The following is a 72,089-nucleotide window of genomic DNA, read 5'->3' as shown; positions in this document are numbered from 1 at the left end:
CTGCCCCAGAGCATTCGTGGAACTTGTGCAGGTGACCGTGCTTTGTATTCCTGAATGTCAGGATGGCACCATGGGGTTGGGGAGGGAAATGGAGCAAAGACAACTTTTTGATGGAGCGGGGATGACAACCATTGAAGAACGGCAAGTGCATGTAAATGAGAGACCACATTAGCAAGCCTCACTTCACGCCGTTGTGACCGCAGCTAAAAATACAATAAAATAAGACCAGTAGGCAAATTAAGTCAACTCTAGCTCAAACATGAAAACTATAAAAAGAAAAGTAAAAGGAACGAGAGGCTGTTTCCAAAGGGAGATACAAAATGGTACTCTTCCAAATAAGGACTGGCGCCTAAGACCAACAAGTTGGAGTGCCAGAGTGGAAGGCAGGAAAGGATGAATTAGAAGGAAGCACAGAGCAAGGGGACTGGAAGGAGGTGGATGCATGAGCTCCCTCCCATGGTAGCCACACAATTCTCCACCTCAGGCAAAGTGAGCAAGGACAGGATGAGATGGAGAAGAGGGGAGGTGTGAAGAAGGATGTACAGTGCTACCTCGGTTTTCGAGCGCCTTGGAAGCTGAACATTTCTGTTTTCGAACGCCGAAAACCGGGAAGTACAGTGGTACCTGGGGTTAAGAACTTAATTCGTTCTGGAGGTCCGTTCTTAACCTGAAACTGTTCTTAACCTGAGGTACCACTTTAGCTAATGGGGCCTCCCGCTGCCACTTCACAATTTCTGTTCTCATCCTGAGGTAAAGTTCTTAACCTGAGGTACTATTTCTGGGTTAGTGGAGTCTGTAACCTGAAGCATCTGTAACCCGAGGTACCACTGTAATTGCTTTCGTTCTTGAATGCGCCTCAGAAGTCGAACGGCTTCCGCTGCATGTTTTTCAGTTTTCTCCATAGACTTTGCCGACTGCTCTTCAGAAGTCAAACAGTCTTCCGGAACGGATTACGTCCGACAACCGAGGTATCACTGTATATATTTGCTTCGATAAGCTGAAAGAATGCCTCCTGCTGCATTTCATACCAAGTTTCCTCTGTACTGTAATCACCTTCTGAGGCCCATCTCTGGAAACCTCCACTGCCCGAGGTGAGGTGGAAGGTGAGGAGGGACAGGGCCTTTTCAGTGGTTGCACCCCACCTCCAGAGTTTCCTCACTGGGGTGGCTCACCTCCTTTGAGAAAAACCACTTTGAGTGCTGTTGTTTGTTTGTTTTGTTTCAATTACACCAAAAATAAATGTTATGAAATAAAAATAAACAAGTAAACATCTCACACTTTTTAATTTTCTCAGGTTGTTTAATTTTTCTTGGGCCTTCATTTCAACATGCAGGTTGGTGGTTTGTTTGTTTTTTTTAAAAAAAAAATACAATTTTACTGTTTTTACTCCTTGCGGTCTGTTGTTGACTTCAGTTGTATTGAAGCAGAAGAAGTATGTTCTGCTGATGTAATACCATATCAGAATCTGTATATGAACATATATAGTCCAGTATCCAGTTCTCACAGGGGCCGACAAGACCCCTGTGGGAAGCCCAAAAGCACACACAAACACGACAAAATTGCCTTAGCACCAGTGATAGTGGCTGCTAAACAGCAGCCCCGTCACATACTAGTATCCTTAAAAGATCCATCTTCACCCCCAGCCAGTGCTACATGTAATAATATGTCTGCTTTCTGATTCCTTTTCCTTCTTTCCCCTTTCATATCTTTTTTCACACACACACACTTTCTGGCTCTTTCCCCTTCTCTCCCTATTTTCTGCCAACCTTTGTACTTTCTCCTTCTTAATAGCCGTAGTTGTTTCCCAGTTTCTGTTTCGGTCATTTGCCCTCGGGTTACCCTGGCAAGGAGAACGAAGGATCTCCTTGGGCGAATAGAAAATGGAATTCAGAAGAGGGAAGAGAGAAAGCCTTATGAGAATCCAGCAACCACTCCTTTGTGTCCAGATAACCGGTTTATAGAGTGTTCATCCTGACTGTTTTGCACAAACTCTGTCGGAAGTTATATGAGGCGTACTGTTAATTTGTTCTCTTATTTCCCTGTGGAGCTTATATAACACCTTCTGTTTATAGATCACTCATCTGGGTTTGTTTGCACAGAGGTGATATGACTTCCCATCAATGGATTGTTATCCCACAACTTTTGAGCATTTCCTCATTGCCTTCCTGCACTTTCCCCATCACTTTCCTTACTGCAAAAGTCTGCTGGGGGGGGGGGAGAGACACAGTGTCTCCTCCACTCTCCTGGACATATGCTTAATTAGGGATGTTTTTTAAAAAAATCATTAATTCTACCTCTCTGAACTAATTTGAGACTGGATCCAGAGCGGGGTGAGTGGTACGCAGGTTGGACCACAGTGGGTCACCTTAATTGGGGCCCCTTGGATTGGTGCCATAAGGAGGATTTAGAGAGGGCTGTGAACAACCTTATCTTTAACATCACTTTTATCTGCTGCGTTTATTATTATTTTTACTTTTACATTTATTCTTCTGCTTATTTAGGGCTACCATACACCTGGATTTTCCCAGACATATCCACGGTTTGAGCGTGGTGAACTGCATCTGGGAGGGAATCGCTTTAATGTCTGAGAAAATCCAGACGTATGGCAACTCATATTGGAAGTGGCAATTTTGGTGATTCCGGGGTGGAGGTGGGGAGCTCTAAAACCACAATTCTTTTTGCGATTTTTGACTTTAAAAGCTCAAGAACTTTTCTGTCTGCATTTTCACTTTCTGAAATATGGCAGCCATTGTTGTTGTTGTTGTTTAGTCGTGTCCGACTCTTCGTAACCCCCTGGACCAGAGCACACCAGGCACTCCTGTCTTCCACTGCCTCCCACAGTTTGGTCAGACTTATGTTTGTAGCTTCGAAAACACTGTCCAACCATCTCGTCCTCTGTCGTCCCCTTCTCCTTGTGCCCTCCATCTTTCCCTACATCAGTGTCTTTTCCAGGGAGTCTTCTCTTCTCATGAGGTGGCCAAAGTCTTGGAGCCTCAGCTTCAGGATCTGTCCTTCCAGTGAGCACTCAGGGCTGATTTCCTTCAGAATGGAGAGGTTTGATCTTCTTGCAGTCCATGGGACTCTCAAGAGTCTCCTCCAGCACCATAATTCAAAAGCACCAATTTTTCAGCGATCAGCCTTCTTTATGGTCCAGCTCTCACTTCCATACATCACTACTGGGAAAACCACAGCTTTGACTATACGGACCTTTGTTGGCAAGGTGATGTGTCTGCTTGCATTGTTTCATTCCATATTATTTTTGACTGGCCCTGTGCCGAAGAGGTAGTAATTAAATTGAATTAAGTTTTGAATTGGATTAATATGCAGCAGATCAAGACAATGACCAGTGCACATCTCTCTCTCTCCCCCCCCCCCATTTTAAAGTTAACTCTTGTGCTTGGCCTGCAAAGAAGGAACTCTGGAACTGACACGCTGAATGCTCAAAAGCAAGAAACCACAGTTTTGCTCTTTCTGGCAAACACCTCGTAGCAGGACAGCCAGCCTGCTCCCAAAACTTTCCCTTCAGGTGGCAACCAGACCGAAACTGCCAGACGTGACGCCAGACCGAAACTGCCTTCTTCAAATGTGCAGATATGGCTTCAAAAATTAAAGAGTGCAAAGATGAATTCATGGCCGTTGAGGGAAGTGATAACTCTGTGGTGAAGCACCCGCTTCACATGCAGAGCTCCCAGATTCAGCCTCTTCCAAGTGGGGCAGGGAGATCTAAGTAAGGGTCTTTGAAATCCACGGCCAGAGCTACTCCTGATCAGCACAGACATTCCTGAGCTCGATGGAGCAATGGTTTGACTCAGTATAAGGAAGTTTCCTGTAACAGACCTATCAGTGGCTATAAACACTAAGTCATGTTGGCTAAATGGACCGTCCATGTGCAGATGCCAAAATCAGATGCTGGGGTCAGATAACAGGAAATCCCTGGGAAGAGGGATTGGCCGATAAACCACTCTGGGAATGGTAGCCCTTTGAGGAAAATAGAGGTATCCAAAGGAGTCTTAGCACCCTTCACAAACTGCGGCTCCCAAGATTCTTTGGGGGAAGCCATGACTGTTTAAAGCGGTATGTTGTTGTTTAGTCGTTTAGTCGTGTCCGACTCTTTGTGACCCCATGGACCAGAGCACGCCAGGCACTCCTGTCTTCCACTGCCTCCCACAGTTTGGTCAAACTCACGCTGGTAGCTTCGAGAACACTGTCCAACCATCTCGTCCTCTGTCGTCCCCTTCTCCTTGTGCCCTCCATCTTTCCCAACATCAGGGTCTTTTCCAGGGAGTTTTCTCTTCTCATGAGGTGGCCAAAGTATTGGAGCCTCAGCGTCAGGATCTGTCCTTCCAGTGAGCACTCAGGGCTGATTTCCTTCAGAATGGAGAGGTTTGATCTTCTTGCAGTCCATGGGACTCTCAAGAGTCTCCTCCAGCACCATAATTCAAAAGCATCAATTTTTCGGCGATCAGCCTTCTTTATGGTCCAGCTCTCACTTCCATACATCACTACTGGGAAAACCATAGCTTTAACTATACGGACCTTTGTTGGCAAATCACCTTGCTTCTTTTTTTTTAAGCTGTATAATACCGCTTTAAATGTGTGGTGCGGATGGGACCAGACCCTAGCCTTTTTAAGAACAATACCATTTAGACAGTATGGATATAGAGAGATCAGCGGTCTGGCTCTGTATACGCCGACTTCCTAAGCTCCGTTTGTATACAGGAAAATGTCTGAACCAGGGGTAGGCAACCTAAGGCCCATGGGCCACAAGCGGCCTACGGGAGTGATTTAACCGGCCCATGAGCTACCCCCGAACCAAGCCGCCTGCTCGGCGAGTCCTCACGCGCTGTGCTAAACCAACACAGCGCAGTGCAGGGACTCGCTTCCGCGGTGCCGGAAACCACGTCTGCACATACGCAGATACCTAAAATCGTGTCTACTCAGATGCCGGAAATTCGCGATTCAGCCCACAGAGGGATCTCCGCTGGAGTGAACCGGCCCAGGCGAGGTAAACCTTGCTGACCCCTGGCATTCTGAACGGTCCTTGCTTGAGAACTCGAACTGCAGAATTGCAGTTGCCACTGATACTGGCAGAGGGTGATGTTTTGCCATGTCAGCTACCTTCCTACACCTCCGTAGATTAACGATAGAGGCGATATCAGTGCTTAATTTATGAAGAGAGGTGCCTGGGGCTCAGATCCTCATACTCTGTGACTCAGAAACTCTTGTCTCCCGCTCACAAACAGATGGCGCCTGGTTGGGATTGCTCAGTGGTGACGGGGAAAGTGGCTCCAGGCCCCTTATCGCTGCCCATGTTCCTGAACGAAGCATCAGCCTACAAGATAGGTGCAGATCAGGGGTAGCCAACGTGGTGCTCTCAATGCGTTGTAGAGTTGCTTGGGCAGAGGCAGGAGGGAGAATGACCGAGGTCACGTACGCACCATGCATTTCAAGCACATTCAAAGTATACAATTACCCTAAAAAAATCCTGGGAACTGCAGTTTGTGAAGAGGGCTCTTTGAGGGGGAAACTACAGTTCCCACAATTCTTTGGGAGACACCGTGTGCTTTTCACATGTGGTATGTACACAGCCAAGAGTGCCTTGTCAGTGATGACTCCCTGCCTCTGAGATTGACAGGCCTGGCACCCAGTTTGTCATCATTTCAAGGTCAGGCCAAGACTGTTTCCTTCTTCCACGTCTTCTGATTCTTAGTCTCTTGGTATGGTTTGCACTGATGTTGCTGTTTAAACTGTATTGATTTCTTTCCCAATCTATCAATTAGAACTATCATCTATCGGGGGTAGTTGCCCTGGGAGTACTTTGCATTGAAGGTGGGATAGATGAACCTTGGAAATAATGGTGAAATTTCCCTCTCGCCGCGTAAGGAGATGATATAAATGATTGCGATATCATGGAATGCGGAATTTCGCCCTTGGGTAGTTGGGCTTTCTGCTTGGGCTCAGTCAATTCCTTTTGTGTGTGTAAAGATCTCTCTCTCTCTCTCTCTCTCTCTCTGTGTGTGTGTGTGTGTGTGTGTGTGTAAGCTCAGATGCACTCACGTTCACCACTAGGTCTAGTCCTCCCCTTTGGATAGACACCATGCGAAGCTAGCACTTGGGGGATCATAACCCATATTTACTGTTTCTATAGAAAGGTGATATCCACACTATACAGGCCCAGCCCTGCCAAGAATTCTGGGAAGTGCAGTTTTCCCATCCCAGAGCTGCAATTCCCAGCACCCTTAACAAACCACAGTCTCCAGGATTCTTTGGAGGGAGCAAATGGTATGGCATGGAACTGACCAAAAGACTTGAATAATGCCGAGGGGATATCAAATAATGGAGCAGAAAGTGGTTTTCTGAAGAGAATTTTAGGGCTGGTCCTACCATTAGGAAGAGCTAATCAGTCGCCTCAGGAGGAGTCCATTTTGGTCACAAAAAGATGAACATTGAAAATAATGGTGAAATTCCCCTCTCGTCACGTAAGGAGATGATATAAATGATTGCAATATCATGGAATGCGGAATTTCGCCCTCGGGTAGTTTGGCTTTCTGCATGGGCTCAGTCAATTCCTTTTGTGTGTAAAGGTCTCTCTCTCTCTCTCTCTCTCTCTCTCTCTCTCTCTCTCTCTCTCTCTCTCTCTCTCCCTCCCTCTCTCTCTCTCTCTCTCTCTCTCTCTCTGTGTGTGTGTGTGTGTGTAAGCTCAGACGCACCCATGTCCACCACTAGGTCCTGTTGTTGTTGTTTAGTCATTTAGTTGTGTCCGACTCTTCATGACCCCGTGGACCAGAGCATGTCAGGCCCTCCTGTCTTCCACTGCCTCCCGCAGTTTGGTCAAACTCATGTTTGTAGCTTTGAGAACACTGTCCAACCATCTCGTCCTCTGTCGTCCCCTTCTCCTTGTGCCCTCCATCTTTCCCAGCATCAGGGTCTTTTCCAGGGAGTCTTATCTTCTCATGAGGTGGCCAAAGTATTGGAGCCTCAGCTTCAGAATCTGTCCTTCCAGTGAGCACTCAGGGCTGATTTCCTTCAGAATGGATAGGTTTGATCTTCTTGCAGTCCATGGGACTCTCAAGAGTCTCCTCCAGCACCAGAATTCAAAAGCATCAGTTCTTCGGTGATCAGCCTTCTTTATGGTCCAGCTCTCACTTCCATACATCACTACTGGGAAAACCATAGCTTTAACTATATGGACCTTTGGATAGACACCATGCAAACATTGAACATTGAAAATAATGGTGAAATTCCCCTCTCGTCATGTAAGATGAACATTCTAAATAATGGTGAAATTCCCAGCACCCTTAACAAACCACAGTCTCCAGGATTCTTTGGAGGGAGCAAATGGTATGGCATGGAACTGACCAAAAGACTTGAATAATGCCGAATAATATCAAATAATGGAGCAGAAAGTGGTTTTCTGAAGAGAATTTTAGGGCTGGTCCTACCATTAGGAAGAGCTAATCAGCCGCCTCAGGAGGAGCCCATTTTGGGTGTCACAAAAGGGAAGCCGGTTGTTGATTATTTACTTTACCACTGTTGTGTTTTTATTGGGAGGGAGAGGCGCCTGAGGGACATTCTGCCTCAGGTGGCAAAATAACTCTGGCCAGACATATCTACCTTGGCTTGGAGCGGTGTGTGTGTGTGTGTGTGTGTGTGTGTGTGTGTGTGTGTGCATGTGCTGTTTTGCCTCAGGCGGTGAAACTTCTTCTCCGTTTCGGTTTCCAAACCTTTAGAAAAAACGGAGGGCAGTTTGGAATCGCCAGGGTGAAATTGAAAGTACTAGCTAGAGAACCGGTCCCACTTCCTGCTGCCCTGACAAGGCAAATGTAAAAACCAAGAAAGGGCTAAAATTCCTGCAGTGAGGTAATTGTAGCAGAACGGCTGGGATTTTTTGGGGCTTGGCAAACCCAAGATGGCAAAATGAGTGATTTATTTCTACACCCAGGCTGACTTCTGCAGCCTCTGCTATTCTCATTGCGCACTTCCACAGTGGCAGTCGTAATGCCCGTCCCCTCAATCCCATTGTGTTCAGTGGAGCATACTGGCTTCCGAGAAAGCGTGGCAAGAATTTGCAGTGCCCAGGAGAGCTCGCCTAGGTCACAATTGTTCAAATGCAGTCATGGGTTGGTAGCCAATGTAGTCACCAGCCCTATCCCATCTCATGCCCTCTACAAGGCTGTGGATAAGGAGTTGCAATCTGAATTAACAACTGGGGGAGAAATTCTTTGGGGGGGTATTTGTGTCCTCGCACGTGGGGGAGGGGAACAACAACCCTGTGAGGTAATTTAGGCTGAGAGACTGTGTCTGGCCGAAGGTCAAATTTCAAAATGTAACTATCACCCATTTTTTGTGATGATGTGCCCAATGCTCACATCGTAAGGGATGCCCCCCTTAGCTACGATTTGTTTGTTTGTTAAAAAAAAAAGCTGTGAGGGGTTTATAATGTGACTAATATTACAGGAGGTGAGGGGTGGGCCTTGGGGATTTCATTACACTCTTTGTGAAACATGGACAACTTATAAATGCCAACTCCCTGAAAGATTCCATCGACGGCATTTCCAAAAAATTTTACACATCACTTGAGAAAACAGGTGAACTAATGCCAGTGTACTGGAAGAAGCAAAGATCACCAGTGTTGAAGCAATGATTCTTCAACATCAACTTCATTGGACTAGTCATGTTGTGCGGATGCCTGACTATTGTCTTCCAAAGCAACTACTCTATTCCGAACTTAAAAATGGAAAGCGTAATGCTGGTGGTCAACAAAAGAGGTTTAAAGAGGCTTTTAAAGGCAAATATTAAAAAATGTAGTATAAACACTGACAATTGGGGAACACTTGCCTGCAAGCACTCCAGTTGGAGAACAGCCTTTAACAAAGGTGTCATGGGCTTTGAAGACACTCGAACTCAGGATGAAAGGGAGAAATGCGCTAAGAGGAAGGCACGCTTGGCAAATCCACACCGTGATCAACTCCTGCCCGGAAACCATTGTGGAAGGACATGTGGATCCAGAATTGGCCTCCACAGTCACTTACGGACTCACTGTTAAGACTGTGTTCACGGAAGACAATCTTACTCGGCTACGAGTGATCGCCAAAGAAGAAGAAGACACTCTCCTAATTTTAGCATGGTCTTAGACAAATTATTTATATCCCACACATCCCCCATGGGCCTCAAACCCTGGGTGAGCTAGGGCCCCCCACTGCATGCAAAGACGGGCTCCAAAGGATTGAGCGGCGAGACCAAAAATGGGCCCAGTGGTCAAAAGACAGCTTCTGCACGTGCCGTAAAGGGAAGCAAGGGGTAGTTGGGGCTCGACAACCTGGGGAAACTCTCAGAATGAGGAAAACTCTGGTCCTACACCTCTGCTGCCTTGTGGGATATCTTAGGGAGAAGAGAAGGCTAAGGAGCAAACCGTACAAAAATCTGGAGAGGAGTCCCTAAGACGGCTGGATGGCGCCTTGTACGCCTCCTTCTGGCAAGTCCTGCAGCCAAGCTGGTCCAAACGTCTTGCTCTGCTTTGTTTTGGACCCCATCAGTGAGGCTGAGAGTCTTGTCTTCTGGCCAGCCCAGGACCTCCATACTTGTGCCCAGGGAGGTCCCTTTGGTCCTGGGAATGCAGTGGTTTGACTTGACCACCAGAGGCACACTCCATTGTCTCTTGAGACAGAAGGATGCCAACAATACCCCAACAATTGCCAAGGTGGCTTCTAAGTGGTTTAAAAACAACCACAAAACAACAACAACAGCAGCAGCAGCAATAAGCGAACAAATTTTGTCAAAACACCAAACACCTGCAATTAATATCGACAATAAAACAAGCCCATTAAAACAGCGCAACAGTTGGAAGAGCTAAAACAACAATTGAAAAAGCAAGTTCAAGTCAGGAGAAGCAAGCATCTCAAAACGTCGGGTGTGAAAAAATGGCGACAGGGGGAAAACAGTAGGTTTCCCCAAAAAGCTCAACAGGCATCAGGAATTTAACTTTTTGAAATATGGCAACCCTCCTGATTTGATCCTGGAATTTCCCACTTTTCCTTAGGACTTCCCTATTTTCATCAGAGAAATGTTGGAGGGTGTGGAGTTATGTGACCCTTGAGCCAAGGAGATAAAAAAAAAGTATACAACCTTTAGAAGATATCTGAAGGCAGACCTTTATAGGGAAGTTTTTTTAAAAAATGTTTAATGTATTATTATTATTATATATATATATATATATATATATATATATATATATATATATATGCAGGTTTTGGTGTTTTCGGGTATCTTCCCGTGTAAGATACCCGAAAACACCAAAACCTGCATTCCTGTACCCGTGAAAATCTACGAAAGCAAATATATATATATATATATATATATATATGCTTTCGTAGATTTTCACGGGTACAGGAATGCAGGTTTTGGTGTCTTCGGGTGTCTTCCCGTGTCTTCTCTTACACGGGAAGACACCCGAAGACACCAAAACCTGCATATATATATATATATATATATATATATAGGACGCCACTCAGAGTGGCTGAGGCAACCCAGTCAGATGAGTGGGGTATTAATAATAATAATAATAATAATAATAATAATAATAATAATAATAAGAAGAAGAAGAAGAAGAAGAAGAAGAAGAAGAAGCATCTCACTATTTTCACTGGAGAAATGTTGGAGGGTATGTAAGGATATGTAATAAAAAAAGCATAATATCCCTATATCGTAACACTAAATAAACAGTGAAGAGTTTGTTTAACATGTATGAACATTGAAGTGAGCGTGAAACTCACCACGCCTGAAGCCCACTGGCTGATACTTAGACCTAGTACTCATCCCAGACATGAGTGGTCATTTAGTTCTGGGCTGAATCACTTTAGACTTCAGGTGGAAGACATAAGGCTCCTTCATGCCAAAAAAAAAAAAACATTCCTCATAGAGAGCTAGCATGTCTAGCCTTTTCCTGATTTGCTAGTTTTCTGTGTGATAGAGTTTTTTGTTTTGGTTTGGTTTTTTATGGAAAAAAAAGTCTGTATGTAGAAGCACAGAGCTCCCACCTGCAGTCTGGAAGAAGATGGCCCAGTTCTAAATGAGGCCAGAGAGATGGGAACATCCAAGTTCCTGGTAGATTCCTTAGCTGGGCAGGTAATCCCAGCATGTGTTTCCTGTGTCAAAAAACCCAGCACAAATTCCACCTTGGTTTCTGTGGCCTGTACAGTCCCCGGCCATTTCCACTTCTCGTTATCTTCTACTTTCCTGTGCTGGAAAGACAACCTCCTTCTCTATTGACACTCTCAGGTGTTAATGCCCGTTTTGGTAGTTTTATCTCCCAGGAATTCCCTCCTCCATTGTATGGCTTTTGTGATAAGCCAATGATGCGCTTTTGTATCCTCGCCTTGGGACCCACCCCGTCCTTCTGGTTGGAAGTTGTTTCCACCAATTTTAATCTTGTAAAGGTAAAGGGACCCCTGACTGTTAGGTCCAGTTGCGGACGACTCTGGGGTTGCAGAGCTCATCTCGCTTTACTGGCCGAGGGAGCCAGCGTTTGTCCGCAGACAGCTTCCGGGTCATGTGGCCAGCATGACTAAGCCGCTTCTGGCGAACCAGAGCAGCACACGGAAACGCCGTTTAATCTTGTATACTTATGCTATTGTAAGTCACCCTGATGATGACAGTCCCAATGCTAATAATAAATAGGATGGGAGGTTTAATAACATTCAGACCCACCCAAAACTTTGTGAATCTGATGAGGACGTCTCCCACTCCTTTCTAACTTGGCCTTTATGCGAGAAACCTAGATGTAAACTTCTCCCTTGTTATGCTTCAGCCCCTGTCAAACAGAGCCCTCCAGGACCAGATATGTATATTACTAACCAAGGAGCAAATTCGGCTCTGGGATCTAAGAAAATACAAGCCAGGCTTCAAAAAAATTTTGGGGTTGGGTAGGATGAGCTTTCGTTCTATTGCATTCTTATTACTTATACAGTGGTACCTCAGGTTACAGACGCTTCAGACTACAGATGCTTCAGGTTACAGACTCCGCTAACCCAGAAATAGTACCTCGGGTTAAGAACTTTGCTTCAGGATGAGAACAGAAATTGCACAGTGGCAGTGGGAGGCCCCATTAGCTAAAGTGGTACCTCAGGTTAAGGACAGTTTCAGGTTAAGAACGGACCTCCAGAACAAATTAAGTTCTTAACCCGAGCTACCACTGTACAGTCATACCTCATGTTACGTTCTTTCAGGTTACATCGTGCGGCGACCTGGATGTACCGGAAAGGGTTTCTTCTGGGTTTCACAGCTCACGCATGCGCAGAAGCACAAAATGACGTCATGTGCATGCGCAGAAGTGGTGAATTGCAACCCAAGTGTGCGCAGACACGCCGCTGCGGGTTGTGCTCTTTTCATGTTGCGAACAGGCCTCTGGAATGGATCCCGTTCACAACCAGACGTACCACTGTGCGTCACTGCTTAGGAGACAACAACACATGATTTATATTGGGGGGGGGAGTATTATTTTTCTCATTCCTTTTGTATTTGTTTGCTGAATATGTAAAAAGCAATGGTTTACTTGCTGTACGTATTTATATTGTCGTGAGCTGGTCCTGTTCTGATTAGTCTGGGATTTTGCTTTGAGAGGGGTCTGAAGAGAAACCGAAATGATGCATATAATAGGTAAAGAAAAGGTAAAGGACCCTTGGACAGTTAAGTCCAGTGAAAGGTGACTGGGGTTGCGGCGCTCATCTCGCTTTCAGGCCGAGGGAGCTGGCGTTTGTCCACAGACAGCTTTCCGGGTCATGTGGCCAGCAGGACTAAACCGCTTCTGGAGAAAGCAGAGCAGTGCACGGAAACACCGTTTACCTTCCCGCTGCAGCGGTACCTATTTATCTACTTGCACTGGTGTGCTTTCGAACTGCTAGGTGGGTTAAGCTAGACAGAATAACAGGAATTCACCCTGTCATGGGGATTCGAACCGCTGACCTTCCGATCAGCAAGCCCAAGAGGCTCAGTGGTTTAGACCACAGCACCACCTGCTCCCCTTAAATGCAGACAGCCTTCAGACATAGCCATTTATTCCAAAAAAAGGCTTTTTGAATTTGTGTGGTTAAGGGCAGGTTCTGAACACTCTTCTGCTTCCACGTGGAAGAAAAAGGAAAAAGGTACAGGATTCCTAGATGGTGAAGTCCAGTAAAAGGCAGCTATGGGGTGCAGTTCAGAGAGAACTCATTGTTCCTCATGCATGCAGATTTTGTGTAACGGATGTTGGAGAATTCTGATGAAAACAGAAAAAGGAACAGAAATTGCAGTTGCTTATTCGCAACAGAACTGGAATGGAAATCAATCCAGCAAATACGATCAATACTCCTTGTTGTTGTTGCTTTCAGTCAGCAAATGATACTTAATTGATTCTCTCCCCCCCCTCCATTTTTCCAATGCATTTGCACTGAAATTAATCGGGTTGGAATCACATCATGGCCACATACTTTATGCAAATGATATAAATTATGCAAATTTCCTAATTTTGTCACAGTGGACAGTGTGACGAATAACATAGGTTTGGGCAGAAGGCGAACTGCAGGGGAACAGAAACAGCGCTGCAATGAACACAGGGAGGAAGGGAAAGCGATGCCTTCTTACATCCATAGCTTCTGCAAAACGTCATCCTCATCATAATGGCATCCCATAGTCCCCTCCCCAACATTGAATCCAGATTTAATGTTTCTGCAAGTTTTGTTTTTTACATAGGCATTTGATGAAGTGCTGTGTGGTTGCTGGGGAAAACCTGCATGCACAGAGCGCACCATGTGCACGATAATTTGCCAAGTCGAAGTGCCTCTAATAAAGAGCATAACATATAACTCAGCCTTGCATCAGAACTGAGCTCAGAGCAGTTTTTGAGGTTAAAAAAAGACAAAATCACAAGGATGAGACTAGCAGATTAAAAATAAAACAAACCAATGCTGGTGCCAGGCAAGGCTTCAGGTGAGGGTGGTGGTCTTCTTCTTTGGTGATCACTCGTAGCCGAGTAAGATTGTCTTCCACAAACACAGTTTTAACAATGAGTCCGTAAGTGACTGTGGAGGCCAATTCTGGATCCACATGTCCTTCCATTGTGGGGACATTGGTTTCCAGGCAGGAGCTGATCAAGGTGTGGATTTGCCAAGTGTGCCTTCCTCTTAGCACGTTTCTCCCTTGTGTCCTGTGTTCGAGTGTCTTCAAAGTCCATGACACCTTTGGTAAAGGCTGTTCTCCAACTGGAGCGCTCGCAGGCCAGTGTTCCCCAGTTGTCAGTGTTTATACTACTTTTTTTTAGATTTGCCTTGAGACAGTCTTTAAACCTCTTTTGTTAACCACCAGCATTATGCTTTCCATTTTTAAGTTCAGAATAGAGTAGTTGCTTTGGAAGACGATCATCAGGCATCTGCGCAACATGACCAAACAGGGCAGCATGGTTATTAGCCCATAGCAGTCTCAAGGTATCACCTGGTGACACATGTGGCCACCACCTTGCTGAAGCTAAGCAGGTCTGGGGTTGGTCAGGGTCTGGATGGGAGACCTCCAGGCAGAGAGCCTTGGGCTCCATAATGGAAGAATGCGAGGAGGTGAAAATGAGTAAGCAAACAAATGACAAATACATAAAACAGAAACAAGCATCTGTGTGGTGCTGGTGTATTGTCTTCATCCAAGATACAGCTTGCAGCCTTGTTGTTGTTGTTTAGTCATGTCTGACTCTTCGTGACCCCATGGACCAGAGCACACCAGGCACTCCTGTCTTCCACTGCCTCCCGCAGTTTGGTCAAACTCATGCTGGTAGCTTCGAGAACACTGCCCAACCATCTCGTCCTCTGTCATCCCCTTCTCCTTGCACCCTCCATCTTTCCCAACATCAGGGTCTTTTCCAGGGAATCTTCTCTTCTCACGAGGTGGCCAAAGTCTTGGAGCCTCAGCTTCAGGATCTGTCCTTCCAGTGAGCACTCAGGGCTGATTTCCTTCAGAATGGAGAGGTTTGTTCTTCTTGAAGTCCATGGGACTCCCAAGAGTCTCTTCCAGCACCAGAATTCAAAAGCATCAATTCTTTGGCGATCAGCCTTCTTTACTCACTTCCATACATCACTACTGGGAAAACCATAATTCATGACATGATACTGCGCATACACACCATTTGAATGGCAATGCCCATTAACTTTTGGAGGGGGGGACATCCCCCTCAAATATGTTAAGAGGAGCTCTGAAGGGACCTTGGCCCCTAGGAGTCAGCTTGCAGCACCTTTTAGATCCGAGAAATGTCAAAAGGAGGGGGAGGGATGACTAAGTGCCCTGCCCAGCCGGGCTTCTCCCTTTTAAAGGCATGAGATCTGATCTCAGGCCTCATGTGCCACCCCCGCCCCTGGAAGTTTGGGGGCTCATGACCCAGGAGAGGGCATTCTCTGTGGCAGCCCCTAAGCTGTGGAATCCCCTCCCCACAGAGATGCATGTGGTACTTCTTTTTTGCAAAATGCCAAAGACCCACCTCTTTGCCTCTGGCCTTGTTTTAAATAATTACAATACTGATTTAATAATAATAATAATAATAATAATAATAATAATAATAATAATATTAATAATAATAATAATAATAATAATAATAATAATAATAATAATAATAGTAATAGCAACCTGCCCTGGGAACTTGTGGTGAAGGGTGGGCAAGAAATACAGTGACTTATGATGATGGTGATGTGTGGTTTGTAGCTGACACCATTCTCTCAATTGTACGGCAAAACAGTTTGCTCCTTCAACACGGGAAATTGCTAAACACCAAGTCAACTGTTGTCTCTCTAAGATGATAATAATAATAATAATAATAATAATAATAATAATAATAATAATAATAATAATAATAATAATAATAATAATAATAATGATTTTATTTATACCCCGCCCTGCCCGGTTCAGAAAACTGGGCTCAGGGTGGCTAACAACAAATTTAAAACACTTAATTGTGATACAACAAGAAAGAGCATAAAAACCGGCATAAAAGCATGAATAACAATAAATTCAAAGTTCTAAAATCAGTTTAGGGGCTAGTACAGCCTATCCTGGCTGGAAGCCAGGGGTGTGTGCGCGCGCGCCAGTCGTGTGTGTGTGTGTGTGTGTGTGTGTGTGTGTGTGTGTGTGTGTGTGGGTTCCTCCCCTTCGCTTCAAGCCACCAGCACCAACACCACGCTGCCGCCACAGAGAGCCTTTTTTGGGGGATGCCCCGTCAGCAGCAGGCTTTCTATTACCAGTTTCCTCTTTCTGTTACAGAATTTTTCCTCTTCCTCTTGGGAGCCTCGCGCTGTGGGCGGGCGGGGAAGTTTGAATGGCTCTCCCCGACAGGGTTTAAAAGGCAGAGCCAGCAGCAGCTCTGAAGCACTCGCTCTCCTCTCGAACAAGCTGCGGGGGAAGTCAAGGCGGGTTAAAGGAGGCAGGCAGAGGAAGCAACACCCATTCAGAAAGCGAACTCAAGCCGCAGAAGAGCAGGAGCGCAGCACACAAACTTTTCTTTCTTCCTCCGAACTGGTGTAGCTTTTGGCAAAAGTCCACTCGCCGCTCTTGCCTCTCTTGATCTAAACCCGTGGCTGAAACCCGCCTGGAGAAAAGATCTGCCCCTCGCTTTCCACCTGTTGATTTGAAACCCTCCCTGGACCCTTCTTCCACCTCGTGCCAGGCGGCGACGGAGGCGGCGGCAGCAGGAGCGCATCTCTTGACCGAAACGCACCAGCCAGCTATGAGCTCCGAGCATTTGGTGTACGACGTGGAGAAAGGGAGCAACGTGGTGGTGGTGCGCGAAAAGCCCCAGAAAGAGAGCCACTGGAAATGCCTCAGCATCTGCTCCCTCCTGCTTCTGCTGGGCGCCACCTTCGTCTTTGCGCTTTTGCAGTTTGGCGCTTTCAAGCAATCTGAATCCCAGGTAAGGAACATCTATCATCTATCTATCTATCTATCTATCTATCTATCTATCTATCTATCTATCTATCATCTATCTATCATCTATCTATCATCTATCTATCATCTATCTATCTATCTATCTATCTATCTATCTATCTATCTATCTATCATCTATCTATCATCTATCTATCATCTATCTATCTATCTATCTATCTATCTATCTATCTATCTATCTATCTATCATCTATCTATCTATCTATCTATCTATCTATCTATCTATCATCTATCTATCATCTATCTATCTATCTATCTATCTATCTATCTATCTATCTATCATCTATCTATCTATCTATCATCTATCTATCTATCATCTATCTATCTATCTATCTATCATCTATCTATCTATCTATCTATCTATCTATCTATCATCTATCTATCTATCTATCTATCTATCTATCTATATCTATCTATCTATCTATCTATCTATCTAATCTATCTATCTATCTATCTATCTATCTATCTATCATCTATCTATCTATCTATCTATCTATCTATCTATCTATCTATCTATCTATCTATCTCTGTCTGTCTATCTATCTATCTATCTATCTATCTATCTATATCTATCTATCTATCTATCTATCTATCTATCTATCTTCTATCTATATTCGTATCTCTGTGTGTCTCTCTGTGGGGGGGGGGGAGAGGTAGAAAGAGATCAGGGATTGGTCTTCCTTAGTAAAGATTTGCCGGGTTTGCATGAAATTTGCAAAGACGTTCTAAATTATAGGTAGGCAAACTAAGGCCTGGGGACCGGATCCAGCCCAATCACCTTCTAAATCTGGCCCGCGGACGGTCCAGGAATCATTGTGTTTTTATATGAGTAGAATGTGTCCTTTTATTTAAAATGCACCTCTGGGTTATTTGTGGGGCATAGGAATTTGTCATTCCCCCCCAAAAAAATATAGTCCGCCCCCCCACAAGGACTGAGGGACAGTGGACTGGCCCCCTGCTGAAAAAGTTTGCTGACCCCTGAATCTAAATCCTCAGAGAGGGAGGGAATGCTTGTCTCCATCACTGAATGATGAAAAGAGGAGCTACAAATGGATTAAAATAAATGAATGAAAAATAAAATAAATAGCTCTGAGCTGTTGGCAATCACCACCACCACCACCAATGAATTCGTGCTATTTTAATTTGAGTTGCTCCCCCCCTTCCCAACAAGCCCATTGATGGGTGCTGAAAGATTTAGGAACTTTTTGAAGAACCAAGGCACACACCGGATGCGCACCGTTGCCTTATAAAAGTTAAGGGCTTTTAAAATTAAGGATCCCACAGCGAATTAAAAATAATAACAACCAAGATTGTGATATTCGATTTTTTTTTAAAAAAAATGTTCACAAGGTCACAATTGGTGATGTACTTGAACTCAGCCCACCATCACCTCTAGGACTTATCACCAAAAATGTGCCCATTGCAGCTCTGCAGGGTAGTTAATGTGCACTTAGCTCTTTTTTACTCCGTAGTTCTGCCTATTTGGAAAGCTACCCCAAACATGCCTCCGACATATCGGACATTTCTAGCTCCAGCTCATTTTGCACTATCACTGTATTGTTCATTGTTGTCGCTACAAATGTATTTACCCTATTTCCCTATTTCTTTCTTTGTTCAGGACTCTAAGGAAAAGGGAAGCCCATTTTCTGGTAAGTTCTTCCAATTTTGTTTTCTTAAGAGAAACCTCCCCCATTCTGTCAGGGCAATGGATTTCGGGGTGCAAGGACTTTGGCTGCGTACACACCGCACTTTTAAAGCACACGGCTTCCCTGTAAGAGATCCTGTAGTTTACTCTTAAAAAGCTACAATCCCTGCCCCCCTTAACAAACTACAGTTCCCAGGATTCTTAGGAGGGTGCCATGTTCTTAGGAGAGAGCCAGTGTGGTGTAGTGGTTAAGAGCGGTAGTCTCATAATCTGGTGAACCGGGTTCGCTTCCCCGCTCCTCCACATGCAGTTGCTGGGTGACCTTGGGCCAGTCACACTTCTCTGAAGTCTCTCAGCCCCACTCACCTCACAGAGTGTTTGTTGTGGGAGAGGAAGAGAAAGGAGAGTGTGAGCCGCTTTGAGACTCCTTCGGGTAGTGATAAAGTGGGATATCAAATCCAAACTCTTCTTCTTTCAACATATGCTGGGTACAGCAGCCTCTCTGATTCTCAAAACCAGTGTCTACCTTCAGCAACTGCTCAGAGGCACCATGTGCTTAGCGTATGCCTTTTGCACTGTGATACACTTGCTGGATCTTGGGGTTGTAGTCAAATGCACATTAGATCCCACAAGCCGGAGGTCCCCTGGGCTAGACCATCAGTACCTCCAGGCGATTTTAAAATGCTGGTTCTTCAGCCAACTGAAAATGCTGCAGTAGCAGGTTAACTCTACCCCGTGTGGGATCTTTAAAGGAAGGAAGTTGATGGGATGCGTTGTCTGACCGTCTGTCCTCTTTTTGTCTTTGCAGGAGGGTTGCCGCAGACGATGAAAGTGCAAGCTCTGATGTCCAGGAAACCAGCTGCCCATGCCCTAGGTGAGACCTATTTTCTAAGCTGCTTGAAAGGGGTTTGTTGTGAACAAATGATTACAGAGTTGTTGAGCATATAAAGTGCTTTAAAATATTGGCCCAGTTGGGTTAGGATAAGAGATGATGGCTGGTCAAAACTTAGCCATTAAACTTCCATTTGAATCTGGGTTCCCCACAGCCTGACTCATCATTCAGTCCAGGCCTCCTGCATAATCCAGCACTGAAACATACCCACCAAACAGGGGACGTCCTATTTCATATCCTCCAACATTTCTCTGATGAAAATAGAGATGTCCCCTTCAACATTTCTCTGATGAAAATGCGGGTGTCCTATTCCATACTCTCCTACATTTCTTTGGTGAAAATAGGGAAGTCCTACCATACCCTCTTGGGACACTGGTGGCGCTGTGGGTTAAACCACGGAGCCTAGGACTTGCCGATCAGAAGGTTGGCGGTTCGAATCCCCGCAACGGGGTAAGCTCCGGTTGCTCGGTCCCTGCTCCTGCCAACCTAGCAGTTCGAAAGCACGTCAAAGTGCAAGTAGATAAATAGGTACCGCTCCGGCGGGAAGGTAAACGGTGTTTCCGTGCGCTGCTCTGGTTCGCCAGAAGCGGCTTAGTCATGCTGGCCACATGACCTGGAAGCTGTACGCCGGCTCCCTCGGTCAATAAAGCGAGATGAGCACCGCAACCTCAGAGTTGTCTGCGACTGGACCTAATGGTCAGGGGTCCCTTTACCTTTACAATACCCTCCAACATTTCTCCAATGAAAATAGGAACATCCAGGGCTTTTTTTTCCAATCGGAACTCACCGGAACTCAGTTCTGGTAGCTCTCATGTGGGCGCCATTTTCATTCTAAGAGGACAAAGGTGGGGTTCGTGGTGAGTTCTGGTACTTCTTTTCCAGAAAAATAGCACTGAGGATGTCCCAAGGAAAAGCGGAACATTCCGGTATCAAATCAGAAATTGGAACAGCTTCTGTAAATCTGGGACTGTCCCTGGAAAATAGCGACACTTCGCATTCCGTTAAGCCTCTCTGAGATGCCAAAGCTTGGCCTTTCTCCCATGTAGTTGCTGCCAGAGTTTGTTGGGGCCACATACACACGAGGTTAATGTGGTTTTGCCCAATGGCCTGTCAAAGCAAGGATTGGCCTCGCACTCTCTGCTCCACCAAAGCCCTAGGTCAAACCAAAATTGCCTTCAGGGGACTAACACCGAAACTTTGTAGGCCGAAGCCTCTTAGCACATGTTGACGAACCTTTGATGCTGACTGGTTTTTCCCTTCCCTTTGCAGCTTCCCGAGCTCACGGCCAGCAACTGTTCTGGACCACAGACGTGGCGCCCTCCATACTTGAGAACGGCATGAAGCTGGACAAAAGTGACAACTCCCTCGTGGTGCCTTCGACCGGACTCTATTTCGTCTACTCTCAGGTCATGTTCCATAGCGACACCTGCCCGGAATCCCCTTTGCTGCTCAGCCACACCATCTCGTGGTTTTCCTCGCAGTTCAACAAGAACGTGGAATTGCTGAAGTCCATCAAGTCCGCTTGTGAGGCCGGAAGAACCGCCCAGGGCCAAAAGAGTTTGTGGTTCGAATCCATTTACCAGGGGGCTGTCTTCAGGTTGAACAAAGGGGACCGCCTGTGGTCCAAAACCGAATCTCCTCAGTATCTGGACTTTGCCCAACAGGGACAGATATATTTTGGGATCGTTGCCATGGAGTAAACAAAAGAAGAAAAAAGACTCTCCTGCTGTGCCATAGTTACAACTCACTTGGTCCTCCTACTCCATCATTCAAAATACAAATTTGAGGATGAGGAACAAGAGACTGAACACTGAATTGGCACTCCAGTGAAGGAGGCTACTTCTGCTCTGGGGAGATAGGACACAGTGTTACTTATGTTGTTGTTGTTTATTTTTAATCAACCCTATTTATTTATTTATATTTATTTATTTATATAGTGGGCGTGTGGTTGGAAGTCTGAAAGGATGTGGGATGCGTGCTTCTTTTGTCACACCAATTCAGGGGGGGGAAAAGATGAAATATAGATAACCCAGTAGAAACAAGAGTGTGGGTTTGTGAGTGTGCTTCTGTGTGTGTGAGAGAGAGGGAGGGAGGCAGAGATATGTGGTTCTGTGAGATATAAGTGAATACCAAAAATAAGGGGAGTTGTGCTCCTTTGAACCCAGCTCCAAAAACTCAGATCAGCTGTATATATATACTATGTATATCTGTTAATAATTGAATATACCGGTGTAATTATGTATGTTACATGGACTGCTCCTGAATTTTGGGGGAGGATGGCCCTGCGGGCAATGTCCTCTCCCAGTTTACCAAGAAAGAGAGGATAAAACTTCTCTTGGTTGGTAATGTTTACATCGAAGATGTAATCTGACACCAGAGTACCTGAGCTGTTATGATTTTGCTCACTCTCGTGGTACATAGCGTATTTCATGTTGAAATCCTGCATGTGTTGCCACAAAAGCGGTGATTTCAAAAGGGAACTAATACCTTGTGACGTGATTTTTTTTAAAAAAACAATGTTGCTTATTTATTTATTTATGTGGATATTTATTTTGCTGTATTCTCCTTTTTTGCACATTGCGGAGAAACTGCAACTGTTATTATAAGTTGGTTGTGTAACCTTTAAATGAGTCCAAGAAATAAAACTGAGATACTATTTAATTTAAAAAAAACCTCACCTTTTTTGACTCCTTGAAATGAATGAATGGATCGTTTCTGAGCTAGAGCAACAGCAAAACACAAGTTTCATGACCATAAATAGATTTAACCAAAAAAGTATGAAATGAATATTGCAGAACACCAGCAATAAAACACCAGTTATTCAGCCTACTGTCTACTTCAGTGATAGAGAACCCATGAACCTCCAGGTATTTTGGACTCCCATCAGCCCCAGCCAGCATGACCAATGGTTAGGTCTGATCGAAGTTTACGCCGACAACAATGCCATAGCTACCTGTTACTGAGCCTGGAGTAAACCATATATTGTGCACCCTATCGCTACTGATATCTACTTAAATTGGGATAAGGAGTTGGTGGCACTGTGGTCTAAACCACTGAGCCTCTTGGGCTTGCTGATCAGAAGGTCAGCAGTTCGAATCGGCACTGTGGTCGGCAGGTCGGCACTGTGGTGGGAAGGTAAACAGCATTTCCGTGCGCTCTGGCTTCTGTCACAGTGTCCTGTTGCACCAAAAGCGGTTTAGTCATGCTGGCCGCATGACCCGGAAAGCTGTCTGTGGACAAACGCCGGCTCCAACTATGGGGTTGTGGTGCTCATCTCGCTTTCAGGCCAAAGGAACTGGCGTTTGTCCACAGACAGCTTTCTGGGTCATGTGGCCAGCATGACTAAACTGCTTCTGGTGCAATGGGACACCGTGATGGAAACCAGAGCACATGGTACCTATTTATCTACTTGCACTGGTGTGCTTTCGAACTGCTAGGTTGGCAGGAGCAGCGACTGAGCAACAGGAGCTCACTCCGTCACGGGGATTTGAACCGCTGACCTTCTGATCAGCAAACTCTAGGCTCTGTGGTTTAACCCACAGTGCCACCCGCGTCCCGAAGGCAAGTTAGTTAGGTCTAATTAAACTGAGGCGCCAATAAACACCCCACTGTCACAAAATTGCATTCATGCAATATATTATGACATGATTAATATGAGCTAAACAGCATGGTATAGTATACAACATAGCCCTAAGGTGAGTTGTTTTTAAATATGTTGTAAGTGGCTTGGAAATCTCTGTGCAACAAGCAGCTAACAAATCTAATTGATGGGGGTGGTGATGGCGAGACTTATAGCTAGGAATGGAAGGAGGCAGCCAGCGACTTCTGCCTTGCCCTGGGTTCGTCCCAGTCATAGAATCATGGAATCATAGAACTGTAGAGTTCAGTTTCTATGTTACTCATCTCACTTTCCATTTTGTCTGAAACAAATGTACTGCTATTGGGTGGCACATAAATACTGAAATGAAACGAAAAAGTCTACCCACATCTCATTTATCAGAACCAATCTCTTTTAAGATCATCTCCTTTTCATTCTGACCAGAGAATGGTGTGCCTGTTTTCTTTAAATTGCATTTAGTTAAGAGCTTTCTTTTTCTTTAATAATCTTTATTAATTTAAATTACACACTTATACAAAGAATTTACAATCTCATACTACAAAAAGAAAATTAAAGAAAAAACAATTAAGAAAGAAGAAAAAGCAAATTTACGTACATTAAAAAAACTTAATCTTCCTAATTAATACTTAAATAAAAAAAGACTTCTGACAAAACGAGTCTTCCAATCATTCTCATTGTACTCTTTATACTGTCTTTGTTGTTGTATTTTTGAGTGATACTTGTAAACACAACAAATACCGTGTGTGGAGTAGACGGGGACAATATTACAGAATATAAAACTGTGTAGTTAAGAGCTTTCAATATCTCGCCTTTCAGGTTCTGAGCTCTTGCTGGGCGGATCCGTGAGGCTCTGCCTGAATCACTCGTGATGTTCAGTGGGAAATTGGCCGCCCATGGATTTCTCACTGTGGGAATTTCCTGAAGTTTTGATTGCTGTTTGAAGATCAGAAAGGCTCTCAAAAACCAAAACCAAGAGGCATGCAAGTACCCATTTCCTTTTCTGAAGGCTCGAGGTCTGATTTCCCTAATTTGTGATAAATATAGACCTTGCAGAGAAGTGAGCTTACATTTTTCCCCTGCAAATCTTTGTATTCTAAGGCTGACTTTCTAAGTTGGCATTGGCAGAAGAAGCAAACACTGCTCATGCGTGTTGCGTATGTATGTCTTTTCATGTGTTCTTTAGGGCCCTGAGCTGCATCTAACTATACCAAACCCATGACTTCCAGTTACAGATTAACAAATCTTTCAGTTTCAGTTTCACATTCCCCCCCCCCAGTTTTAAATTTAATTCTCCACATTTCTGCAGCAATTTGCATTTTAAAAAAACCCGACCTCGTGCAAATTTGTCATCATTTTAGTGTGACTTTCTTCTAATAAAGACATCCAAACATGCAGTTTTGCCTCATATGCAGATTTACAGGCAATTTCCCCCATTATGCACCGTTGAATGCTAATGTAGGCAGGCTTTCTCTGAGTATAGGCATGCTTGCACACATCGCACGGCTGGAGAACTGCTTTGCGAAATTTAGAGACGTGCGGATGTTTGAAGGCTAGCTGCGTTTCGGATCATGCCTTGGTTTGAGAAGTATGATTTACCGTATTTTTCGTCCCATAGGACGCTCCGTCCCATAGGACGCACCTAGTTTTTTTGGGGGGAAATAAAGGAAATTCCCCCCCCTTTATTTCCCCCCCAAAAGCAGGTCGGGGAAACCGAACCAGGTCGAGGAACAGCGGGATGGCGGCGCTGCGCCTCCCTGCTGTCCCCCGAGCTTGTGGGGCTGGCCGATGTCTGCCCGGTGCGAGGGGCGCTCTGGTTCAGGGTGCCCCTCGCGCTGGGCGGCAGGCTGCTATCCGCAGCGTGGGGAGCTTTGCGGGGAACTCCTGCAAGGCTCCCCACGCTGCAGATGTCTGCCGGGCGCGGGGGGGCGCTCTGCTTCAGGGCGCCCCTCGCGCTGGGTGGCAGGCTGCTATCCGCAGCCTAGACATCCCTGCGGGACCTCCCGCAGGGCTGCCTAGGCTGCAGATGTCTTCCTGAAGCCTGGAGAGTGAGAGGGGTCGGTGCACACCGACCCCTCTCGCTCTCCAAGCTTCAGCAAAAGCCTGCATTCGCCCCATAGGACGCACCTAGATTTCCTCTTCATTTTTGGAGGGGAAAAAGTGCGTCCTATAGGGCGAAAAATACGGTAGGTAAAGGGTAAAGGGACCCCTGACCATTAGGTCCAGTCGCGGACGACTCTGGGGTTGCAGTGCTCATCTCACTTTATTTAAACTGTTCAGGGAAGTTTTTAATGTGTGACATTTTAGTGTATTTTTGGTCTTTGTTGGAAGCCGCCCAGAGTGGCTGGGGAGATCAGCAGTGTCTCCATTTCACCGAGAGCCCGCTGAGTAGGTGGGAGATCCGGCCTTCAAGAAAACAGCCTCAGTCGCTGCTGCCGCCGTAGGAGCAGTGGGTGAGGCATTCCTTGTGGGCCCTATCTGCCCCTGTGAATTCTGCCGCCTGAGGCAGAAAGATTCTTAGCATGTGAGGAACATCGCAATGGGATTTTGTGCATAAATGCAAACTTTGCAGCCGCTTCAGCTTCACACACAGAAGATGGCTTCTGCACGCAGATTCGTTTTGCGAGACTGGGCTCTCTGTACAACATTTGCTCCGTTTGAAACTGCCGTCATCCTCTCCTGGTGGGAGAGATGTACAAATCCACATTCTGCCCATCCTACACAGGAGGTATGAAAAGATGGTTGTGAGAGCCCCTCTTGCATTCCCATTGTCCCTTGTATGTGGTGAAATTTGCCTCACCTTCCCAAGGAAAGCTGCCTTCAGGCAAAAAGATTCACTGGATGATTACCCAACACACACACACACACACCCCTTACAGGAAACATTTGGTATCATATTTCCTGATGGGAGGGGAAGGAAACTGTACTTTGACTTTTCTGCTGAAGCCAGTTCCAAAGGCAGCACAGGAGCTTGCGATGCCTGAGGCAATACCAACTAGACAACTTGTACTTTCCTTACCCTTTGAAGGCGGTTCACAATCTGGCTGCGTTAAGCTGCTTCTGACCTGGTTACCAGAGGGCATCAGAAACTACTTTCTCATACCAGGTCAGGTTTGGTTTCAGCACCTGGTATCCTTGGATAGACCAGTGCTCAAGTGCTGCGGGAATCCCCGCAACTGCTGCCCACGTGAAGTCCTCTTTTCATATTTTTTAAAATTATGTTTTAAAATAATTTTGTCACCACACCAGTGTTGAGTGACTACCAACCAGCAACTTTGAACCCAGTACTCTGGAATTAGAGTCATTTGTAAGCACTGTAGGGGTGTTGTTGTTGTTTAGTCGTTTAGTTGTGTCCGACTCTTTGTGACCCCCTGGACCAGAGCACGCCAGGCACCTCTGTCCTCCACTACCTCCCACAGTTTGGTCAGACTCATGTTTGTAACTTCGAGAACACTGTCCAACCATCTTGTCCTCTGTCGTCCCCTTCTCCTTGTGCCCTCCATCTTTCCCAACAACAGGGTCTTTTCCAGGGAGTCTTCTCTTTTCACGAGGTGGCCAAAGTATTGGAGCCTCAGCTTCAGGATCTGTCCTTCCAGTGAGCACTCAGGGCTGATTTCCTTCAGAATTGAGAGGTTTGATCATCTTGCAGTCCATGGGACTCTCAAGAGTCTCCTCCAGCACCATAATTCAAAAGCATCAATTCTTCGGTGATCAGCCTTCTTTATGGTCCAGCTCTCACTTCCATACATCACTACTGGGAAAACCATAGCTTTAACTATACGGACCTTTGTCTGAAGGAGCGTCTCCACCCCCATCGTTCTACCCGGACACTGAGGTCCAGCTCCGAGGGCCTTCTGGCGGTTCCCTCACTGCGAGAAGCCAAGTTACAGGGAACCAGGCAGAGGGTCTTCTCGGTAGTGGCACCTTCCCTGTGGAACACCCTCCCACCAGATGTCAAAGAGAACAACAACTACCAGGCTTTTAGAAGACATCTGAAGGCAGCCCTGTTTCAGGAAGCTTTTAATGTTTGATGTATTATAGTATTTTAATATTCTTTTGGAAGCCGCCCAGAGTGGCCGGGGAAGCCCAGCCAGATGGGTGGGGTATAAATAAATTATTATTATTATTATTGTTGTTGTTGTTGTTGTTGTTGTTGTTGGCAAGACTGTAGGGGTAGAAAAGAAGTTTTTGTGGCACTACATGGCCTCCACCCCATAACGCAAAATCATAGCAGCCCTGCTATGCCGGCCACCACCCCATAAGTCAGGGATAGGTTCCAGGAGCAGGTCAGTAATAACTCGCACGGCGTCAGTGAAGTTAACTCTTTATTCAAATAAACAGGGGGGCAGGCCAAGTGAGCAAAGCAACTCTTCCTGGTAGATCTTGCCCCTATGAGTCAGTTGTGGGGACTGAAGTTCCCCACCTTCCCTCAGTTGCCTAAGTCTTCTCCTCCCCATGGTCCTTCCCAAGCAATCTGAGACTCCATCAGTGCACCTGTCTTTGCTCCACCCTCTTCATACCTCTGCTGGTCTGGGAGCCCAATGGGCAGAGGAGCTTGTTGCAGCAGGAGGGGGAGACACCCAACCTGACTCATCTCTGCCTCTTGACCTCTCTCACCTCCAGCCTCTGCTTCTGCCTCTGCTTCTGAACTGCTCTCTGCCACAGCTTCTTCCTGCTCTCTAAACCCTGTTACCTCTTCAGCTTCTGACACCTCCTCTTCTCAGTCTGCTCCCTCTTCTCCCTCTGACCACTCATGGTCATCCCCTGGCTCTGAGCCTTCTTCCTTGGGGGTTCCCCGGCTGGTGCCTCCAACCACTCCTCTGCGTCCAACGACACCACCTCCTTCCAAATGCTCTGGACCTCCTGGGCAGTGGGCACACAAGTCAGATGGTGACTGTAAGCTCTTCAGTGACAGAGCTGAAATACTAATTAAAATTGTGTATTATGTTTATATCCTGCCTTTCAGTGGGAGTCCTCAAATGAGCAGGGAACATGTTTAAGACCCAACAAGAACCAAGAACCATGCGCTCACAAAACCAAACAGCCAACCCCAAAGAGGAAGGAACCAGCATTAGCTGTTCCTTCCAACAGGACAGAGATGTTATCTGCTGGTCATGTGGTGGAAAGGGGACAGTCCAAAGGAAGTAGGCAGGGTTGCCATGTGTCCTCTTTTTCTAGGACACATCCTCTTTTTCAGGGGTGAACTTTCTGTCCGGGTGGATTTTTTACATTTGCCAAAATGTCTCTGGTAATAATAATAATAATAATAATAATAATAATAATAATAATACTCTGCCCATCTGGCTGGGTTTCCCTAGCCCAGTGTTTCCCAACCTTTTTTGGGCAAAGGCACACTTGTTTCATGAAAAAAATCTCGAGGCACACCACCATTACAGCCCCGTGACGTCAGCGCGCAGCGTAACGCCGGGAGGGACATGAATTGCTAGCAAATTACATAATCGCCTCCTTGAGGGCTGGCTCATCTTCTCCGAAGGCAGAACCCCATTAATTAACAGCACAGACTCACACCATAGCCAAGACGAGGGGGGAAAACCTCAGTCATGCACAGTCATGCACATGTGGGGGCTAAATGAGGACGAAGACCGGGCAGAGAGCAGGGTTCAAATCACCCCACCTGGCCAGGACAATCCCTGGGTGCTCCCTTGGGCCACTCGCCTGACCCACCTCGCAGGGCTGTTGTTGCGAGGATAACACGGGGAGAACCACACGCGCCCCCGGGAGCTCCTTGGAGGAGAAAGCGGGCGATGAATGCAATGCACGAAATATATGAGAGGCGACCAGGTTTTGCAGGTGAGGGGCCCCCGCCAGCCTCCGCTTCCAACACCCGGCGCAACGACGCCGAAGTTTCCCCCCGGGCTCGGCTCGGGGAGCAGCGCTGCTCCCCCCGGCTCCCCTTCGCCCTCCCGGCTCTCTCTGCCGCCCACTGGGGACCCCCCTCACCTGCCAAGTCCGGAGCGCCGGTGGAAGTTGCATGCATGCATGCAGGGCGCCGCGTTGCCATTGCATTGCACTGCACTCCATGCAACGCCTGCACGCATGCATTGCCTTGCACGCCCGCCAAGGGGTCTCCCCGCGGTCCGATGCGTCCCCTCCGGCGTGGATGCAGCATTGCAAAAATAAAAAAAACCCGACGCAGCCCTACCTGGGGGGCAGCCTCCACCTCCGCCGCTCCGCCTCCGCGGGGATCTCCGGGCTCCATCCTGCCGCCCGATCTCTGCGGGGGCGCAGGCAGGCTGCGCGGGGTCTGCGTGGAAGAGCCCCTGCCCGCCCGTCCGGCCGCCGCCGCTGCGCTCATTCCATGGCCGGGAGAAGAGCGCTTCAAACAAAACGCCCGGCCCGCCAGGCCACCCTTGGGCGTGGAGCCCAAGGGCGAGGGGACTACGGATCCCGGCAGCCCCCGCGCCGGGGACGGAGGGGGAGAGGCCGGGTGCAGGGATGGAGGGACGGGTGGGCGAGCAAGTGAGTGAGTGGCAGCCGCCAAGCCTTGGCCGAGAGCCAGGAAGAGGAGGAGGAGGGAGGCGCAGAGCGGGAGGGAGGGAGGGAACCCCAGGGGTCATCTAGTGACGGCGCGCCAATCGAAAATTTGACTTTTTTTAAAAAAAAAAATCTTTCGAATTTTTTAATTTTTCCCGCGGCACACCAGGCAACATCTCGCGGCACACTAGTGTGCCGCGGAACAGTGGTTGGGAAACACTGCCCTAGCCATTCTGGGCGACTCCCAATAGAATATTAAACACACAATAAATACAGCAAACATTAAAAACCTCCCTAAACTGGGCTACCTTCAGATGTCTTCTAAAAGTCAGATAGTTGTTTATTTCCCTGACATCTGGTGGGAGGGCGTTCCACAGGGCAGGCGCCACTACCAAGAAGGCCCTCCGTCTGCTTCCCTGTAACCTCACTTCTCACAGTGAGGGAACCGCCAGAAGGCCCTCGGTGCTGGACCTCAGTGTCTGGGCTGAGCGATGGGGGTGGAAACGCTCCTTCAGGTATACTTTCCGGAGGAGACATAGACATAACTGGTGGTTGAAGACTTGCTTTCCTCTTCTCTTCTCCTGCCTGCCCCCCCCCCAGCAATATATGACAACTTCTATAGCCTACATATAGTAGGGGTATTTAAAATGAGAGTCATCATAGCGTCCTCTTTTTTGCTCCTCGGAATATGGCAACCCTAGAAGCAGGCCCTGCTCCAGTCTTTGCCAGAGTGGTGTAGTGGTTAAGAGCGGTAGACTCGTAATCTGGTGAACCGGGTTCGCTTCCCCGCTCCTCCACATGCATTATGCTGGTAGAACACCAGGTAATCTGCCATGGAGCAAGCAACAGGTTCACTGGCCGGAAGTAGAAGGTTGGCTGAAAGAGGTTGGTGTCCTCATGGGTAGATGGCGCAAGCTTGAGCAACACATGTGCATCATGCTCTGCATCCCTCCAGCCCACATCCCCATCAATGGCACAACTTCACATCAAACTAGCAGCTGGTTTAAGGGATTTCCCTCAATGAGGAGAGGAGGGAGAGAGAGAGAGACAGAGAGAGAAGAAAAAACATGGGAACGGATCCCCCACTCACATTGCTATGACAAAGCATAGAGGGAAACTGACTGGTCATGTGGCTTAGTAATATCCAAGGCAACACGATGACCAAGTACAACGATACGATGTCAATATACACTCTTTATATCATCTATAACAGAACATTAAACAGTATGAAATATATGAAATGCACCCTCTGCAAAACCAAATAAACAGAAATCTTATAAATCTCCGAAAGCCACAAAATATGCATTCTTGAGGGATTCTCTTGAAAACACCAAACGAAAGTCTTATAAGTCTCTGAAAGTCTTTGTAGACTATGCGATGCTCTGAAAAAAGCAATGGGTCAGATTTTCAGAGTGCATATTTTGTGACTTTTGTGACATCAAACATTAAAAGCTTCCCTAAACAGGGCTGCCTTCAGATGTCTTCTAAAAGTCTGGTAGCTGTTGTTCTCTTTGATATCTGGTGGGAGGGCATTCCACAGGGCGGGCACCACTACCGAGAAGGCCCTCTGCCTGGTTCCCTGTAACTTGGCTTCTCGCAGCGAGGAAACCGCCAGAAGGCCCTCAGCGCTGGACCTCAGTGTCCGGGCAGAACGATGGGGGTGGAGACGCTCCTTCAGGTATACTGGCCCAAGGCCATTTAGGGCTTTAAAGGTCAGCACCAACACTTTGAATTGTGCTCGGAAACGTACTGGGAGCCACTGTAGGTCTTTCAGGACCGGTGTTATGGGACAATGACAATAAAGATTATTGTATTGTATCGTATCTTTCCCATATATTACGTCAGGAGAATTGTAGAAGAGACCTCGAGAGTCATCTAGTCCAAACCCCCTGCAACGCAGGAACCTCAAGCATCTAAGACAGATGGACACCCAACCTCTGTTTAATCCGTTGCTTTAAAATGCGTTTCTGATTGTTGCTTGGCAAGTGGGGCATACACCTGGTGCCTTTTATACTTGGACCTCCATGCCAGCCCTACTGGGGTTTGGTTCTCCTCAATAGCAACTTGTTCCGGAGGGCCGTGTGTCGTCCCTGCTGGCTTCCTGCCAAGGGGCCTGTCTGGCTTCTCCTTCCTTCCTTCCTTCCTTCGCTTTGCATGCATTGCATAAGATGCATTGCTCACGGATGGAGAAGGATGAATTAGCATGCTGGTTGTTTTTTGTTTTTGTTTTTTCCATTTCTCATTTCCGCAATCTTACTTCCGTTTCCCACATTTCCGCACCCGCAATTCTGTTTTAAAAACCTGTCCTCGTGAGAATTCATCAGCGATTTGGTGTGGATTTCTCATCATAGACACATTTTTGAGGCAACTTGGACACACACAATTTCACCGGATACAATGCATTTCTTGTATGTTGTTGTCACCAATATGCACATCTACGAATACTTCCCCCTAATATATGAACATCTGCACACATTGTTTGGTAGAACCGCACTGCGATGCTTGGAGAAGGGTCTCTTTGAAAGCATGGCTGTCTTTTAATTTGCATATTGCTTGGGGACATGTGAATTAGGTAGATTCGCCTTTGAATGTGAACTGAATTGAATTCCTCTTCCCTCGTAGCCAAGTAAGATTGTCTTTCGTAAACACGGTTTTAGCAATGAGTCCGTAACTGACTATGGAGGCCAATTCTGGATCCACACCTCCTTCCACAGCGGGGACCAAGGCCGGATTTAGGTTTGATGAGGCCTGCAGCTACTGAAGGTGATAGGGCCCTTTATATGTCCAGCTGTGTTTTTTGTTGTTGAATATATGCTATATGGTAATTTATGGACCTAATAGGTATCTAAAGACATTTGCACATGTTGCCATGCAACCAGTCCATGCAGAATGTAGGCACCCTATACACAGAAATGAGGAAACCAGTGACATTTTAAGGAGCAGGCCAGCAGGCGTGGTTAAGAGCGGTAGTCTCATAATCTGGTGAACCGGATTCGCGTCCCCGCTTCTCCACATGCAGCTGCTGGGTGACCTTGGGCCAGTCACACTTCTCTGAAGTCTCTCAGCCCCACTCACCGCACAGAGTGTTTGTTGTGGGAGAGGAAGGGAAAGGAGAATGTTAGCCGCTTTGAGACTCCTGAAGGGGAGTGAAAGGCGGGATATCAAATCCAAACTATTCCTCCTCCTCCTCCTCCTCCTCCTCCTCCTCCTCCTCCTCCTCTTCCTCTTCTTCTTCTTCTTCTTCTTCTTCTTCTTCTTCTTCTTCTTCCACAGTGGTACCTCGGAGGTCCTTTCTTAACCTGAAACTGTTCTTAACCTGTGGTACCACTTTACCTCCCGCTCCTACCACATTGCTGCCGCCACACGATTTCTGTTCTCATCCTGAAGCAAAGTTCTTAACCTGAGGTACTATTTCTGGGTTAGCGGAGTCTGAAACCTGAAGTATCTGTAACTTGAAGCGTCTGTAACCCGAGGTACCACTGTACATCATAGGAACCTACACAACACAAAACACTGTTGCTGTATGTAGGTTTCATTTTATTTGTTTTTTATCTCATATTTTGGAAATGTACATCCAGTTGTTTTTGTCCTTTAAAAAATGTTTGGGCCCCCAAGAGAGTGGGGCCCTAAGCTATAGCTTAATTAGCTTATACGTAAACCTGGCACCGGTGTCACCCACGTTGGTTTTTCAACTATCAGACCGGGCATTGCAAAGCGCTGTCTGCTGATTACCTTGGATGATGGGTGTGTTGCTTAATTGCCCTGGGAAATTTTCAAAGCTGCCTGGAATTGCCCTATAAGGACCTGTCAATCTGTCAAGAAAAGGGCCTCTGGTATGTGGTTTTCCTTATCTGATCCCTGAAGAGGCCAGTGTGACTCATTAAAATGCCGGCTTCCTGCTCCAGGCCACCGCTGCATGCTGCAAGCCAAGACGCACAACAGTTCCTCCGGCATTGTCATGGCATCGGCCATGAGTTCTGCTAGTCCTGACTGCCTCATCCATCGTGATTTGAGTCACTTCCAGTGCTAGAAAGACGCTGCCTTGTGCAAGAACTCCAATGCAGAACTAAGATTGTACTAAGGTGCCAAAAGTGGCGTCGAAGGCCCAAAAGGTGGTCCTTAGCAGGCTGGGGCAGAACCTGCTGCAATAGTGGTGGCGAATTGATGAAAAATTGAGTTTTATATCAGGGTTTCCCAAACTTGGGTCTCTAGCTGCTTTTGGACTACAACTCCCATCATCCCTAGCTAACATGACCAGTGGTCAAGGATGATGGGAATTGTAGTAAAAAAAACAACTGCTGGAAACCCTGATTTGTATGGTCTAAAGCAGAGGTCAGCAAACTTTTTCAGCAGGGGGCTGGTCCACTGTCCCTCAGACCTTGTGGGGGGGGGACTATATTTTGAAAAAACCCACAAATGAACAAATTCCTATGCCCCACAAATAACCCAGAGGTGCATTTTAAATAAAAGCACACATTCTATTCATGTAAAAACACCAGGCAGGGAAACATGCTGATTCCTGGATCGTCCGCGGGCCAGATTCAGAAGGCGATTGGGCAGTCCGGGAATCAGCGTGTAATTACATGAGTAGAATGTGTGCTTTTATTTAAAATGCATCTCTGGGTTATTTGTGGGACAAAGGAGTTCGTACATTCCCCCCCCCAAAAAAAATATAGTCCGGCCCCCCCACAAGGTCTGAGGGACAGTGGGGTGGCCCCCTGCTGAAAAAGTTTGCTGACCCCTGGAACCCTTTGCATACCATTTCAGCTAAGCTTCAGGAAGCCTCTTGAAGGTCACTACAAGATGGGACTGGATGCCCCCACACCCTTCAAGAGTTAACAGAACTCTCTCGCCCTATGCTGCAAAGGATGCTAGCTTCAAGTTATGTTCCTTCACATGTGGTGGGAGTGCCCGTTGCTTAAAGATTTCTGGGCCTGGTTTTTTTCACCGTCACCTGCCGTCATGGGGCAACACCTTATACCTGATGCCATGTTGCTGTCCACAGAAAATGATATTGATCCAAAGCATAAAGAGTTGGTCCTTTTTCTCATGACATCAGCGAGACAAATAGTTGTTTCCGATTGTGGAAAAAACATCTCCTCCCACCATAGAACTGGGACCTAATATGTGTGGAATGTAGCACTTACAGAAAACTCAGAAAACTATCTTTTGCAGATTACAGATTCAGCTCACACCCACAGGGCATATGTCAGTCTATAGCATCAGGAAATTTCCCCTTAGTGGTTGCTGTGACTGAGACAGAAATGAGATTACTGTACTATTGCTAACAAACGATATAGATCAGGCCATACAGTATGGCGCAAAAAACCCCCAGACTGGCAAGCATTTACCTTTGCATTGTTTTATTTCTTTCAATTCAGTTTTAGAACAAGAGAGAAAGAATGCACACAAACCAAAAACCACAGGGGATGATACACAAATGAGTAATGATGCTATATATGAGCCCATTTTGGTGTTCAAATTTCATATGCCGGTAAAGGCAGAGAGTTAGCTGTATCCTTCGTAGTTTTATATGTACAGTGGTACCTCGGGTTAAGTACTTAATTCGTTCCGGAGGTCCGTACTTAACCTGAAACTGTTCTTAACCTGAAGCACCACTTTAGCGAATGGGGCCTCCTGCTGCTGCCGTGCCACCGGAGCCCAATTTCTGTTCTCATCCTGAAGCAAAGTTCTTAACCTGAAGCACTATTTCTGGGTTAGTGGAGTCTGTAACCTGAAGCGTATGTAACCTGAAGCGTATGTAACCTGAGGTACCACTGTAATAATTTCCAGCAAAATGTTCAGGATTTCCAGATCCACAGGAGGCTTTCAGACTGAGAGTTACCGTATTTTTCGCCCTATAGGATGCACTTTTCCCCCTCCAAAAATGAAGGGGAAATGTGTGTGCGTCCTATGGGGCGAATGCAGGCTTTCGCTGAAGCCTGGAGAGTGAGAGGGGTCAGTGTGCACCGACCCCTCTCGCTCTCCAGGCTTCGTGCAGCTCTCCGCAAGCCGTGGGAGCCCGGCACTGGGCTCCCACAACTTGCGGAGAGCTGCCTGTTCTGGGGGCTGGGGTCGGGGGAAGCTCAGGCTTCCCCCGCACCAGCCCCACGCCTGGGAAAAAAAATAATTTCCCCCTTTATTTCCCCCCCAAAAAGCTAGGTGCGCCTTATGGGCTGGTGCATCCTATGGGGTGAAAAATACGGTATTTTTTTCTGAATGTTGCCATGTTCCACACACTTTTGTACCATAACGTTGAGTTCCTATTGTTGCTGGCATCCATCTGTCTGGAGGGACAATGGAGTGCGCCTCCGGGGGTGAAGTCAAACCACTGGGTTAGCAGCACCAAAGTGACCTCCCCGGGGTGCAAGACTGGGTAGTGTGTATGGAGGTCCTGGGCTGCCCAGACAACAAGACTCCTCTTTCGGCCTCACTGATGTGGTTCAAAGGAAAGCAGAGCAAGATGTCCGGCCCCAGCTTGGCTGAAGGTGTTGCCAGAAGGAGGCATACAAGGCGCCAACCAATCATGTTAGAGATTCCAGGTCCTGTTAAGTTTTCCATTTTTGCTCTGCAGAAATCCTAGCTGCCATGTTATTATTGCGGCCTAGGACCCACGTACCTACGGGACCGCCTCTCCTGTTATGCCCCGTGGAGGACATTAAGGTCCACAAATGACAACATTTTGGAGGTCCCCGTGGAGGACATTAAGGTCCACAAATGACAACATTTTGGAGGTCCCAGGTCGCAAGGTGGTTAGATTGGTCCCAACTAGGGCCAGGGCCTTTTCAGTACTGGCCCCAACTTGGTGGAACGCTCTGTCACAAGAGACCAGGGCCCTGCGGGACTTGACATCTTTCCGCAGGGCCTGCAAGACAGAGCTGTTCTGCCTGGTCTTTGGTTTGGACTCAGTCTGACCCTTATGTTTCCCTCCCCTTATGGTCTTGATTATCGGCTACTTTTAAAATGAGGCTGCCTTTTAAATTGCATTTTAACCTGTATTTTAAATTGCCCCCCCCCCATTATGTTTTTACTGTGATTTTATTGGTGTTAGCCACCCTGAGCCCGGCTCTGGCTGGGGAGGGGTATAAATAAATTATTATTATTATTAAAATTCAAAACTTTGTTGTCTGGCCACCCCACAGCTTCAGTAAAGAGACCTGTAGTGACTTCTGAATGGTACTTCTTCAATATATTGGAAATTTATTGGTACACCTCAGTCTAAAGTTTACTTATTTGTGGGCACTTTTTTCTTTTTTAAAGGCTGGTTTCTGCATTCTGTCCTGCTTGGACACTTAAATACATCCCATAAGTTTGCAGTGTCATTATGACAGTGCACTAGGGATACTTGGAGTGAGCAAGCGAGTGATGCAATGAAAAGGAAAAGAAATAGAAGGAGGACCATAGCAGGTGGTAGAGCCCTTACTTCTTATGCTCAATGCCGCAGGTTCAATCGCTGACATCTCCAGGCAGGGCTGTGAGGGACCCCTGCCCAAAACCCTGGAAAGCTACAATATTGTAGACAATATTGAGCTAGATGTACCAATGGGCCGATTCGGTATAATGCAGCTTCTTATATTCTAAAGTTTTCTTAGTGGGATCATCTTAATAGATGGTCCTGGTTGCGGGCAGTGTTATGTTCTGAAGTTCTCACCCTGGGCCAGCAGGGGGATACTGTAGATAGTTCAGGTCCACATATGTTCTGTTCTAGAGTTTGGATTTGATATCCCGCTTTATCACTACCCGAAGAAGTCTCAAAGCGGCTAACATTCTCCTTTCCCTTCCTCCCCCACAACAAACACTCTGTGAGGTGAGTGGGGCTGAGAGACTTCAGAGAAGTGTGACTGGCCCAAGGTCACCCAGCAGCTGCATGTGGAGGAGCGGGGAAGCGAACCCGGTTCCCCAGATTACAAGTCCACCGCTCTTAACCACTACGCCACACTGGCTCTCAGTTCTGGCCTGTGAATAAACAAGAGCTGTTTGAAGAATCGCTGTGTCGTCTGATATGTTCACCCACAACTTAACTCTGGCGACAAGGATGGGATGGATGGACAACAGAGCACAGCCAGAGGCGGCCGCCCTCTGAGCGGAGCTGAATCACTGAGCTGAAACACCGAGCGAAATCAGACCCAATTCAGAGATGACTGTTCTGGCTAGAGCACTGTGTTCCATCCATCGCCTCTACAACTTAACAGGCAGGCCCTCAACCCGGTCCCCCCACCCACCCTGCCGTGGGTGGAGCCATCACCCTCATGCCAGGGTGGCACCATGATCATCCAGGGCTATTGCCCAATCAATTTGAATGGGTGATCGTGGGGGAATGTATAAAAGCGGCAGCATGACGTGTGCCAAGCACCTGTTTCGTGCTGCCGAACACCCGCCCACCCTCCCTTTAATTTAAGTGTCTTTTAGCCTTGCTTTGGACTTCGGTTGGCCTTGGGTCAGGGACCAGGTAGGAATTTTTCCATCTGGCGAATTGGCACGGGCCACTTGGTTTTTTCCCACCTCTTAGCAATCGTCACAACTTTGTAAGGTTTGGCAGTTAGGCATTGGCTTATTGTTGAGTGGAGGAGGGGAGGTCTGCCATCACCTGCCCCTCCACTGTTCAAGGGTATTCCGTTAAAGGAATCCAGGGCCTGCATCTTGTCCGAAGTCCGCTTGAGGGGCTAGGGCCATGCCAAGCCTCTGGGAACACCAGGGGAGATGCAGGCGGGTTCCCCCAAAGCAGTTTCCCTTTGGGTGGTTTACCCTTACAGACTTCCTGCAAAGGGGGCAGGAGTAAGATATAGCCTTTTGCCAATGCTTAAGTAATACCAGGGACGCGGGTGGCGCTGTGGGTTAAACCACAGAACCTAGGACTTGCCGATCAGAAGGTCGGCAGTTTGAATCCCCATGATGGGGTGAGCGCCCGTTGTTCGGTCCCTGCTCCTGCCAACCTAGCAGTTTGAAAGCACGTAGATAAATAGGTAGTGCTCCAGCGGGAAGGTAAACAGCGTTTCTGTGCGCTGCTCTGGTTCGCCAGAAGCGGCTTAGTCATGCTGTACGCCGGCTCCCTCGGCCAATAAAGTGAGATGGGTGCCGCAACCCCAGAGTCGGCCATGACTGGACCTAATGGTCAGGGGTTCCCTTTACGTTTACCTTTAAGCCAATACCGCTCTCATTTCCTGTAATCAATAAAGTTGTGGCCCAAAAAATTGCCCAATAAACAAAAATTTTGTGTCTGTGTGAATTTCTTTATGCTAATGGGGGGGTTGGCTTGAGGGTCTTGCCACGCAAACACATTTCACAACAAATCGCCCAGCCCCTCGGGCGTAAGCACAGGACCCCTGTAGCAAAATCTAAACGCATCCATAAGATTGGAGCACACAGTGAGAGAGAGAAAAAGGGAACACCAAGATACACATCTGCAGTGTCATTGGAAAGTTAAGATCTTTTTTTGCAAGCTGCAAGACGCAAGCTCCAAAATGTGGGCGCCTCAACCAGAGCTCTTGTTGTGGGGGCAGTGATGAAACCATTTCCTTCCTCGTTTCAATTTAGTAACGAGCTGTGAGACCCAGCTTGGCCTCTCCGCCTAAGTTCCTTACATCAGCGATAGTTCCCTGAAGGTGGAAAGAGAGAGTCTCAGGGAGTTACAGTGGTACCTTGGGTTACATACACTTCAGGTTACATGGGGCCTCCTGCTTCAGGCTACAGACTCTGCTAACCCAGAAATAGTGCTTCAGGTTAAGAACTTTGCTTCAGGATGAGAACAGAAATCGCGCTCCGGCGGCGCAGCAGCAGCGGGAGGCCCCATTAGCTAAAGTGGTGCTTCAGGTTAAGAACAGTTTCAGGTTAAGAACGGACCTCCGGAATGAATTAAGTACTTAACCTGAGGTACCACTGTACCGTGGAACCTCGGATGATTCATTAAGCTGATGATTCGTGAAGCATTCTGTACTCTTTTATGCTGTACAGTGATACCTTGGGTTACATATGCTTCAGGTTACATACACTTCAGGTTACAGACTCTACTAACCCAGAAATATTACCTCGGGTTAAGAACTTTGCTTCAGGATAAGAACAGAAATCGTGCTCCGGCGGCGCGGCAGCAGCAGGAGGCCCCATTAGCTAAAGTGGTGCTTCAGGTTAAGAACAGTTTCAGGTTAAGAATAGACCTCCGGAATGAATTAAGTACTTAACCCGAGGTGCCACTGTACTCGTGATGTTCCACAATGTTATTTTTCTCTTTTGTTTGTAAGCCGCTTTGGGGTTTATTTGAATAAAAAGCAGCATAGGAATAGAATCAATCAATCAGTCAGTCAGTCAGTCAGTCAAAAAGGGTTCGCTGCCATCAACGTTGTTTCTCAGGCTGAGAGAAAGATTAGCATTCCTGGGGAGCCTCAACACCCATTCCAGTCCATCCGGGATTTCCCTTGCTTGCTCATTCTCCTCTTTGTGTGTGTTTTTAGCCGCCTTTTTTGACTTCTTACCCTCGGGCAAAAGCGAAACTATTTATAGCTCTCAGATTTCCCCAATATGTGATTCAACCCGCATGGCACTCGGCAGCCCCCAACGCTGCAGCCCCGTAGGCCCGTCTGAGTTAAAGGGCTGGAGTCTTCCTTGTATCTCAGGGTCTCGTCTAAGGCGTGAGATGTAGACGCTTGTCATTGATAGTAGACCTGGGGCGCCTACACCTTTTGTTTCTCAGGGAAGGCAATAGGCGCTTAAGCACTTTCGGATGTACATCGCACATCCTCTTTGCTGCCAAATTAGGAAGGAGCTGCCCAAACCGAGACTGGGAGTTGAGCAATTGCCATCTACACCTGGTTGTCTGGGGAAAGTGCCCGGGGTTGCCAATTAAACCAGCTGAGCTGTCAAGTGACCTCAGAGCCTCTAGCCGGATTGGCAGGTCCCATCATCTGGGCCTCCTGCAAAGAATGGTAATGCACATTCACTGAGCACCTGAACAGAGATGCTTGCACCAGTCTTGTTTCTGGATTACCCAGAGGGGCAGTTAGTCGGCCACTGTGAAAACAGGATGCTGGAATAGATGAGACTTTGGCTTCATCCAGCTGTCAGACTCTTATTAACATGTCTTATGTTTCCTATGAAAGGGACGCGGGTGGCGCTGTAGGTTAAACCACAGAGCCTAGGGCTTGCCAATCAGAAGGTCGGCGGTTCGAATCCCCACGACGGGGTGAGCTCCCGTTGCTCGGTCCCTGCTCCTGCCAACCTAGCAGTTCGAAAGCACATCAAAGTGCAAGTAGATAAATAGGTACCGCTCCGGAGGGAAGGTAAACGGCGTCTCCGTGCGCTGCTCTGGTTCGCCAGAAGCGGCTTAGTCATGCTGGCCACATGACCCGGAAGCTGTATGCCGGCTCCCTCGGCCAATAAAACGAGATGAGCACCACAACCCCAGAGTTGGTCATGACTGGACCTAATGGTCAGGGGTCCCTTTACCTTATGTTTCCTATAGCTGTACGCACAACGGGCAGGACCAAAGAGCCAGAGGAATCTGCACTGAAAAGGGTTGGACTAGATGACACTTCCTTTAAAAAAATTTTTTTTAATTGATTTTCCAATAAAAACAGCCAATCAACATATCCACATCATAATCCAATTACAAACAATAAACTAAAAAAAAACAACGACCAAATTACAGTCCAAATGGTTAATTATTAATTTTTTCGGGCTCCCCATAGTCTGGACCTCTGAAGAATATCTCCAATATCTTTGTTCCTGCCTCTTCTCGTTGTTTTCATATTTTCCACATTCTGATCTTAACGCTTTAAAGTTCTCCGTCCCTGGCTATGCGATTCTCAATCATGTCCAAAATCATATATCCTTTCATCCATCGAATACATCTTTATTTGTGTGTGTGTGTGTACACACACACACACACTCACACACAGTGGTACCTCTGGTTACGTACTTAATTCGTTCTGAAGGTCCGTTCTTAACCTGAAACTGTTCTTAACCTGAAGCACCACTTTAGCTAATGGGGCCTCCTGCTGCTGCTGCGCCGCCGCCACACATTTCTGTTCTCATCCTGAAGCAAAGTTCTTAACCCGAGGTAATATTTCTGGGTTAGCAGAGTCTGTAACCTGAAGCGTATGTAACCTGAAGCCTATGTAACCCGAGCTACCACTGTATATTTTCAGCTGTCTATTTACCAGTGCAGCTTTTCCTGGCTTCATTCCAATCTTCCAATCCGGGCTGTTGTCCAAATTTGTCGTTTGAAGTTTAACAACGCAGCAACTCCCAAGTTGTTAAATCACTCCAATCCGGGCTGTTGTCCAAGCCTTTCTTTTGAGATTTAATGACGCAGTACCTTCCACATTGTTAAGTTGTTACTATAGATTGCTGAGTATACTGTTTGTAATATTGCAATGTCAATGAACTGTATTCCACAGATATAAGTCATTTGGTGATCGATCAGTCTTCCTAGAGATCACACAAGCACCGCCCCTCTGGGCACTAGAAGGAGGGCTGCTAGACATCCATTCCCTTCCAGCTCTATGATTCTGTGAATCTGATCTGTGAGAAGGTCCCAGATCATGCAGGTTGGACCTCATCTCACATAACCAGCTGCACAACTGGAAGCTCTGTTCAATCAATGCACATGTTTGTTTGCCTGTTTGTTTGTTTGTTTAGCATCAATTTCAGATCACAATATTAAAATATCAAAGCTGTTGTTGGGCGGGTTTCTTTGTACATTTTAGACCAAAACTTCAATAAAGAATGGGAATTTTAAAAAAATAATTTATCTAGGAGACCATTGTAAGCAGATGAAAACATCAGCAGGATTTTAATAACCCTTGTTATGTAGCGAATACTATGGATAATATGGAAAGATATAAAATATGGACTATGAAATAATATGCAGTTGGGAGGGTGTACAATAGGACCCATGGAAGGGAAGATGGAAAGTTCAGAGATTTGGAGAAATCTCTAAATATGGATATGTATAATATGTAATTATATAACAACCACATTATTGATACCTGCTTCGGTTATTAATACCTACTGCGGATTCTTGGGTGGAAGCCAAGTTAAAGTGTTATAAGTGTTCTTTCAATGTATGGTATGGTTGTTGTGGTTGGTTTATTTGGAAGGCCTGGACAAAATAGATTGTGCCTGCGTTCTTTTTGTTAATCTGCATGCAGAGGGTGTATCTCTTCTGTCAATCTGTATTCTAACCAAGCAGGAAGTTCAGTGGCAAGACAGTATTTAATTAGCATGTTTAAATTAGCGCTGACTAGACCTGGGATGACACTGTTTCCTATTTTCCTTGGGTATTAGGAAACCACCCAGCATGGAATGCTCTGGCACTTCTGTTTTACATATGCAACATCCATAGATTGGCTCATCTCTCAGATGCAATAGAGAATAAAAGTGCTCCATCATCTACAGGACAGCCCCTCAGATATTTGAAGGCAGCATCTATTATTATTATTATTATTATTATTATTATTATTATTAATACCCCGTCTGCCTGGCTGGGTTTCCCAAGCCACTCTGGGTGGCTTCCAACAAAATATTAAAAATACGATAAAACATCAAACATTGAAAACTTCCCTAAACAGGGCTGCTTTCAGAGGTCTTCTAAAAGTCAGATACAGTGGTACCTCAGGTTAAGAACTTAATTCATTCCAGAGGTCCGTTCTTAACCTGAAACTGTTCTTAACCTGAGGTACGACTTTAGCTAATGGGGCCTCCTGCTGCCGCCACACAATTTCTGTTCTCATCCTGAGGTAAAGTTCTTAACCTGAGGTACAATTTCTGGGTTAGTGGAGTCTGTAACCTGAAGCGTCTGTAACCTGAAGCGCCTCCCTGCTTCTTTAACTTATATGCAGAATTCATCATGTGAAAGGCTGGACTGGATGAATCCCAAACCGGAATTAAGATTGCCGGAAGAAATATCAACAACCTCAGATATGCAGATGACACAATCTTGATGGCAGAAAGTGAGGAGGAATTAAAGAACCTTTTAATGAGGGTGAAAGAGGAGAACGCAAAATATGGTTTGAAGCTCAACATCAAAAGAACGAAGATCATGGCCACTGGTCCCATCACCTCCTGGCAAATAGAAGGGGAAGAAATGGAGGCGGTGAGAGATTTTACTTTCTTGGGCTCCATGATCACTGCAGGTGGTGACAGCAGTCACGAAATTAAAAGATGCCTGCTTCTTGGGAGAAAAGCAATGACAAGCCTAGACAGCATCACCTTGCCAACAAAGGTCCATATTGTTAAAGCTATGGTTTTCCCAGTAGTGATGTATGGAAGTGAGAGCTGGACCATAAAGAAGGCTGATCGCCAAAGAATTGATGCTTTTGAATTATGGTGCTGGAGGAGACTCTTGAGAGTCCCGTTGACTGCAAGAAGATCAAACCTCTCCATTCTGAAGGAAATCAGCCCTGAGTGCTCACTGGAAGGACAGATCCTGAAGCTGAGGCTCCAATACTTTGGCCACCTCATGAGAAGAGAAGACTCCCTGGAAAAGACCCTGATGTTGGGAAAGATGGAGGGCACAAGGAGAAGGGGACAACAGAGGATGAGATGGTTGGACAGTGTTCTCGAAGCTACCAGCATGAGTTTGACCAAACTGCGGGAGGCAGTGGAAGACAGGAGTGCCTGGCGTGCTCTGGTCCAGGGGGTCACGAAGAGACAGACACGACTAAATGACTAAACAACAACAGGAAGATGTTTAAACACCCCACAAGCATCTCAGGAGGTTGAATGCTCATTGCCACATAACTGCCTTGCAAATAAAATCAGAAAGAATGCTCAGTAAGCGACTTAGGTCACTTCCAGGTGATCTGTTCGTTGAGCATTCGCCTTGATTTCCTTGTGGAGAGATTAGATGACATCAGCTATTTCAGAAGCATTCCTTTCTACGTGTGGAGACTAGATGACATTGCATCAGAGGAACTGTTGCCGCACACTTCCCAGTGCAATTCCCCAGTACTTTCCTTACTGCAAAAAGTCTGGTCTTCCAGGGAAGGAGGCTTGTTGCACAAGCACTCCGTGTTGGCTTTCGTTGTGTGACCTTGATTTGCTGGGATTTGTTTGTGATTGAATCCCGCCTGAAAACAGTGGCAGTCTAAAAGCCACAGCCCCCCCCCCCCAAGTCTAACCACCGCATAAGATTTCTGCAAGCAAAACAGGACAAATACTCAGTAAGCATATCACCTGGAAGAGCCTCTTCTATTTGCAACTCAGTGGCTCGTTTCAGCTGACCCATATTTCTCCTTGGCTCGGGGCTTCCCATTCATAGTACAGTGGAACCTCAGAACTCAAACGGCTCCGTTCTAGAACATTTTGGCTCCCAAATGCTGAAAACCCAGAAGTGCTCTGGTTTTCGATCATTCCTCAGAAAATGAACATCTGACATGGCGTCCGCTGTGTAAAAACCTACCTGTCAGCCAATTGGAACCCACATCTCGGAACTCGAACGTTTCGGAAAACAACACATACACACACACACACACACACACACACACACACACACACACACAGTGGTACCTCATGTTGCATAACCTCCTGGTTACAGAATCTTTGGGTTACGCCGTGGCAAACCCAGAAGTGTATACTTCTGGGTTTTGTCGCTCGTGCATGCGCAGGAGCATTCTGTGTGCCACGTGCATGCACAGAAGTGTTCTTCACACCGCACGCATGCGCAGAAGCGCTCTACTGCGCCGTGCACGTGCGCAGAAGCGGCACCTCTAGTTACAGAACCCTGAAACGAATTAAATCCGTAGCCAGAGGTACCACTGTATAAACACATACAGATAATAAAAAATAGCACAGCGCTACTAAAAGGCCTTTCCTTTCAAACAAAAACAAAAAACCAGTCAGTTCCCAAAGGCCTGTCAGACTGAAACAGCCTTCACCTGCTGGCAGGAGGACCACAAGGAAGGGACCACAAGGTGGGAGCCAGTTTAGCTTATCCAGGAAGGGCGTTTTAAAGCCCCACCCAGAAGGCCCTGTCCTGTGTCCCCACCAAGTGAGGCTGGCGACACGGAGAGAAGGGCTTCTTCCTGATCTCCCTGAATTAGTGGGCTCCTGTGTTTAACTGAAGGAAAGACACTTTCCAGAGTTGGATTTATTCTTTATTAATCCATATAGGAGTACAAGATATTTAGGTCAGGGGTGTGTTAGCTGTGTGGCCTTCCATATCGTGTTGGACTCCAACTCCCATCAGCCCCGGTCAATATGGTCAATGGTCAGAGATGATGGGAGCTGTTGTTCTACTGGGGATGTGCATACCCATTAAAGTGTGTGCCAGTTCTGCTTGAGAAGACAGGACCAAGTTCATCATATCCTGTTTCTGGGCAGATTTCGAATGGAATATCCTTGAAAACCCACGTAGAAACTCTGCTGTTTGTTAAGCAGTACACTGGTACCTCGGGTTACATACGCTTCAGATTACAGACTCCGCTAACCCAGAAATAGTGCTTCAGATTAAGAACTTTGCTTCAGGATGAGAACAGAAATCGCGCGGCGGTGTGGCGGCAGTGGGAGGCCCCATGAGCTAAAGTGGTGCTTCAGGTTAAGAACAGTTTCAAGTTAAGAACGGACCTCCAGAATGAATTAAGTACTTAAACTGAGGTACCACTGTACTTCCCATGCAGACTGAGGGTAGCACTGCAGAGTCTGTTCAAAAACAAACAAACAAAACCCCACCACCCACAAAACTATTTTAAACTTATAAAATTGGTCATCGAGCCTCCCACAATCTGGAGCAAATAGCACGCGCTTTGACTGAAGAGACAGGAAGTACCCTGGGGAGTAATTTCCAAGGAGGAGATTTTCAAGGGGAATTGTGAGGGGAAAACATGGTGCAGCCCCTGCGAGAAAGGCTTTTGTTTTTTTAAAAAAAACTAGTGTTGCATTTGTATATTGCACTTAAAACGTTTTATCTGCAGCTATAAAGCTGAGTCCGGGATATCAGCAAGTCCCTTCACTCCCCAGGGGATTTGTTGTGTTTGCATTCGAAGCGGGGGGGGGGGGGGAGCGGCTGCTTGCCCTACTGGCTGATTTTTAAAAGTGCCCAAGCAAAAATGTGTCTGTCTGTGTGTGTGTGTGTAATATATGTATATACAGTGATACCTTGGTTCCCAAACTTAATCCGTTCCGGAAGTCCGTTCCAAAACCAAAGCGTTCCAGAACCAAGGCACGCTTTCGCATAGAAAGTAATGCAAAACGGATTAATCCATTCCAGACTTTTAAAAACAACCCCTAAAACAGCAATTTAACATGAATTTTACTATCTAACGAGACCATCGATCCATAAAATGAAAGCAATAAACAACTGCAGTCACACAATCCATCAATCAGTAGCTGAACTGGGTTCCACACAATCACAAAAAGAAAACAAAAAGAGCTGCAAAAACAAAAACGCAGAATAGATAGCAAAAACAGACAGACCTCAGCGTAACACTCAAAACGGAGCATGTTCGGCTTCTGAAAAATGTTCGCAAACTGGAACAATTACTTCCGGGTTTGTAGTGTTTGGGTTCCAAGTTGTTTGAATAGCAAGGTGTTTGAGAACCAAGGCACCACTGTATACGAATGGAGGCCACACTGCCATCCTTGAACAACCTTGAACTGGGGCATAATTCACCTAGAGAATCTGGCAATCTGACTTTTGTGGATTCCTCCCCCAGCAGTAAGCCCAGCCACATCTGGGAGTTACCATGTTGCCTACTCAATTTAAAGAAATGAATGGAAGTTCGAGGTAGAATTGGTGGAGGAGACCTGAATCTATCATTGGTGCCTGCATATGAGGATGTTCTGAGCACAAAATATGTCTTCAGAGTTATTAGGGAATGTGGGGTGTGATAATCCTAGCCAAGGCATTTTGTTTTGCCTTGTGGGTTTTGCAGTTGTAAGTAACATGTACGAAAAATGCACATCCCAGAGTAAAGTGTGCATAAGAATGCATGCGGCAATGAAAATAGCAAAGGAAAATGCTTTCTGTGGGGGAGAATGCAAAATTGTGCACATTAGGGGTAATTGCCTACAAATATATGGAGAAATCTGCATTAAAATGCCAAATGAATTGACATTTCAAAAATAGTCATAATAATTAGAACAAATGCAAACTGATGTGGAAATGTAGTGAACTGGAGATGGAAAAAATGAGAAACTGAAATTGACAGATTCGCCCCTCCTCCGTAGGTCGCGGTGAACGAGGATCAGTGAAAACGTCGGCCCGGTTTGCCAAGAAGGGATGGAACAGCCTCATCGTGTCGTCCTTTTCACCTTCCCACTTCTAGCTCCTCTTGTGGTTCCACGAAAATCCCGGACGCAGAAGTTCCCCAAGAAATCCTATGACAACAGCGTTGCTTCTCTTCTTTCCAGCCCGAGTGCGAAATTGTGGGCGAGCCGATCACGGAAAGATTTCTTGCTTTAGGTTCATTCTCCCGACCACATCAGGCTTGTGGGTGCCTTCAGAGAAAATAGGTCAGGGCCCTACGCAGTTCTGCTTCCCTGAGTGGTAGGGAAATGAAACGCTCCACTCGTCCTGAAATGGGGGGTTTCATTTGTCTTGCAATGCTCCTAAAAAACGTGTGAAAGGCGGGAATTCAACAGGAGAAACCTACCCCATCTCTGGAGAAGACTGAACGTCTTCCTGTTACACAGCTATTAATAGACAGGTGCTCTGCTTTGGTTTTGGGTTCTTAAATCTCCACTGGAACAGTTGCAGCTGCTGTGGTTAAAAGGTGGCTTCGCTGAGGCCTTACTTATCAGTTGCCCAAAGGTGCCAATCAGGGCCGGATTTAGGTCTGATGAGGCCCTAAGCTACTGAAGGTAATGGGGCCCTTTATATGTCCAGCTGTCCTTTGTCAACAACGAATCACTGTTTTTTGTGTTGAATATATGCTATATGGTAATTTATGGACCTAATAGGTTTCTAAAGCCATTTGCACATAACAAAATACAGTGGTACCTCGGGTTAAGAACTTAATTTGTTCTGGAGGTCCGTTCTTAACCTGAAACTATTCTTAACCTGAGGTACCACTTTAGCTAATGGGGCTTCCCGCTGCCGCCATGCTGTGGCCACACAATTTCTGTTCTCATCCTGAAGCAAAGTTCTTAACCTGAGGTACTATTTCTGGGTTAGCGGAGTCTGTAACCTGAAGTGTCTGTGACCTGAAGCGTCTCTAACCCAAGGTACCACTGTATGTGTTTTATCAAAGTAATTGTTGAACAGAAATACAATTAAGAAGTACAGTGGTGCCTAGCAAGACGAAATTAATCCGTTCCGCGAGTCTCTTCGTCTAGCGGTTTGTTCGTCTTGCGAAGCAACCCTATTAGCGGCTTAGCGGATTAGCGCTATTAGCGGTTTAGCGGCTATTGAAGGCTTAGCGCAGGGGTCAGCAACCTGCGGCTCCGGAGCCGCATGTGGCTCTTTTACACCTTTGCCGTGGCTCCGGGGCAGATACTAGCGAGGGGAGGAGGCGCATTGTGCACCCCGACACTCCCCACTGTGGCGGGCACTGTACTGGCTGTGACTTCGCATGGGGGCGGTGCGTGTGTTAGTCACGCACCGTCATGACGTCACCTTCCCGCCCACTGTCAGATCGGAGGGCAGCGGCGCGCATGTTTGCGGCTCCCATTGTTTTTTTTCCTTCAGAAACGGGTCCAAGTGGCTCTTTTTGTCTTAAAGGTTGCAGACCCCTGGCTTAGCGGCTATTAAAGGATTAGCGGATTAGCGGCTAAAAGGCTATTAGCGGCTTAGAAAAAGGGGGGAGCGGAAAAAAATCGGAGCAAGCCCATAGGGAAAATCGTCTTGCGAAGCAGCTCAAAAACGGAAAACCCTTTCGTCTAGTAGGTTTTCCGTCTTGCGAGGCATTCGTCTTGCGGGGCACCACTGTATGTCAATAGTGAAATACAATTAAGAAGAAGTTTTGGAACGCTTTGGTTTTGGAAGAGACTTCCGGAACGGATTACGTTTGAGAACCAAGGTACCACTGTATATAGAAATGAGCAAACCAGTGATATTTTAGAGAGCAGGCTAGCAGGCAGGGCCCATTACTTACACAATAGGAGCCTACACAACACAAACACTGTTGCTGTATGTAACTTTTATTTTATATGTTTTTTATCTTATATTTTGGAAATGTACATCCAGTTGTTTTTTCCTTTAATTTTTTTGTGGGGGCCCCAAGAGAGTGGGGCCCTAAGCTATAGCTTGTTTAGCTATCCGGCACTGGTGACAATCTCTGATGCCAACCTTGCAAAAATAGCGCAAGGACCAGCATTAAGGTTACAAGAACGTACCCTCCAACTGCCCCTGTTTTCCAGAGACAGTCCCCGATTTACAGAAGCCGTCTCAGTTTCTGATTTGATCCTGGAATGTCCCGCTTTTCCTTAGGACGTCCCTATTTTCATCGGATAAATGTTGGAGGGTGTGACGTTAACATATGAGAGTGCTGGAGGTGAAATAGTTAAACAGGTTACCCAATCAGAACCCAGGGGGGTGGAGTCAGAGGGACTATAAAACCAGCTCTGGGAGGGGCGAATGGGGGGGTTTGTTGGAGGTTGGGTGGTTGTTTGGAGTGGGAGTGAGTTGGGATAGAGTCTGTGGGTAGGCTGAGTTAGTGTAGCAAAATAAGCTGAGTCAGGAACAGTTAGGGGCTAGGAAGACAAGTAAATATCTGAGAGGTGGTTTAGTGAGTGAGAGCAGGTAGTGGAAGTTATAGGTCTGGATAGGCACCCCATGACTGTAATGGACAGATACTATTTATGAAACCACACGCTTGTTAAATTGCAATAAATAAACAAAAGTTTATGTTCCAATTTAACCCTGAGTGGACTCAGTATTGTACCAGGTAGGGCCTGGGTGGTGGCAGTGAGAAATAAAGTGGTGGCATATGGATCAATAGATGGTGAAACATCCGGGGACCCTGTGTGATCGCCACAGAGGGTATGGAGTTATGTGACCCCCTGAGCCAAGGAGATAAATAACTATACAATCTTTAGAAGATATCTCAAGGCAGCCCTGCACAGGGAAGTTTTTTAATGTTTTATTATGTTTTTGTATATGTTGGAAGACGCCCAGAATGGCTGGGGCAACCCAGTCAGATGGGCGGGTACAACTAATAAAATTGTTGTTGTTATCGTTATTATTATGGAATAAAGGTAAAGGTAAAGGGACCCCTGATCATTAGGTCCAGTCGAGGACGACTCTGGGGTTGTGGTGCTCATCTCGCTTTATTGCCCAAGGGAGCCGACATTCAGCTTCCGGGTCATGTGGTCAGCATGACCAAGCCGATTCTGGCGAACCAGAGCAGCACACGGAAACGCCGTTTACCTTCCCGCCAGAGCGGTACCTATTTATCTACTTGCACTTTGACGTGCTTTCGAACTGCTAGGTTGGCAGGAGCAGGGACCGAGCAACGGGAGCTCACCCCATCACGGGGATTCGAACCGCTGACCTTCTGATCGGCAAGCCCTAGGCTCTGTGGTTTAACCCAAGCGCCACCCCTATTATGGAATAGGATGTCCCTATTTTCATCGGAGAAATGTTGGAGGGCATGCAAGCGAGAGCTGTGGCAAAACCTTGCAGCAGATCTTCCCTCCTAAAAGAATTGTGGAGTTCCAGCAAATTGCTCCCTCCAAGCCCAACCTTCCATTTTTCTTTTCCAGTTGTTGTCCCAGGATTCCACAATGAATTGAACTTGCTCAGTTCCGCCCCTGAGTTGGTCTGTTCTTTCTTAACAAGAAGAGGAGAAGGACTTAATGTACTTCTGCAAACCTCCTAAGAGGAGTGTTCCTCTTCATGCCACCAGCCAACCCAAATTAAGTTGCAAATCCAACTGTGAGGGTTCTTGAATTTTTGGCACCCACATCCAAGTCCTTTTGCATGTACAGTGGTACCTCGGGTTAAGTACTTTATTCGTTCAGGAGGTCCGTTCTTAACCTGAAGCACCACTTTAGCTCATGGGGCCTCCTGCTGTCACCGCACCACCACCGCACGATTTCTGTTCTCATCTTGAGGTAAAGTTCTTAACCTGAGGTAGCGGAGTCTGTAACCTGAAGTGTCTGTTACCTGAAGCGACTGTAACCCGAGGTACCATTGTACTCTTAAGAGTACATGTGTGAAGTGGGAAGTGGGAGTAGATCCACCAAAGGAGCACTTTGGTGTGGCGTGGTAGCTCAGTGGCAGAGCATCTCTGCGTGAGGAAAGCCCTTGGTTCAAGTCCTGGTAGCTTCAGGTAGCGTTGGGAGTGCCCCATGCCTGAGACCCTGGAGAGCTGCTTCCAGTCAGTGTAAACAATAATGGGCTAGATGGAGCAGTGTTCTGATCCAGGAGCTCAACCCCCTGCAGTGCAGGAATCTGTTGCCCAACAAGGGGCTCAAACCCATGAGCCTGGGATTGAGAGTCTTATGCTCTCCTGGCTGTGCACACAGCCTTTGCAGGCCACCTTGAACCCCTTACTTGAAAGTCATAATATAAACGTTGTTAAGTTGTGGGTGAACATATCAGACGACACAGCGATCCTTCAAACAGCTCTTGTTTATTCACAAGCCAGAACAGAACTGAACTGAAGGGTTCAGCCAGCCTGCTTATATAGAGCTCCAGTACAACGCAACAGTAACCACGTTCTGTAACTATCCAATCACTGAATGTCACTTTCAATCCCTTATTTGCATATGTGGACCTGAGTGAAAACTATCTACAGTATCCCCCCCTGCTGCCCCAGGGTGAGAACAGTACATAACAAACGTAAATAATGGTTTTAAAAAATATATATATGATTGTCTTCCCTGATAAGGAGAATCCACAGGAAGTAAACAGATTCATTCAAAGTTAAAAAAATAAAAATAAAAATATTTCAAGCAAATCACCTCCAAACCTTGCAATGCATTCTGGGCCGCAAACATCCCTTCCTCTGGGGGGAAATCTCTTTTAAAAAGCAAGTGAAGAGTTAAGAGGCCTCAAAAGAACCATAGTAAATAAAATGCAAACGTGTGCTGCCAGAAAGGCAAGTGGGCCAGCTCTTGCTAGCATGGTGGCTTTCGGTTTAAAACGTTTCCACCCCAGAAATAGATCAGGGCTGACTCGTTTTGGAACTGTGCAGGGAAAATGTTACCCTTCAGGGGTGTCAATATGACATCCTGATCGAGCCTTTGGCGGTTTGCTGGCTCCACCGGCACATTTTCAAGCACCGCGACAGAGGTTTCCAAGCACGTAACAGAACTGTGACCCATTTCTAGGTCCCTGTTGCTAATCCCGATAATTTGGTTTCCTTAGATTTATTTAAACCTATCTCAGAAGGTGTGAAGGGTTCACTACCGGTTTCCTTCCCAGGAGATAGAATCATAGAATTATAGAGTTGGAAGAGACCACAAGGGCCATCGAGTCCAACCCCCTGCCAAGCAGGAAACACCATCACAGCACTCCTGACATATGGTTGTCAAGCCTCTGCTTAAAGACCTCCAAAGGAGGAGACTCCACCACACTCCTTAGCAGCAAATTCCACTGTCAAACAGCTCTTACTGTCAGGAAGTTCTTCCTAATGTTTAGGTGGAATCTTCTTTCTTGTAGTTTGGATCCATTGCTCGGTGTCCGCTTCTCTGGAGCAGCAGAAAACAACCTTTCTCCCTCCTCTATGTGACATCCTTTTATATATTTGAACATGGCTATCATATCACCCCTTAACCTCCTCTTCTCCAGGCTAAACATGCCCAGCTCCCTTAGCCGTTCCTCATAAGGCATCGTTTCCAGGCCTTTGACCATTTTGGTTGCCCTCCTCTGGACACGTTCCAGTTTGTCAGTGTCCTTCTTGAACTGTGGTGCCCAGAACTGGACACAGTACTCCAGGTGAGGTCTGACCAGAGCAGAATACAGTGGCACTATTACTTCCCTTGATCTAGATGCTATACTCCTATTGATGCAGCCCAGAATTGCATTGGCTTTTTTAGCTGCCGCGTCACACTGTTGGCTCATGTCAAGTTTGTGGTCAACCAAGACTCCTAGATCCTTTTCACATGTACTGCTCTCAAGCCAGGTGTCACCCATCTTGTATTTGTGCCTCTCATTTTTTTTGCCCAAGTGCAATACTTTACATTTCTCCCTGTTAAAATTCATCTTGTTTGTTTTGGCCCAGTTCTCTAATCTGTCAAGGTCGTTTTGAAGTGTGATCCTGTCCTCTGGGGTGTTAGCCACCCCTCCCAGTTTGGTGTAATCTGCAAATTTGATCAGGATGCCCTTGAGTCCATCATCCAAGTCGTTGATAAAGATGTTGAATAAGACCGGGCCCAAGACAGAACCCTGTGGCACCCCACTAGTCACTCTTCTCCAGGATGAAGAGGAACCATTGATGAGCACCCTTTGGGTTCGGTCAGTCAGCCAGTTACAAATCCACTGAGTGGTAGCATAGTCAAGACCGCATTTTACCAGCTTCTTTACAATTCTATGATTCTATGACCCCCTTCAACGCAGGAACGTGCAGCTGTCGCATACGGGGATTGAACCTGCAACCTTGGCATTATCAGCACCACGCTCTAACCAATTGAGGAATGTTGGGAAGAGCAGCGTGTGCCATGCCGATTGCCCCATGCTCCCTAAACTAGCCTCCTGCCCAAGTTAAGACATTCAGAGACCAGCAGTGAGGTGTTTGTGTTTACAGTCCCTGATAACATGAGGTCCTAAACTGTAGTTTACTTAGCTGGTAAGTAAATCTGACGCTATTGCCTCATCTCCAGTGTTGAAGTAAGATTCAGCAGCCCTGCCAGTTGGCTTCTGCATAATGATGTGAAGCATTTACTAAGACCCGGTGGGAATGTTCAGGGATGCAGGAGAGGATATATTGTTTGATTATATCCTTTCCAACTTGTGTTAACAAGTTCTACAATTTAGCAGACATCCCCTTTTTAAACTTACACAGCGGATGCATTTGCTCAGGCTCACTAAAGCTTCTAAAACACGTTTTAAAGGTAATTCCCCATTTAGTCCCTCATAAAAAGATAGGCACGACACAGTCTTCTAGAGAAGTATAAAAAGAGTTTACTCACACATTCTGTTCACAGTTGGATCCCAGAAGGCAGACTTAGCTTAGAAAAGTTATATACACCTGGAAACTATCCCATAAGGAGACAGCTCCCTTGTCCTCTCTTGGCTGCAAGCCAAGAGAGCATCTTAGGCTAAGCAGATGTTGCTTCTTCGACGAATGTGGTCAGAGAGAGAGAGAGATGGCTGACCAGTCCTGCTCTTTTGTTACCTGGGCAGGTGAGGTCACACCCACCTCTAATCCCATGCAGAGGAAGTCTGTCCCAGCTTAGGAGAAACAGGAAGTTCTGACTGACTGGTCCAGACATCCCCTTTTATGTCCACTCTAGGGATGTTGTACTTGACTGCTCTTGTGTTTCACATCCCACAGACCCCATCTACACTATAAATTTAAAGCAGTGTCCTAACACTTCAAGAGCCACGGTTATTTATTATTATTTATTATTATTTATTATTATTTATACCCCAGCCACTCTGGGCGGCTTCCAACAAAATATTAAAAATACGACAAAACATCAAACATTAAAAACTTCCCTAAACAGGGCTGTCTTCAGATGTTGTCTAAAAGTCAGATAGGTGTTTATTTCCTTGACATCTGCTGGGAGACCGTTCCACAGGGTGGGCGCCACTACCGAGAAGGCCCTCTGCCTGGTTCCCTGTAACCTCACTTCTCAAAGGGAGGGAACCACCAGAAGGCCCTCGGAGCTGGACCTCAGTGCCCGGGCAGAACGATGGGGGCAGAACTCTCAGGGTGCTGAGAGTTGCTAGGTGCCCCCTATCCCCCCTCACATATCTACAGAATGGTTTGACGACCAATGCTTTCTCCCAGGGACCTGTGGGAATTGTAGCTCCATGAGGGGAATGCAGGCACCCGAACAGCTCTCAGCACCCTTTGCAAACGGCAGCTCCCAGAATTCCTTGAGGGAAGCCACGGCTGTTACCCAGTGGCAGGATCCTGGTTTAATTGTATGATGCAGATGGAGCCTAAGCCTCAGAAAGGAAAAAGAGGTGACAGTGAGCAGTCCACACTTGATTTTCGTTGCCAGCGCACGAACAGGAAAAAAATAAATGTTGTCTTTGTTTCTCAGAAACAAGTCCTGACCACAGTTCACAGTTTTAAGAATCCTCTGTTTCCAAGTGTTGCTGGCATCTCACTTCAATGTGTTGGCCGCAGATATGGCAGGGTCATGCGGGGGTGGAAAATGTCTGCTTGGGTGACTCTCATATACTGAGAAAACTTGAGGCCCAGAATTCTGGCTTTCAGACCCATGGCAGTCCCCTAATATCCTGTTCCCCAAGCTTTAATTAACAGCTCCCAGCCCTCCTGCTATAACCTATTAAGTCTGGTGTGGGGAATCTTTGGACTTCCGGATGTTGCTAGACTACAGCTCCTATCATCCCCAGCCATTTGCCACACTTGCTGGGGCTGATGGGAGTTGTAGTTCAGCAACATCTGAAGCGCCAAAGACTCCCCATGCAAGCAGTAGATTATGGACGCCACACTCCATCCTATGAAGCCTCTCTCTGCCCATTGCCTGTTGTAGCTGTTTAAAAAAGGCAACTTCGGAATACCAGGTACCAACTTCCACATTGCTGGCAGGCTGCCATTTTAGATCTTTCCACCCCATAAATAGGTCAGGGTTTAGTGAATCCCGTCACGAGAAACCGTACAGGATGTGAACAATGCAGAGGTTTTCTTCACCTTCTGCATCCGTTCTTCCGCCTCATCTGTGCAGACAATGAGGTTAATAGATAAAAATGTGGACATGACCCATTTGATCTGTCTCCGTCTCAGCTCCTGATGTTTGTAGTGGCTGCTGGTGCCCTGAATCTTGATAGATAGCACAGGCAGAAGCCTAATGGGTTGGTGTTTTTAAATGTATTTCAGCAATTTATATACGGGACCGTACGTCCTGTTGCATCCGCACCACATACTCAAAACACTCTTATGCTACTTTAACATCCTTGGCTCCCCCAAAAGAATGCTGAGAACTGTAGTTCATTCAGGGTGCTCTGGGAGTTTTTTAGGACATACCTCGCAATGCTACAGTTCCCACCACCTTCAACCAACAACAGTTCCCAGGATTCTTTGAGGGAAATCCTGACTTTGGGTGGAGGGCTGTAGGCTCAGTGGTTGTTGTTTTTTAGTCGTTCAGTCGTGTCCGACTCTTCATGACCCCATGGACCAGAGCACGCCAGGCACTCCTGTCTTCCACTACCTCCCGCAGTTTGGTCAAACTCATGTTCGTAGCTTCGAGAACACTGTCCAACCATCTCGTCCTCTGTCGTCCCCTTCTCCTTGTGCCCTCCATCTTTCCCAACATCAGGGTCTTTTCCAGGGAGTCTTCTCTTCTCATGAGGTGGCCAAAGTACTGGAGCCTCAGCTTCAGGATCTGTCCTTCCAGTGAGCAATCAGGGCTGATTTCCTTCAGAATGGATATGTTTGATCTTCTTGCAGTCCATGAGACTCTCAAGAGTCTCCTCCAGCACCATAATTCAAAAGCATCAATTCTTCGGCAATCAGCCTTCTTTATGGTCCAGCTCTCACTTCCATACATCACTACTGGGAAAACCATAGCTTTTACTATATGGAACTTTGTTGGCAAGGGCTCAGTGGTAGAGCCTCTGTTTTGCATGGAGAGAGCCCCAAGTCTACTCCATGGCATCTTCAGGTGTGGCTGGGCGAGTTTCCCACCTGAGATTTTGGAAAACCACTGCCGGTCCGTGTAGACAACACTGGGCTAGATGGACCAATTCAGTATAAGGCAGTTTTGTATGTTCCTGTTAAAGTGGTATGGTTGAATTAGTTTGGTGATGGTATTTAACACCAGTCAGATTAAATCAAATAAACAAGGAATATTCAGCGTTATGTTGGAGGGGATGCCAGGAAACAGGGACTTACATTCACATGTGGTGGGGATGTAAATATGTACAACTTTTTGGCAAAGGGTGTTTAAGGAAATAGAAGAAATCACGGGGTTAAAGGTGACCGAGAGTCCAGAGGTAGCATCATTCTGAATTTGCAGTGGGGTGGAAGGTTCGCAGGCTATGAAGGACTTGCTGACAAATTTATTGACAGCTGCACGAGTTATTATAGCCAGGAAGTGGAAGGGGGCGGGCAGAATATAAAACAGAAGAATGGTATAAAGAGGTTTGGGATATAGCTATTAATGATAAATTAACATGTGCCATTAAGGTAAGACTGGGAATATGCAGGAGAAATGATTTTGAGGAGATAGGGAGATTTGTAGAATTCGTACTGTTAAAACGGAAAGGGGTCAAACCATTGCAAGAGGTGTTGAAATTTTGGGAGGTTGGATAGTTACAATGGAATGGTCTCGGTGGTGGGGTGCACATTTTTATTATTTATTTATGATTATTACTTTGTCAAAATAAAATAATAAATAAATAAATAAAGTGGTATAGTTGACATCTGTCTGTCTCGAGGGACAATAGAGTGTGCCTCCAGGGGTGAAGTCAAACTGCTGCGTTAGCAGCAGCAAAGTGACCTCCCGATGGCACGAGCATGCATGGAGGTCCTGGGCTGCCCAGATGACAAGACCCCCACCCCTCCACTATTGGTCTCATCCAGTCAATCCAACTGCTTTAAATGTACAGTGAATGTGTGCGACCTGCCATTTTGTACAGTGGACGTGATCCATGCAGGAGGCACGTTTGCAACCCGCAGCATTCGCAACCCACAGCGCCGTGTCTGTGCACACGCGGGTCACGATTCAGCGCTTATGCGCAAAGCACGATTTAGCATTTCTGCGCATGCATGAGCACCGAAAACCAGAAGTAACCCGTTCCAGTACTTCCAGGTTCGGCGTGGGGCGCAACCCAAAAATGTGCAACCTGAAGTGTCTGTAACCGGAGGTATGACTGTATATCCATTTGTTCTTCTCTGCCTTAGTTTTGGAACCGAAGAACGCTGAAACAGGTGGGCCCCATTTGAAATTTTTGCTTGTTCTGAAGCAAACGCTCACCATATTTTTCGCTCTATAAGACGCACCAGACCACAAGACGCACCTAGTTTTTGGAGGAGGAAAACAAGAAAAAAAATATTCTGAATCTCAGAAGCCAGAACAGGCAAGAGGGATCCCTGCGCAGTGAAAGCAGCTATCCCTCTTGCTGTTCTGGCTTCTGGGATAGCTGCGCAGCCTGCATTCGCTCCATAAGATGCACACACATTTCCCCTTACTTTTTAGGAGGGAAAAAGTGAGTCTTATAGAGCAAAAAATACGGGACGTTTATCCCCTAGCAGGGGAAAAGCTGCACCAGTAACACAAGTGCCTCTACTACTTGGGACGAATACAATGTCACCTTTCTAATCGGCTTGGGAATTGGGGCCCAAGGGGTTTGACATTGACATCTTACTGGCATTTTGGCCGGGCTTTTGCTTCTTATAGCCTCCTTTCTCTGATGTGTGCGGCAGATAGGAACAGTTTATCTTTTCAACTGGTTTCTGAAACCAGCTTTCCCCACCCACTTCTGAACGATCAAACAGCTTCAGTACCAAGAAAGGGCCTCTCCTCATTATCTTCTCAGTACGCTTATGAGCTTGTGGCATCCGTTTCCGTTTGGTGTGGTCTTTTTCTTAGCGGCTGGTTTCTTTCAAAAAATGGGGGGGGGGAGGAGAGAGAGAGTATGGGGGAGGTGCCAAAGAAACCTTTTTGAAAGTCATACTTTCTGAACTAAAAAAAGAAGCGTGGGCCTTTGCTTCAAAAGCAGGTGGGCAATTTGCACCTTGGTGAGTCAGGATGGATAGAATTGTCAATGTTAGTTTCCTATTTCCCAGTCCAATTCAGTTCTCTGCATCAGTGTGATTCCACCCCCCCCCCCTGAACTTTTGTCAGAATTTTGGTATGAATTTCTGCTGATGAGCACATTTTTGTATGCGTAATTTAGCCTGAAATAATAGGTTATATATGCCGGGGGTTAGGGTACCCCTGGCCTGCTGGCCAGTGTTGGCCTGCAAGGGGGTTCCAATTTGGTCTGTTACCTCCATTTCACCACCACGTCCACCTGACCATCAGACCAACCAGCATTGGAAGTATGATCCCGTTCCCAGCAGGAAACAAGATTATCACGGCCTAGGACCCTTCTACCTACAGGACCGCCTCTCCCGGTACGCCCCACGGAGAGCCTCAAGGTCCATAAATAGCAACACCCTAGTGGTCCCGGGCCCTAAGGAAGTCAGATTAGCTTCAACCAGAGCCAGGGCCTTCTCAGCACTGGCTCCGGCCTGGTGGAACGCTCTGTCTCATGAGACCAGGGCCCTGCAGGATCTGATTTCTTTCCACAGGGCCTGTAAGACAGAGTTGTTCCGCCTGGCCTTGGAGCCAATTTGATTCCCTCCCCCTCTTTCTTTTTTCTTTTTCCTTTCTCCTCCTGTGATGAGGCTGCATTTTAATATTTTAATGTTTCAATATTTTAATCTTGTATTTTACTCTTGTTTTTTAGTTGTATTCATTCAACTTGTTTTTATTATTGCTTGTTAGCCGCCCTGAGCCCGGCCTTGGCTGGGGAGGGCGGGGTATAAATAAAAATTATTATTATTATTATTATTATTATTATTATTATTATTATTATTATTATTAATTATTATGTGGCTAAGGCAGTGGCCTTGAATCCCTGCTCATCAGTGGAACAAGGATTAAAGTTCTGTGCAAAAGCGCTCTTTGAAGCAGCCCACTTGCTTGAGCTAGTTCAAAAAGACTCTTGCAAAGACTTCATTCATTCATGTTGTAACCTCTGAGTTTGGCTCAACTCACAGCCCAACATGCCCCTTTTGTCTGCCTTAGTTCAGCCACCCTTCTGCGTAACGGGTGTAAGCAGTGGCTGAAGATTCTGCAGCCCTCCAGATGTTGTTTGATCGCATCTCCCATCGTCCCTGACTGTTGGCCATGCTGGGAGGTCTGGAAGGTCACTGCCTCCCCATCCCTAAGTTGGAGGAGCTGCTGTCTGGCAAGCATTGATACAGGGGAGAGACCACTGGAGCCACCACAAGCAAGTGTTTCCAGTTGCCTCCCCTCCCCCATTATTATGTGAGCCTAATAACAATACAGTGGTACCTTGGGTTACAAACTTAATTCGTTCCGGAGGTCCGTTCTTAACCCAAAACCGTTATTAACCTGAGGCGCAATTTCGCTAATAGGGCCTCCCACTGCTGCCGTGCTGCCACCACGCAATTTCCATTGCCATCCTGGGGCAAAGTTTGCAATCCGGAGCAACTACTTCCGAGTTAGCGTGTAACCCGAAGTGTTTGTAACCTGAGGTACCACTGTAACAACGATTTGTTGTTGTTGTTGTTGTTGTTGTTGTTGTTGTTACCTCGCCCATCTGACTGGGTTGCCCCAGTCACTCTGGGTGGCTCCCAACACATATAAAAACATAATAAAAAATAAACATTTTAAAAAATCCCTATACAGGGCTGCCTTCGGATGTCTTCTGAGGGTTCTATAGTTATTTATCCCTTTGACATGTGACAGGAGGGCGTTCCACAGGGCGGGTGCCACTACCAAGAAGGCCCTCTGCCTGGTTCCCTGTAACTTCACTTCTCGCAGTGAGGGAACTGCCAGAAGGCCCTCAGAGCTGGAAAGGTTTTGAATCTGCATCATTCTTGTTTGCATCTGCATTGCTGTGATTGTATTTAGGGCTGTGTTTAGGGATGCGGGTGGTGCTGTGGTCTAAACCACAGAGCCTCTTGGGCTTGACGATCAGAAGGTCGGCGGTTCGAATCCCTGCAACGGGGTGAGCTCCCATTACTCGGTCCCTGCTCCTGTCCACCAAGCAGTTTGAAAGCATGTCAAAGTGCAAGTAGATAAATAGGTACCGCTCCGGCGGGAAGGTAAATGGCGTTTCCGTGCACTGCTCTGGTTCGCCAGAAGCGGCTTAGTCATGCTGGCCACATGACCCAGAAGCTGTCTGCAGACAAACGCCGGCTCCCTCGGCCTATAGAGCGAGATGAGCACGCAACCCCAGAGTCGTCCGCGACTGGACCTAACGGTCAGGGGTACCTTTTCCTTATGTATCTGTTTATTCTTGGCAGCTGTCTTGGGATCCTTTGGGGCATACAAATGAACAGTGACGTAACATGAAATGGGGAATTGCTACATCGCCTTGATTATTAGGTTGCCCCTTTCCCAACACTACAATATCCATTTTGAGGCAAAGCAACCAGTACTGTACATGCTATTCCTAATGCAGCCACATATCCTAGCGGCATCCTAACTGCGTTATGATAGCAGCAGTTTTATTTTCGAATGCTGTTGAGAAAGACTTCCTGCTCCCAACTGCTTCTCCCTCTAGAACCCAGGAAAACCCCATGCGTTCTGGATTAATTACCATACCGTGATGTGAGAGGGCGTTATATGAACATGTGTCATAGGTGGCAACCTTGGAAAATCTCTTCTGTGTACATAGTCAGCTCCTGGGAGAAGGGGAATTATTTGAAGATGGAACTTCCTGTAAGGGTTGAGTGGGAGGTAGGAGTCTACTGAAATAAAGCTGTTCATGTTTGAGTTGACCTGAAGAGCCTGGAGTCTAAGAAAGGCAGACTTGCTGAGCAATGAAATGACTTCTAGTCAGTGCTGGGCCAATGGGTCTGGCTCAGTATAAAGCACTTTCCAATGTTCCTGACAACAATGGAAGTAGTTTATTTTAAGTGTGATATTAGGCAGTGTAGATAAGCACCGCTCATACACTATTAAAAGAAACAGCCATTAAAAACAACAACAACAACAACAACATAATTATAATTATGTTGTTGTTGTTGGGGTTTTTTTTAAAAAATGGCTGTTTATTATGTATTATTTATTATAAATTTATTATTTATATCCCACCCATCTGGCTGGGCTTCCCGAGCCACTCTGGGCGGCTTCCAACAAAAGATTTAAAATACATTAAAAGCTTCCCTAACAGGGCTGCCTTCAGATGTCTTCTAAATGTCAGAAAGTTGTTTATTTCCTTGACACCTGATGGGAGGGCGTTCCACAGGGCGGGTGCCACTACCGAGAAGGCCCTCTGCCTGGTTCCCTGTAACTTCGCTTCTCGCAGCGACGGAACTGCCAGAAGGCCCTCAGCATTGGAGACCTCAGTGTCCGGGTTGGACGATGGGAGATGCTTCTTCAGGTATACAATAATTGGGAGACAAATTGAAATTGCAGAGTTTTGAAAAACTAAAAAATAAAGTGCGAGATTGGCTTCATTATTATCAGATAATGGAGGCATATAATTTGGAAAAGAAAATTGGCTTCAAGATGGAAAAATCAAAATTGGAAACAGAACTGTTAGATCCCAAAACCAAGATTTTGTCAAAGATGTATAACTTGCTGTTGAAATGGAATACTCAGGTTGAAACGGTGAAATCTGCTATGATTAAATGGGCACAAGATGTTGGACATAACATAATGATGGCTGACTGGGAACAGTTATGGATCACTGGTATGAAGTTTACGGCATGTAATGCCTTAAGAGAGAATATTATGAAAATGATATACAGGTGGTACATGACACCAGTCAAGCTTGCAAAAATCTATCATTTGCCCGATAATAAATGTTGGAAATGTAAAGAAACTGAAAGTACATTCTTTCACCTTTGGTGGACGTGTCCAAGGATTAAGGCTTTCTGGGAGATGATTTATAATGAAATGAAAAAGGTATTTAAATATACCTTTCTGAAGAAACCAGAGGCCTTTCTCCTGGGCATGGTTGGCCAACTGGTGTTAAAGAAGGATAGAACTTTCTTTATGTACACTACAACAGCAGCAAGAATACTTATTGCAAAGTATTGGAAGACACAAGATTTACCCACTCTGGAAGAATGGCAGATGAAGGTGATGGACTATATGGAACTGGCGGAAATGACCGGCAGAATCCGAGACCAGGGAGAAGAGTCGGTGGAAGAAGATTGGAAGAAATTTAAAGACTATCTGCAGAAATACTGCAAAATTAATGAATGTTAGAATGATGTTGGATTGAAGTTAAGTGGTTTTTAGCAGCAATGTTATAAAGGAATATGTAAAAATGGATTTGTTAACAGGTGATAATCTAAAGTTATAATATATTAAGATAAAATCAAAGAGGGAAAGGATTTGCTGAATCAACTAATTGAATTGGAATACAAAAAAGGGAGGTGTGAGGAGGTCAGGGAAACAAGCAAATGAAGGATAAGATATGGAAAGACTGATCTGTTTTTAACTGTTTTTACCTTGTATTTTCATATATATTTTTCTTCTTTTCTTTCTTCTTTTCTTTTTTATTTTGTAATATGTTGAAACTTTAATAAATATCTGTTTTTTAAAAAGGTATACAATAATTGGGAACCTGTCATAAGGAATATTCATCTGTGGTTACATTCTCCCAAGTCACATTCAAAATAAGGCGGGGGGGGGGAGAGAATGGATGGAATCGTGGAGTGAGCAAAGCTAACTGTCAGGGACCGGACTGAACAGGAGGAATGGGAAATGAGCCCTTGGTCTGATGGGCTCCTCTCAGAAGAGGAGGAGGCGTGGGAGGTTTTGCCCTCCCTGTCTCCAGCAATTTCAGGAGGAAAGGGAGACTGGGATGATGTACAGCTGAATGAGGAAATGCCTAGTTATGAGATAGTGGAGAAGGAGGGAGAAGTGAGAGAGCAGAGAGCAGAGTATGGGAGACCCTCCTGGTCCAAGGGCTCACTGGTCCCTCCACATTCAAGAGTAGAGAATGCGGAAGGATGTGGCTCCTGTGACTTCCTGTCGGTTTCCAGAATGTTGTGGGAGACGGAAGAGGAGGGACTCAGAGTAGCCAACGTCTCCTACCTGTGGAGACATGGATCTTTTGTCTTGCAACCAGATGAGTGAATAATAATAATAAAAATAAAAATTTATTATTTATACCCTGCCCATCTAGCTGGGCTTCCCCAGCCACTCTGGGCAGCTTCCAACAAAATATTAAAATACCATAATGCATCAAACATTAAAAGCTTCCCTAAACAGGGCTACCTTCAGATGTCTTCTAAAAGTCTGGTAGTTGTTTTTCTCTTTGACATCTGGTGGGAGGGCATTTCACAGGGCGGGCACCACTACCGAGAAGGCCCTCTGCCTGGTTCCTTGTAACTTGACTTCTCGCAGTGAGGGAACCGCCAGAAGGCCCTCGGAACTGGACCTCAGTATCTGGGCTGAAAGATGGGGGTGGAGACGCTCCTTCAGATAAAGCCATAAGATACAAACTGTTTGTTCTTCTTGCCTCTGAGGAGAGGATACTCCTCGCCTGACACTAACAGCAAAAATTAAGAGATCAAAATGACGAAACATTAATTAAGGGTTGGAAGCTTTTTGTAGAATATCCAATGAACTATGATAGTTGCATGGAAAGACAAGCAGGATTTGAACTATGAGCAACGGCAGAAAGACACAAAGGCTAATCACTCAGGATGTAGATATGGAATTTTGTAAGTTGAAATAATAATGATGATGATGATGATGATGATGATAAAAGACAGAGCTGTTCCACCAGGCCTTTGGCCAAGGCACAGTCTGACCCCCTCCTTTGGTAACCCTCACAGAACTCTAGCCCAATGGTTGCCATTAATTTGATTTTGAATTGATTTTAGAATGAATTGATTTTAGAATGCTGTGTTACTTTTATTGTTGTTAGCCGCTCTGAGCCTGGTTTCGGCTGGAGAGGGCGGGATAGAAATAAAATTTTATTATTATTAAGTTGAAATACAGAGCATTAAAGGAAAAAACAAAGAACACCATGGAAGGGGAGGTGGGAGGTCAATGGATAAATTAACGGTATTGTCGATGGTAAAGTATGTTAACTTTTGAAAACAAAATAAACAAAATTTAAGAATAAATAAATCCCATCCATGTTACAGGAGAGCCAGACTTTAAAAGACAGACCGAGATGGATTCCTTTCAGCTCCAGACACTTGCCTCATTTGCATGTGGTTTTCACATTGACAGAACACAATTTCACCATCAAAATGCAAAGCTTCTGCTAGCTAATTCCCTTTTAGCAAATTTGATACTATATTTGACTAGGGGCTTTGTCAGGCCAACTGTCAAGGCAAAGCCAAAAGAAGGGGTTTTCCAGACTTTCCCTTGGGACAAGTGAAACCCTTTCTTGAGACTAGGAGTGAGTGAAAAAGAATCAGCTAGATTCAGTTTTCCTATGAAGCTGAATCTATGAAACTCATACTTTCTGAAATAATACGAGAACTGAAACACGGCCAGCCTGCAAAAATCCACACTCATCTGAATTTTGTGATACAGTTCTCCAACCACTGTTTACAAAAATGCACATATGAGGGGGAAATGTGCCTTTAAAATGAATTTATTGGTGTAAACGACATACAAAAATGCATTATGTTAGGAGTACAAAAATTCTGAAATTAGCACCAAAATGCTGTAGAGTTTTCATGAGGATTCCCCACCCCCCAAAAAAATCACAAATTGGGGCAGAAATACGAATAACTGAAATGAAGATCAAAGAAGTGGGAAACTGAGAGAACTTAAATTGGCAGATGCTTCTTGATTGGACTAGATGATCCTTAGGGTACGTTCCAATTCTATGATTCTATCACTACAGACTGCTGGTATTTTGAAGGAAGAATTCAAGTAAATGTAGGTACGTGCAACTGGAGTGGATTAAAGAATTTTGTTGCCCCAGCACACAAAAAACCCACTTCTTTTTTTAAAAAGCAGACTTCTTAGGAAAGCAATGTGGGGAAAGGCATTGAAAAGTGTGGGGTTGGTGAATGATTAACGGGAAGATATGTAAAGGTAAAAGATAAAGGACCCCTGGACAGTTAAGTCCAGTCAAAGGGGTTGCGGCGCTCATCTCGCTTTCAGGCCGAGGGAGCCGGCGTTTGTCCACAGACAGCTTTCCAGGCCATGTGACCAGCAGGACTAAACTGCTTCTGGCACAACAGGACACCGTGACAGAAGCCAAAGCACACGGAAATACCGTTTATCTCCCCACCGCAGCTGTACCTATTTATCTACTTGCACTGGCGTGCTTTTGAACTGCTAGGTTGGCAGGAGCTGGGATGGAGCAACAGGAGCTCACCCCGTCACGGGGATTTGAACTGCCGACCTTCTGATCGGTAAGCCCAAGAGGCCCAGTGGTTTAGACCACAGCGCCACCCGCGTCCCAGAAGATGTGTAAACACCCTCCAAACAAATCAGCCTGGAAGCAAGATGAATGTACAGTGGTACCTCGGGTTACAGACACTTCAGGTTACAGACTCTGCTAACCCAGAAATAATACCTCAGGTTAAGAACTTTGCTTCAGGATGAGAACAGAAATTGTGTGGCGGCAGTGGGAAGCCCCATTAGCTAAAGTGGTACCTCAGGTTAAGAACAGTTTCAGGTTAAGAACGGACCTCCAGAACGAACTAAGTTCTTAACCCGAGGTACCACTGTACATTGCTGTATAGCCTCCCAGCAAAATTCAGAGCAAATGGTCAATAAAGGCTGGTGCACATTACGTAAGAGTAAATACAGTATCTCTCTAGATAAAGATACAGATGACATAAGTATGATAGCTGTTAATTACATAGAAATAAACAATACACCTCACCATTTTCGAGGACCAAGCAGCCCATAGGCGTGTTCAGCAATGGCGACCAGATGATGTCAACTCTTGATGGGCAACTTCAAGACTTAGCTCTCTCTTCTTGTCGATATCCTTCTTAAATTGTGGAGCCCAGAACTGGACACAGTACTGCAGGTGGGGTCAGACCAAGGCAGAATAGAGTGGGACTATTACTTCCCTGGATCTGGATGTTCCTGGGATAGCTCAGTCAGAAAGAGCATGAGATGCTTAACCTCGGGGCTGCAGGTTTGAGCCCCACATTGGGCAAAATATTTCTGCATTTGCAGGGGGTTGGACTAGATGACCCTTGGGGTCCCTTCCAAGTCTACACTTCAGTGGATACTAGACTTCTCAGAGCCGGTCAGACTATTGGTCCTCTTGGTTAAGTACCGTCTACTGTGAATGACAGGGTTTCAGGAAAATGTATCCCACATTGCCATTGCCGGAGAATGTTCCTTTTGTTGCCCTCTTATTTCACCTGCATAAGAAGAATGTGGTGGATGGAACTATCTGCACTCCAGATCAAAAGCAAAAAAATAATAACTGCAAAATACAAAAGCAGCATCCATTAAAAGCAGATTCAGGAGCCATTTTTTAAAATAATAAGAAGAAGGAAGCAGCCAGGTGTATCTTGTAGAGAGGGGCATTACACTCATGGAACAACAACATTTCAGCTGCCCAAAAGAGGTTCATATGTGGAAGCAACCTGGGTCAGCCTTAATCATTCTTTCAAATAATTTCTGCTGGTATCTGGAAGCACCTGCAAAGCTTATGCCGGACTCTTACTACAGTAGCAGTCCAAACCTGTTGCTTTTTTAAAAAATCATGGGACTCTTGTGCCTCCTGCTGGTCAAACCAGAGAGTACAGTCTTATCTGATCTGTGTGACGTTCCCATGTCCTACAGTACAGGTGGATTCCATGGAGAAAGAAAGACTCTACAGGATGTGGGTGTGTTTTGTGACGCAGGGGAGAGGCACACATACAGCATGACTGGCCCTCCCATTAGGCAGTTTGAGGTAACTGCCTTGGGTGGCAAAGGATCGGGGGCAGCAGCAGCACATGCCCTCTCCTGGTGCCCCCTAAACTGGCCTGCTGTCTCAGGTGTGGTGGAATCAACTCCCATCAAGGAGATAAAGAACTACACAACTTTTAGAAGACATCTGAAGGAAGTCCTGTATTGGAAAGTTTTTAATGTTTGATGTTCTATTATATTTTTATATGTTTGGGAAGCAGCCCAGGGTGGCTGGGGCAACCCAGCCAGATGGCCAGGGTATTATTATTATTATTATTATTATTATTATTATTATTATTATTATTATTATCATCATCATCATCATCATCAGTGGGAGGGGTGCCATCTTGCTGTTCACCTCTTAAGCCAGAAGTTCTCAACCTGTGGGTCCCAGGATGTTGTTGAACTACAACTCCCATCATCCCTGAGCTCTGACCTTGCTAGCTAGGGATGATGGGAGTTGTAGTCCAACAACATCTGGGGACCCACGGGTTGAGAACCGCTGTCTAAAACAGTATCATTCTCCTTTAAACAGGCATGCCTTTCCCCAAAGGATCCTGGGAAATGTAGTTTGAGAATTTATTTATATCATAAAAATCATACACAAATCAATTCAGTTTGCATTTGAAGGCAAACCTACCTGGTTCACGCTTTCTGGAACAATATGCCAAACAAAACACAGCCATCCTTCAAAATTTGCACTTCTCCGAATTTTGCAATGCAGTTCTCTGGCCAAGTAATGTGTTTTAAAAATATACCGGGGTAAAGCATGCATAGAAATGCACACATGCATGAAAATAACATACAAAAATGGATTAGGTAAAGGTAAAGGGACCCCTGACCGTTAGGTCCAGTCGTGGCCGACTCTGGGCTTGCGGCGCTCATCTCGCTTTATTGGCCGAGGGAGCCGGCGTACAGCTTCCGGGTCATGTGGCCAGCATGACTAAGCCACTTCTGGCGAACCAGACCAGTGCACGGAAACGCCGTTTACCTTCCCGCCGGAGCGGTACCTATTTATCTACTTTCACTTTGACATGCTTTCAAACTGCTAGGTTGGCAGGAGCAGGGACCGAGCAACGGGAGCTCAGCCCGGCGCGGGGATTCGAACTGCCGACCTTCTGATCGGCAAGCCCTAGGCTCTGTGGTTTAACCCACATCGCCACCCGCGTCCCATACCAAAACGGATTACATTATGGAAAACTGCTTTGCAAAAACATGCCTGCTATGCGAAAATGCACTGAAATGTGTGCGTCAGCAGAAATCTACTGATAAGTTTCATGAGGACTTTCAATTAAAAATAAGATAAAATCGCAAAGGGATGTGGAAATGTGGATAACAGAACTTTAGAATGGAAAAGTGAGAAACAGAGAAATGGAAATGGATGGTTCCGCCCCTACCTACCCACAGCTAAACTTCTTAAAATCACTTTATTACATTGCATGTGCGGCCTGTAGAGGGCACTGGTGTTTTCAAATTCCATCTTGTAGCAGTTGGGCTACTGCAACCACAATATTGCCACAATACAGATTGGCAATGGAAGAACTTGCTCAGGGTTTCTACAGGACCAGAGTCGGCATGTGGTTTCCCTGAGCAAACTATCACCACACCAACTTCCTTGAGAACTCCCCAAATCCAGGATGTGAGGCCAAGAGTGACTTAAGGACCTTCTCCCTGTTGAATGGTCACTTTAAAATGTGAAGGTTCATTATTGTTTCACAAGTTGTGTATGTCTTTAAGGGCCAGGGCCAGGGCAAATAACGAGACCCAGTCTTGCAGCTGTGAAACTGCTGAGCTGTGTTAATCAAGCTGTGTCAGCAATTGGGTATAGTATATAAGGAGCAGCACCTAGCTCTCCTATTACCCTGGGGTGTATAAGGAGTTTTTGTTTTTGTTATTAAAACCTTGTTTAAGTTATTTTTGACTCCCTTTTTAATGCATGGTCTCCCCAGCAAGCTCTCTGCAGCGCTACTAAACTGTAAATAGCCAACACTCCCCCTCCCCCTCCACCAAATAGGAGCTTCCAGTCTGAATGTTGACAGTGGGGCGAGAGAGAGAAGGGGAGAGGGGCTCTGGGAAAGCCAAACACAACATGTTAGGAATGTGAACGAATGCCGTTGCACATGGACTTTTGCTTCGTTTCTGGATGAGGGTGGCCTGAAGCCAAAGGCTTTGCTCCTCTGTTTATAAATAATTGACCCAAAATATGAAAAGTCACCAGTACAATTTTCCACGCTTGGAAACAGAAGCTGGGAAGCAGTCTGAAACCTAACGATTGCCTTAGGAAACAGGGAGTGCGAAACAAATGCTTTGGGTGAATGTAAGCGTTCAAGGAAGCTGGAAGAAGAGGTCTGGAGTGGCCTGTCCCTTTTATTCCATCTGCTTTTAGCAAGCCACTAGCCTCTTCTCTCCTCTGCCAGTTGCTCTTAGCAGACTTCTAAGCTCCTAAGGTAAAGGGACCCCTGACCATTAGGTCCAGTCGTGGCCGACTCTGGGGTTGCGGCGCACATCTCGCTTAATTGGCCGAGGGAGCCGGCATACAGCTTCCGGGTCATGTGGCCAGCATGACTAAGCCGCTTCTGGCGAACCAGAGCAGCGCACGGAAACGCCGTTTACCTTCCCGCCAGAGTGGTAAACTACCGTATTTTTCGCTCTATAACACGCACCCGGCCATAACACGCCCGTAGTCTTTAGAGGAGGAAAATCCGTAGGCATGCCACCCGTAGGCATTCCCTCCATAACACGCACAGACATTTCCCCTTACTTTTTAGGAGGAAAAAAGTGAGTGTTATGGTGCAAAAAATACGGTATTTATCTACTTGCACTTTGACGTGCTTTTGCACTGCTAGGTTAGCAGGAGCAGGGACAGAGCAACAGGAGCTCACCCTGTCACGGGGATTCGAACCGCCGACCTTCTGATCAGCAAGTCCTAGGCTCTGTAGTTTAACCCACAGCACCACCTGCATTCCTTCTAAGCTCCTAGCAGGCTTTAAAATAAAATGCAAGCTTGTCAGATTATTTAATAGGCAGCTTTATATGCGAGCAAAAGACCAAAGTTAAGTAGCATTGTTTGGTATCTAAAAAGAGAACCAGATGTTATAAAAGCTCTCACGACAGCTGGTGCTAAAAATAAAAGCCATGGATGCAGCTCCCCCTCCCTTCCCTAATGTTAAGGGACATGGATCATGAATCGCAATAATACCAATTATAGTAATATTGCACATTTTAAACTCACCTTTCCTGCAAGGAGTTCAGGCTGGCACGCCTTTTGAGCCCTGCAAAAAGGCCCTTTGAGGTAGGCTGAGACTGAGCAAGTTGCTTGAAGTCATTAAGCAGACTCCCCAGTGAGATTAGAACTCGCTCCTTGTTCCATTGCTCCGGCTCGTATTTCACAGATCATGTCCAGCAGTAGCCAGTGTTGTGGATTAAGATCAGGGAAACAAAAGCCTGGCATAATGAATCATCCCATAAAGCTACAGCAGACCAGCAGGGAGCACAATTTTCAATGGAATATTGTTGGCCATCATTGCAACATGCCTTAGGAAGGAAAATTTCTTCTTTTGGTGGATATATGCAAATAGGTTACATAAGTACGTGAGAAGAGTCGTGCTGGATCAGGCCAATGGCCCGAACTACTCCAGTATCCTGTTCTCAAACTTGGGCCACACTTCCTGAATAAATGTTCACTTGTGATTTTTTTATTGCTCAGAAATACATTGGAATATAAAAAGAAACCATTCGGTATACAGTGGTACCTTGGTTCTCAAACTTAATCCATTCCAGAAGTCTGTTCCAAAACCAAAGCGTTCCAAAACCAAGGCACGCTTTCCTGTAGGAAGTAATGCAAAATGGATTAATCCATTCCAGACTTTTAAAATCAACCCCTAAAACAGCAGTTTAACAAG

General features: G+C 46.1%; 1 protein-coding gene across 1 annotated transcript; it reads left to right on the top strand.

Moving 5' to 3' along the window:
* The first annotated feature begins 16,361 nt into the window (after positions 1-16,361).
* On the top strand, positions 16,362-21,482 carry LOC308581120 (tumor necrosis factor-like). Its single transcript, XM_081183610.1, has 4 exons — positions 16,362-16,912; positions 18,563-18,593; positions 19,398-19,463; positions 20,751-21,482. Exons 1-4 carry the CDS (start codon positions 16,730-16,732, stop codon positions 21,179-21,181), a joined length of 711 nt encoding a protein of 236 aa, XP_081039736.1. The 5' UTR covers positions 16,362-16,729; the 3' UTR covers positions 21,182-21,482.
* Positions 21,483-72,089: the final 50,607 nt, after the last annotated feature.

Source organism: Podarcis bocagei (genome assembly GCF_964188305.1).
Source record: "Podarcis bocagei genome assembly, chromosome: 2".
Taxonomy (NCBI): Eukaryota; Metazoa; Chordata; class Lepidosauria; order Squamata; family Lacertidae; genus Podarcis; species Podarcis bocagei.
Note: the sequence above shows the minus strand (reverse complement) of the source record. Positions and strands in the feature narration are given on the sequence as shown.

Coding starts and splice junctions, on each gene's coding strand:
- LOC308581120 (XM_081183610.1), top strand. CDS start 16,730: ATGAGCTCCGAGCATTTGGTGTACGACGTGGAGAAAGGGAGCAACGTG. Junction 16,913..18,562: donor TCAAGCAATCTGAATCCCAG/GTAAGGAACATC, acceptor TTCTTTGTTCAG/GACTCTAAGGAAAAGGGAAG. Junction 18,594..19,397: donor AAAGGGAAGCCCATTTTCTG/GTAAGTTCTTCC, acceptor TTGTCTTTGCAG/GAGGGTTGCCGCAGACGATG.